At 45.1% G+C, this 72,089-nt stretch overlaps 1 protein-coding gene across 1 annotated transcript; it reads left to right on the top strand.

Annotated features, from left to right (window-relative positions):
• Positions 1-30,933: 30,933 nt before the first annotated feature.
• On the top strand, positions 30,934-56,964 carry LOC138295291 (zinc finger protein 84-like). Its single transcript, XM_069233496.1, has 2 exons — positions 30,934-31,120; positions 53,944-56,964. Exon 2 carries the CDS (start codon positions 54,411-54,413, stop codon positions 55,917-55,919), a length of 1,509 nt encoding a protein of 502 aa, XP_069089597.1. The 5' UTR covers positions 30,934-31,120; positions 53,944-54,410; the 3' UTR covers positions 55,920-56,964.
• The last annotated feature ends 15,125 nt before the right edge of the window (positions 56,965-72,089 follow it).

The raw sequence follows: 72,089 nt of genomic DNA, 5'->3' as shown, positions 1-72,089 counted from the left end.
TTGAGGCTTCCACTGCGTTAGCACGCGGAGTTCCTGTCCTGGATATCTGTCGGGCAGCTACATGGGCATCCCTGCACACGTTTGATAAGCATTACTGCCTGGATAGTCAGGTCCGTCGAGGCGGCTACTTTGGTCGTTCAGTCCTGCAAGACTTTCTAGTATGATCTTTGTTCGCAGCCCACCACATAGGATGGCATTGCTTGGGTATCAATTCTAAGGTGAGGAATCTGCAACTAGAAGTCTCTATCAGATGTACAGGTTAGTTGCCTTCGGTATTTGAAATATCTGGTGGGAGACACATTCTAGTTGCAGCTTCCTTACCGCCCGCCCATCCTCTCCGCTTTGCGAAATTATTTCTGGGGACAGGTGTTCCACCCTTTCAGGTCCTTAGCTCTGTCACACCAATCTCAGTGTTCTTAGCGGCTCTGCGCTCTGGCGTGGAAAGTCGTTAAAAGAAACTGACATCACTGCGGGAGGGCGGCGTCAGTGTACTACTCCAGACGTCATCAAGGCATCAGTCGATGCCTGCGGAGTCGAACAACGCCACCTACAGACGCCCAAGGGTATTGCTCAAAGAAAAATCTCCAGATACAGTCTAACGCCTGGGGGGAAATTCTAAGGTAAGGAATCTGCAACTAGAATATGTCTCTACCAGATATTTCATTACCGAAGGTAAGTAATTTGTACTTTAGGCCATTTGTGAGCTTGCATAAGGGGTCGCACCCCTTATCAGTATAAAGGTTTAAACATTTTTTTAAACAAACCCTGGTTTCTAGTGGCTTCTGCACCCCACCCCCTGCCAAAAGGGGCAGATCGGCCTAATTAATAAAGGCCAATCTGCCCCCTGGGGGGGGGGAGGGGGGGCAGAAATGATATTTTTTAAAAATTGCTTGAGGGGGGAACAACCCTTGCCGAAGGGGTCACTCCTGTTCTCAATATAAATAAAAGCATCCCTGGTGCCTAATGGCTTCTGCCCTCCCTGGGGGCAGATCAGCCTATTTCTGATGGATACAACTACCTGTGGATTACTCACCTAATGAATACTCCCATTGCGCCAGCGTTCGACGGAAATCTTCCTAGCTTCTGCACGTCGACGAGGACGTCACAGTTGCCCACGCGACGCTGTCTGACGTCATACAGGCAATAAGAGGTCCTCGCCGACGTCCGTTCACTTTTTTCCGTGCCATTCGAAAAGGTTATCTTAGAGGGAGCTACTGTTGCTGTTCGACAGTGAGTGTGTTTTTTGGATCTATTTTTTTCTTTGAGATTACAATGTCGCAAAGAAAGTCAGGATTCAAGCCCTGCCGTGAGTGTGGGGGCAAAATGTCGGTAACTAACTAAGACTGTTTGTGGTGTCTTAGTTCCGATCATGATGTTGACAAGTGCGATTCGTGTCAACATATGAATCCTAAGGCCCTGAAAGAGCGCGAGGCTAAGCTTTTTCTGGCGAAGTCGAAAAGGAAGGAAAAGAGATGTCATCGAAAATCCTCGTCACCGAAGTCTCATCGGCATCATCGGGACTCCCGACGTCATCGAGAATCACGGCGCCGGTCGAGTAAAGAGAGGTCGAGGTCACTATCAACTCGACGTCTGAAGACTTGGGAGGTCAGTCCCACTGTCACTCCCCATCCGTCGACGCCGTTTCCTTCTCCAGCCTCACCGACTTCGCCCGGGTCATCGGGCCAACCACCTTCAGTGTTTGAGGTTCCACAGCCTCAAATATTTTCTCCGTCGTTGCAGACGTCGAGGTCGGTGTCGCCTTCGAACCAGGCACCCCAGTACCCGGCTTTCCCGGCCCCTGGAGCTGATAGTACCGCATTTTTAAATGCGATGTTTTCCATCTTCCAGCAGATGGCTCCAGGTGGTGGACCGGCTGGTCCTTCGGGCCCTTTGGCCTTCAACATGGGTGCTCCGGCTCCACTTCGACCGGCACCCTTTATGCCCTTTCTCCCCCTGGGGAACGTGGGCTCGGCGCCAGTATCGGCTCCGGTGGCTCCTGAGACTTCGGCTCCGGTGGCTTCGATGTTTCAACCAGTGGCGCCGTCTAGACCTCCTGCAACTCCGAAGCAGTCTTCTCTCCATGCGACTCCTCGATCGGCGTCGTTCTTCAACATCAGCTGACGCCATGTCGACGCCGAGGATAGAGGAGAGGCTGCACTCGAGGAGACTTGCTCTCCACCTCCTTGAAGAGCAGGAGTACCAGAGACAAAACATGGAGGAAGGAGAGATTGAGGACTCTCGTGAGGGTCTCCATGGGCTGGACACTGCTAGTGGCCTAGATACTTCCCCCGAGTGGGACTTGTCATCTCCTGGGGAGTATACAGAAGAGGCGGCCACTTTTTATTCTGTTATCAGGAAGGCAGCTAGCTTCTTGGATCTTCCTTTGCCGGTAACTGAAGCCAAGCAGAATTTGTTGACAGAGGTGTTGCACCCGGCCTCTACATTGGCAGAACCACTTTTGCCGTTCAATGAGGCTTTGCTGGACCCTGTTTTGGAAGTCTGGAAGAAGCCGGGGTCTTCTTCAGCTGTCAATAGATCTGTGGCTGGGAGGTATCGGGCTGCACCGGCTGACCCTGGTTTTCTTACCAGACATCCAACACCTGAAAACTTGGTGGTCCAGGCTTCCTGCTCGGCAAGGTCTGCTCCTGGCTCTTTTCCATCTGTGCCCTCGGATAGAGACTCCAAGAAGATGGACATGGCACCCAAAAAGGTGTTCTCTTCATGTAGCACGGCATTGAAGTCCACCAATGTTACATGTATTTTAGGAAGATACCTTTATGCCCTGATGGACGAGATTGCATCAACGCATACGGAGGTCCCTCAGGGGCTGTTAAATCTAGTATTGGACGCTCAGGCAGCTGCAACTCTGGTTATCCAATCTGGGTTGGATACAACTGACTCCATTGCTAGGGCAATGGGCACTGCTGTAGTTACGAGGAGGCAGGCTTGGCTTCGTAACTCATGATTTTCCTCTGATGTGCAGTCGACCCTACTGGACCTTCCTTTTGTTGGGAACAAGCTCTTTGGTGCCAAGGCGGATTCGGCCTTAGAGAGGTTCAAGGAGAGCAGGGCCATGGCCAAGTCGCTGGGCTTGCAAGCCACTTCTTCTGCCTCCTCCAGATTTTTTAGGAGGATTTGATTGTGGCTCCTCCTCCTCCTCCTCCTTTCGAGGGAAATTCCAGAAGCCTACCTCTGCTCTCTCCTATAGATCTTTTAGAGGGAGGGGTAGGGTCCGTACCAGGGGAGCCTCTCAGCAGCACTCTGCCTTTTCCTCTTCCTCTGGAGGGGTGCAGCAGGGGAAGCAGCCTTAGGCTTCCAACAATTACCACTCACTCCACTCCTGTAGGGGGGAGGTTACTGAATTTTCTCCACAAGTGGGAGGTCATAACTTCAGACTCCTGGGTTACCAGCATTGTGAGAAAAGGCTACACCCTTCCCTTTTGGGACTTTCCGCCCCCATCCCGCCCCGCCCATCTTCTTGTTCAGAAGAACACCTCCTGTTGTTGGAACAGGAGGTTCAAGTCCTCCTTTCAAAGGGCTCGGTGGAGTTGGTTCCAGAGCAATAAAGGGGTCAAGGTTGTTATTCAAGGTACTTCCTGATTCCCAAGAAGGATGGTCGTTTGAGACCAATCCTGGACCTAAGTATCTTGAATTGGTTCCTCAAACAGGAAAAGTTCAAGATGCTGACCCTAGCTCAGGTGCTTTTGGCACTGAACAATGGAGATTGGATGGTGTCTGTCGACTTGCAGGATGCTTACTTTCATATCCTGATACTGAGGTCGCACAGGAAGTATCTCCGTTTTGTGGTGGGGTCGCAGCACTATCAGTTTGCGGTCCTCCCGTTTGGTCTTACTTCAGCACCTCGAGTCTTCATGAAGGTGATGTCGGTGGTTGCGGCAGAGCTCAGAAGGAATGGGATAGCAGTATTTCCTTATCTAGACGACTGGTTGATCAAAGCCAGGTCTCCGGAGTTCGTGTTGCATCACCTGCAGTCGACAACCCAGTTGTTGTTCGACCTGGGCTTTTGGGTGAACATGCCCAAATCTCACCTAGAGCCCTCTCAGCGCCTCCTGTTCATAGGGGCAGTACTGGATACAACATTGAACCGAGCCTTTCCTCCGCCTCAGCGGATTCAGGACATTCAGGCGTTGGTTCCAATGTTTCAAAGTGGAGCAGTCATTCCAGTCCTCAAGGTCCTACGTCTGCTCGGTCTGTTTGCTTCTTGCATACTGTTGGTCATGCATGCTCGCTGGCACATGAGGGCTCTTCAGTGGTGCCTCCGAAGGCAGTGATCTCAACACAAAGGGGATCTCGAAGGCTCGGTGAGAATCTCCAGAGATGCTGCCATGGATTTGAAATGGTGGATTGCGGATGGCAATCTTTCCAGAGGAAGGCCGTTCTTGCAAGCTACGCCTGTGGCCACAGTAATAACGGATGCTTCCACTCTAGGGTGGGGAGCTCATCTGTGGGACCTGGAGATCAAGGGACTTTGGTCTCCAGTAGAACAGGTGTTTCATATCAATCTGTTGGAGTTACGGGCTGTACGTCTGGCTCTCAAGGCCTTCCTCCCGTCCCTTCTTGGTCAGTCGGTTCAGGTCCTGACGGACAACACTACTGCGATGTGGTATATAAACAAACAGGGAGGGGTAGGGTCGTACCTTCTCTGCAGAGAAGCTCTACGGCTATGGTCCTGGGCAAAGGACCATCAGATTTGCTTGGTAGCAAATTATCTGGCCGGAGTCTTGAACGTACGTGCGGACAATCTGTCGCCATTTCTCGGCCGATCACGAGTGGCGTCTCCATCCAGATCAAGTCCGGTTAATCTTCCAGATGTGGGGGTTTCCTCGGATAGATCTGTTTGCCATCCGGGAGAATTCGCACTGCCCGTTATTCTGCAGCCTCCAGTATCCGGTACAAGGAGCTTTGGGGGATGCGTTTCAGATGACCTGGTGCGACCAGTTGCTTTACGCGTTTCCCCCCATACCCTTGATTCCTTGTGTGTTGAGTAAAATTCGCCAAGACCGGGCTCAAGTCATCTTAATTGCTCCGGATTGGCCAAGGAGGGTGTGGTACTCGGACCTTCTCCAACTCTCACTGTGCCCTCCGCTCCGTCTCCCTCTCAGGGCAGACCTCCTCTCGCAGTCGCAGGGGCAGGTTTCACACCCCCACCTCCAGAGCCTGCACCTTCATGCCTGGAGATTGAACGGGGCAACCTGAGTTCTTTCTCTCTTCTGCCTGATGTAGTGGATGTTATCTTATCGGCCAGGCGACACTCCACTAAATCTATCTACGCTAATAGGTGGTCTAAATTTGTGGTTTGGTGTGGAGAGAGGCAGATTGATCCCTTACGTGCTCATTTGTCAGATGTTTTATCTTTTGCTTTGTCTTTAGCACAGAGGGGTTGTGCAGTGGCTACTGTTCAGGGTTACTTGTCTGCCTTGTCAGCCTTTCTCTGTCTTCCAGACCAGCCTTCTTTATTTAAATCACCAATAGTACTTAGATTCTTAAAGGGCCTTATGAATAAAATCCCTCCAACTCCTTTCGTTATGGCTCAATGGGATTTGACTGTGGTTCTAACTTTCCCTATGGGGGGGCCCTTTTGAGCCTATGCATTCTTGCCCCATAAGATTATTGGTTCTTAAAATGGTTTTCCTGGTTGCAATTACCTCTGCAAGGAGAGTGAGTGAGTTGCAGGCTCTATCGGTAAAACCCCCTTATACATCTTTTTATGGGGATAAGGTGGTGCTGAGGACGAAGGCTGCTTTCCTTCCGAAGGTTGTTTCACCCTTTCATTTGGCCCAGACAATTACTCTATCCACGTTTTATCCTCCGCCTCATCCGTCAAAGGAAGAAGAGAGACTACACCGCTTGGACCCAAAGAGGGCGCTAAGCTTTTATATAGACAGGACAAAGGATTTCAGGCTGGAGGATCAGCTTTTCATCGGATACGTGGGAAAGAGGAGAGGAAAGGCAGTCCACAAGAGAACACTCTCCAGGTGGGTTGCTCTTTGCATTAAAATGTGTTGCTCTTTAGCAAAGAAGGATCCTCCTGATGGTATAAGAGCTCATTCCACCAGAGCTAAGTCGGCCTCTTCGACCTTGGCTAGGGGTGTTCCTGTGGTTGACATCTGCAAGGCCGCAACTTGGTCATCCCTTCATACTTTTGCGAAGCATTACTGCTTGGACTCTGAGGTCAGAAGGGATGGCCATTTTGCACGGTCAGTGCTGCAGGATTTCTTGGTTTGACCATTCAGGCACCCACCACCGAGTGCGGTACTGCTTTGGGACTCTATTCATTAGTTGAGGAATCCACAGGTAGTTGTATCCATCAGAAGAATGAGTTACTTACCTTCGGTAGCGACTTTTCTGGTGGATACATTAGCTACCTGTGGATTCCTCGCGGTCCCACCCGCCTCCCCGTTGCCTGTTTGGTCTAACCAAGTAATTCTTGAGTGTGCTCCTCTTGGTTTTGAGGATTTGTATATATTATGTATATATGTTTATATCTATATATATAGTTAATATATTTATTTACTTGTTTAAAAAAAAAAAAGGGTAGGTTGAATTCTCAGAATGATGTGTTTGTTTGGAATATCATTAAATATTACTATTGTTCTTTCATCTCAATGGCCTATTATTCTCAGGCACGTAAAAAATGTTGGTACTGACGTCGGCACGTCGGCGAGGACCTCTTATTGCCTGTATGACGTCAGACGGCATCGCGTAGGCAACTGCTCGTCGACGTGCAGAAGCTAGGAAGAAGATTTCCGTTGAATGCTGGCGCAATGGGAGTATTCATTAGGTGAGGAATCCACAGGAAGCTAATGTATCCACCAGAAAAGTCGCTACCGAAGGTAAGTAACTCGTTCTTTAATAGCATTATGTCCATGGCAGTGAAGGGCTTAAGGACATGAAGACAACACCCGCTTTAGCAAGAGGTTTCTGTTGACCCGGTGACAAAGTTGATGCAGGATACATTTGGGACTTTCCTATGGTAGTAGTATGACTGTTTTGCCATTATCATGCTTTTGAATACTGTATTTGAGATTTAAGGTGACATTGCTATTTGCGTGCCCTCCACTTGAACGTCATATTGGTTCTGCATGGAATAGTTACAAGGTGTATTTTCTCTTCTAGGGAATGACGGCTCCAAACGGGAATGAACAAGAAGGAACTGACCATTTTTATCTCACGAAGAAAGAGGGGACATAAACATGGACTATGTTATGAATTTAGAGTTTGATAGGTTATGTGGAATACCCCTTCCCTAAGATTTCTGTGAAATAAAGGTTTTTTTTTCTAATTGTAAAGGCTGCTGATTAATAAAATGGACAAAGGAAATGCATAATCCATGGCTCCGGTCTTGAGATTGAATCATAGTTCATAATTTCAATAATTATCAAAAGTAAATGTGCTTTGCTAATGTGTCCCTCATTAGTGCTGACCTACCATTAGTATTTTTTAGTGAAAGCTAACTACCCAACTGCATCTCCAATAACTTTTTTTTTTACCAGTTTTAAATTGCATTTTCAATATCACAATCTTGAATAAATTACATCTATGAAAGTTACATTATCATTAGTAAAATCCGCAATCCAGCTACATCGTCATTAATAAAATAGTTTCACATCAGTATCAGCAGGAGTCCTTGGTTCAGTCCTTAAACAGCAACATTGGAAAAAACAAGTCATGTGTTGATGTTAACTCACATTCTGCCATTACCATAAGTGCTATTCAATCTTCCTATCTCAAGCAGGTACTGCAAACATTGAAAATCAACAGTGACATCCATGAAGCTATAATGGCCACTAGGAAGCTATTCGGGGACATCAAAGGGTGTAACAGAAGGGTGTTGTCACTCACCCATGGACAGGCTGGAAGGGGTTATGATGGAGGTGTGGGAATGTGGATAAAAGGGGATGGGGGAGGAGGGGGTTATGTCCCCGCCAGGGTAGGTTTAAGTACGGGCCACCAACTCTTGAATGTGTGCAAGTCAAGTAATAGTGCTTCCCATTCCACATTTCTGGGGTATTTGCGTAGTCCTCATATTTCTTGCCTCCTGAGCTCCTCTCCCTGTCCCCACTTCAGTATTGCCGCACACCAGTGGGCTATATCTAACAATACCTGGGCTTTCCAGTGCATGGCAATTAGTCTGCATGCTATCAGCAATGCTTGGTTATTAAACCGGTTAGCGGCTTTATCTGTGTTTGAGCACCTGAACAATCCCAACAGTGCAACTTCCATTGTGAACACATCCAGTCACCTCTCAGCAAGTTGGACACTGACACCCATAAGGTTACAGACTGAGCAACTCCAGAATACTTGCATCGTGTCAGCACCTGCATGTTGGCATCTCGGGCAAACAGAGGAGGACCCAAACATTTAGGACAGAGTTGCAGGAGTGAGGTAAGCTATATGAAATATATTATGCAGGATCTACTGAACTTGGTATTCTGCATCATCCTGGGGTATGTAAGTACTGTTTCCAGTATTTCCTTGTCGACTCGCCACCTAAGCCCCACTCCCTATGGACTACATTTAACAGGTTGTGTGCGGTGTATGCTAGTGCACAAACAAACCAGGTGACAAGTCTACAGCCTCAACCCATTATATACAGTGTGTGTATGAGAGGGTGTTTATGGGGTTGCCATGGAGCCAAAGATGGCAGCCGTGGAGTAAATTTGCTCCAGGACCTGAATGCCGCAATCAACATTAATCCTGTCATTACACACACACACACAGAGACAGACACAGACACAGTGCTGCATCAGACTGTCGACTGGCCAGAACCAACCTTGCATACCATACCGGGCATGCCCGGCAGAGGGGGAGGGTGTAGGGAGCTGGCTACTACAAAGACCACAGCTGACACTAGCAGACTTTTACCCCACGGAACATGATTTTAGTCATCCTGCATACAGTGATCCAGCAACGTATTGGCGCGGTAGACTGGGAACACACCATGGGTAAACCAAAATCACCAAAACCTCACCCCGTCCACCCTATCCCACGCTCCATCATGGGGAGGAGCCTTGACACGGGCAAAGACCTCCAGCTCTCCACAGGACTTGGGTGAAAAACAGGCCACCATCCTACTTACCAATAAATCCTCTTGCTCATCAGTAGAAGCGCACATAAAGGAGATGTGTGGAATTTGGTCTCCTTCAGAAGGACCTGCGAAAATTGACTTCCCGGTTCCCCAACACAGAACGTAATATCACAGAGATGGTACCACAGCTGAAGACCCAAAAACAGACCACCCAAGACCTTCTGGACAAAGTGCACTTGTTAGGTACATGCTGAGTCATGCCAGGCTAACGCCAAGTGAAGCATGCCAATGAAACTCATGACCAGGTTGTGACCCTGCCATTAGCAGACTACCTGTAAAAACCAAAGATCACGGGCCAGCCCATCCACTTCTTTCTTCAACACTGTAGGTGGCTTTTTAATCAGTCTGCTCCACACTATTAACGAGGGCTTCCTGAGGCACCGTACTGCAGTATCTCTCGGATTGCCAGCCTAACTCTAGCAAATACACAGCTCGAATCCACTCATAAGGGGACAAACCTTGATAACTGCTGGTGTGGTGGTCCCCTACAAGAACAGAAATGACCCTGCCTACAGGCTGGATATTACAATTGCAATCTGCCATTCTTCAGTATGTATCACTCTGACCTACACAGCTAACTGGCCACCCCTATAATATCCGTCGCCTATTCAGTGTAATAGACCAGGCATCCACACTATATACTAGATCAGCCTAATAGTCTGTATTGATTGACTCTTATGGAGCACCTGTTTGCGACCCTATCATCCTTCGTTCTAGGTCCATGCCTCCTAGCTTACATCAAACTACTAAACCTAAACCTCTCTTCAAGGGTCCAAGAGGGCTGCCTAATATTGCCCCCCTTTCCTGTTGGTCGTGGTTAAACAGGGTTGTCCCATCTCCCCAATCCTGTTCTCCATATCCATGTAGCCAATGGCGCACTGCCTCAGTTGGAAGAGCCCCGTTTGTGGGGGGAGGGGGGGTGAATACAGCTACACGGAGGAACTTAGTGTTCCTTTACGCAAATTATGTTCTACTTTACATCTGAGATATGAAAATCGACACCACCTGTTCGACATCTGCCTTTCAGGACTTCGAAGCGGTGACTGGGCTCCAAGTTAACTAGGGAAAATTCTATACTTGTTCCGAGGTGAAAACCCACACCGCCAACATTGCCCCTACAGTCTTAGCTTGGAAGTCCACAGCCTTCCGTTACCTGGGGTGCCACTTCACCACTTGCAGGAAGACAAATTTGAGGGCAACTCTGTCAGCAGCTCCCCAGAGCCCTCACCGGCAAGATTGCATTCTCAAAGATGATAATCCTTCCCCAATTGCAGTATTTTGTCAACGTACCAGCCTTTCCACCATACCACTTCTGTGATCTAGATCATTTGATGGGGATACAATTTGGAATGATGGGTTGATAGTGGTTCAGGGAGGTTTGAGGGGACCCATGTTTCGAGTCTTACTACCTGGTGGCACAGCTTGATTGGGTGGCTCGATGGCTGGTGGGCAAAAACACATTTAAGATCACCACTGATGATGCCCTGCTTCTTTCCTGGATGGTTGTCGTGGAAATGTCTAACCAGAAACTTTCGCCTAACAAACAAACCAGATTGTTCCATATGCCCCTAACATTGCAATACAGGGCCTCACCAGCGTGTAGGGCTCATTGACAAGAGAGCAGCTACCAGACTGGCAGGCACACTCATTTGACACAGTGGAAGACCTCTTCCGGGACGGCCAACTTTTGACCAGGACTATGCCATCTCCCAGGACAATTCATCACATACTGATGCCTGCTACCTCAATGGACTCCCTATGGTAAATCCTTACAGAAAAAACTAGACACAAAGTTGTTTGTATAATATATCAAATGGTACACGGGTGACATCTTATCATTTGGCTTTGTAAAGCCATTGGAACACTTCGACATACCCCTGATGCAACTTAGGCAGTTCTGTACGGAGAACCACAGGAGGCATTTTCATGATCATCAATATGCCAGGGCCCTGGAATCACATAAGATGGTAAGACATAAAGCATGCTACAAGAATAACCAATAAGTGCTTCTACATAAGGGCTACCTCAACCCCTCCCCCCCCCCTTAACAGAATATTCCTAGTGGCACACCTCACCTGCCTGAAATGCTCTTTCCCAGTGGTGCACCTTCAACACATGCTCTAGTCCTGCTCCACATTGGCACACTTTTGGGACAAGCTGCATAGCACTTTGGCCACAGTCCCATAACTTAATGCCACCGCACTAGGATTATTCCCATTGATGGAACCAACACAAAGTACAAGCCAAATTTGGTAAGCTGGCCCTCTTATTGGCCAAATGCCTCCTCTCTTTGTATTGAAAGGCCCCGCAACCGCGTCGCAGGCCCATGGCAATTGGCAGTGTCCTGCTAGGATGAGGCAGATAGGCTTGCACTACACTGGTTGTAGGCCGGCTGTATCAGACAGTGCCCCATCGCAGCAGCATGGGATGTGATGTTGCTACAATATAAGGCCCTTACAGCAGGTGCTTCACCTTGAAAAACCCATAACTCACTAAACCACAGCCTTACCCAATGACAAAGTGGAACCTTACCCATGCCAACGGAAGGCCCCATATTGATGAAGGCATCACGATTTCATCAGTTTACCCACACAACACCTCTCAATTCCCCAGTCAGATGAGAACTTCTCTTGCAATGCCCCTATGCAGGTGTACACATCACAAAGGAGAACCGCCACCTTTCTCCTCAATCCACCCATCCCCTCCTGTTAAAGCAACCTCTCATGTAACTACCCTTTATGTGCTGACTGTCACCAGGAACTTCATACAATTAAGAGGCCTGAAGGACAACCGACACATGGCCAAAGTTTGCCTTTCTGCTCCCAATTAGAGAGTTCAGCTCTTTTCAAAATAATTATTTGTTTATTTCCCAACACAGCACTTATTACATACAGCGTAACTCTGAGTGCTCCTGAATTCCTTGACCAGCAGCCTTCCACCATAGTTAGCCGCCCTCAAATTGCAAATAGTACCAGGCAATTTCCACTGCCACAACCAGACAGCCCTCACAATGCAGTGCACATGATACCCCAAGCTGGAGTACGGCCACCCTCGAGTGACGTTCCCATGCACACAAGATTGCAAGGTACCTACATAGCTGATAGCTATGTATTGCATGATGTAATTCACTGCCAAATTTCCTTTTCCACTGTATAAACTATGTGTAATGTGTTGTTTGTCGCTGTACTGGCATATTGTCTGTGATGGCCCAGAGTATTTCTACGGTGGCCCAGCAAGCGCCCGTATGCCAAGAAATGACCTGCTGGAAGGGCATGTTCCTCCTGTAAGCATTTATAAGAAAATAATGTACCCCCCTGATACAAAGCAACTAGTGTACTTATGCCTGCCTCTACCCAGGCCCTCGTGCCCACGCTACCAAACATTTTGCTGAATGAGGTTATGTAGCTCAGTGGTATCTCAAGCAAAGAATCTGCGTGATGTATCGCAAGCTCTGATTAAAACTCTCATGTGATCAGCAATAATCCATTAGCATCATGTGAAAGCCTGTCCTGGGGAAGGAAGATCCGCTAGACCACAAAGTGTGCTCGGGCTGCTGTGGGAGATTCAAGTTCTTCTGTGTGATGACCTGACAAACAACTTGCCGACCAATGCACCTGGGCCGCCAACTAGTAATGTTCAAAATCTGGAGCCCCAAATACCCCTTAGTCTAGGGACAACTGTAGTTTACGGAGTGCAATGTGGCAACTCCCCTTGTTTTGAATGAAACTCCTTATGGCCAAGTGTAATGGATGGGATGTGCCTCTGGGTGACAGACCAGGAGGTTATAGGAAAAGTAAAGTAGCAGAGGGAGCATTACCATCTTAGATAGGGACACTCTACCTTGCAAAGTGCTCCAAAAAGCCATGTGGGGATGTGGGTTGCTATGCTTCTTATAAGGTTGTCATCTATTAGATACTTTGTCTCGTGATAGATGTTTATGCCAAGGTATCAAAACGTGCGGGGCTCCTAACACAAAGGATTGGAATCCACAATGAAATGCTGCTGGGGACAGTTCAGGTGCAGCATAAACAGGCATGATTTGGCACAGGTCACCCCCAGGCCAGAAGCAACATGAAACTCCAGGGGTATGTCTTGGATATCAGCTATGCCCTACTGTATGTTTCGGATGTAGAATAATGCATCATCTGCATATAACAAGACTACATGGATCTCCCCAGACAATGGGATACTCCAGGAACGCCCCTGCTGTTGGAGCCTCGGGGATAAGGGCTCCATTGCGAGGCCAAAGAGCAGAGGGGACAGCGGACAGACTTGCCACATTCCTCTGCTCACTCAGACACAGGGGAAGATACACTGGCCAATATTCACCCGCACTGTGCGTTCAATGTATATGAGTAAAATTAACGCATCTAGTCATCCCTTGATGCCAAAAGTAGTCATGGTCAAAAACGGGCAATTTCAATCCACTATATCAAATGCTTCATGCAAGTCCAGCACCAAGCATGCAGCAAATGGCAACTGGATCAGAGGAAGCTTCATTACCCTGTGCAGAAGGTGTATATTTAAAGTGGTGGTGGACCTACCTGTGTGCACCAGACGTGGCATGTGTTCACACAGCCTGCCCGTTATAACCTTGTTCAGGATTTTATAATCAGACCTCAACATAGAATGCGGGTATTAAGAGGCAAGCTCCATGGGGTCTTTCACAGGCTTGGAAAAGGATACTAAGATTTGCGGAGGGTGGGCAGAAGTCAACCGTCCGTTTGGAACTCTTGTTAATGTTTGAGGAGTTTCAGGGCTAAAAGGTGCTTGTAGGCTTTGTAGAATTAGATTTGGAATTCATACCCAGTGTTTTATGAGTTGCTGTGCCCCGCCTGACACCGTCTCTTTCTCTCATGAAAGGGGTGCGTTAAGATCTTCCCTATCTAGTGGACGACGGACTACTAAGTTGACAGACGCAAGAAAGTGACATATTGCAACCTGACTGTCCATAATAGAGGGTCATATGCGGTCTGATAATGCATAGTAAATGCCTTGTGAATCTGACTGATTTGTGACAATTGCTGGTGAATCCCTGATTATCGTGATCTGTGTGGGCAGGTTCATGCTGCGCAGGAGCCAGGACAATAAACATCTGCATACTGCTTCGCATGGTACGCACGGATGTCGAGGTGTTGTAGTTGCTCACTCATTTGAGCATGTCTATGCAGTGCCTTAATCATTGCACCCAGCATTGTACAGTCAGCTTGGGCCGTAGTTTGCAGTGCACCCAGGGATGTCTAAATACAGGACATGTCACTGTGTGGGCGTGCCTTCACCCCTACAACCGCATGGATGCAGTGACCTCTGTGGATAACTTTCATCGCTTCCCAGTCAATTACCTTGGACACAGATGTTCCCCAGTTGTCGAGTAGGCTATGGGAGAGTGTCTCTGCTGTTGTGTCACAGAATACCTCATCTACAAGCATGGTGGGCTGTAAATGCCTAGTGGGAACCTGTGACTATGACACACCCCACTAAAACTGTACCTGGAGGGGATTAAGGTTGGAATAGGTCTTCCCCCTGATATTCTGCCCTTGATGCCAATAGCCTAGTAGCTGTGACACAGAGTATCCAATCGAATCAGATACGCAAAGCATGTGGTGGGGGGGGGCGGGAGAATTAAAGGAACATTCCCTAGAGTGAGTTCAGCAATCTCCTTCAGTCCAACAAAGTCCAGTGTTGAAGCCTACACCGGGGAGTATGGGAGTTGTAGGTGGGATCAATCACGCTGTGGGTCAACTAAACACCTAGAGTCAATGATACAGGGGATGCGGGCCCATTTAGTGAATATGGAGAACAAACGTGAGAAGTAGGCCTGCTATGTTGAATGGAGGGCCCTAAAAACAAGACCGTCCTCCCATCTAGTTGCCCCTCGACCAGCATGGGACCGCCCTTCAAGTCAATTTTGATTACTGTGAGCCTGAAGAGAACACCTGGTCTAAGCAAGATTATGGCTCTGCAAGCAAAGCCAGACTATGTGGTACAAAACATTTCCTTAAAGCATTTTTTAAAACGGGAACCCTCCCCTCCCATGATATGAGTCTCTTATAGCAGTGCAATTTGAACACCCCATCACCTAAGATACTGCTGAACCGCATGTCTGTTACGTGTGGAGCCCATACCATGGACATTCTACCAGATTATGCTAAGTTTAGACATGTCAGTATCCTAAGTGGGGAGAGTGTGGGCTCTGTAGCGGATCATAAGCCACATCATCACAGTTATACAAAACTGTAAAAAAAACAATTTCTACCGTGGACAGCCCTCAAACATTATGATCACCTAAACAGTAAAAAAAAAAAAAAAAAAGGCCCATGGCTGAAAAGGTCCTGCATGTTACCAGCATGCATCATGTTTGCTAGGCAAGGGGGGTAGCCAGGCTGTCTTCAGTTTCCACAGTGTGTAAGCAGTCTGCAGTTCTACTCTCTCTGGGTCAGTTGGGACGACCTGTTACTACAATCTGATGAATACAGATTACTTCACCTGAGGTTCTTGTTGTGATATAAGCTCCTCTGCTGTTTCCCTTGTCAGCTCCTGCAGGGTTGCTGAGACCATGCTTTGACATCGGCTATGCCATCGTCTGAACAGTAAACAAGGGGTGAATGCAGTCTGCCCACAATGTAACCTCCAACCTCAAGTCTGGGTTTGTCCCTCCTTTGCCTGTTCTGGGGTAGATGCCCCTTTGAATCCAGCACCACCATGTTTGCGTGCCCAGTGCTTCTGGCGATGCGATGTTTGTGCCTCATGTTGTCGGCATGGCAGTGAAGGGAAAGCGGATGTCTCAACCCAGTCCCAGGTATCCATGGGCTTGGTAAAGCATTAACTTTTAATTCAAACCATGTCCTTCAGTTTAACTTGAAAAAGGAGGGAATAGTGGAGGTCAGCCTGTCTCAATCTGCACGTCACCCCCAAAAAGGGAGCCCTGCGGCACTGCACTGATATAATCCGGGAAGAGGAATACTGGCATTTTTGTAACGGAATGGCTTTGCTGTTCTAGCTGAGAGCCTGTGCACACCACTTGACCAGCAGCAATGTCAGCCCCTGCTGCACTCTACACCCAGTAATATATGTTGTAAGACCCGAATTACCCCACGTAGCAGAGGGGGACAGGCAGTCCCAATGCTGCACTGGCAAATACTCAAGTGTGGTCACTATAGGCCCTGGGGAAAAAATGGGTGGTAGCCCACACCCACTTTCAGTCTGCACTCCTTCGTGAAGCCCGCAGTGGGGTTGTTGGTCGAAGTTCAGGCCCACTGGGTTGCCGGGATTCTCAGTAACTGGTATCAACCAAAGTCTGTTCACTGATGTGTGGTGCAAGCTCCTATGCTACAGCAGTTCAATGTAAGATGCTATCTAAGGTCGCCTATGCCCTGAACTCCCCCGGTATCAGGCCTTTCTGTGGCCAAGAGTTTTGTGGTGGCGGGTGGGTCGCAAAAGGGAAGCGGCCTGCTTGGTCAGTTAGCATGACACCAGCACACTCTGATCCCCAAACATTCCAATTCCTGCTTGGGGGTCAACAGCGGATTTGTCAATAATCTCCCACAACTAGTCTGCTTTACCAGCAGAAAAAAGATGTGGAGGGGTATATGGTGGAGAGGTAAGCCAGTGTATAATACCATTGAAAAATGATCATATAAGCTATTTTGCAGTGGGATAAGCTTTCTTAAGTTTTAGGTATGTCTCGCCAAAGGGGTTCCAATTGCTTAGACAAAATGCCATCTGCAGTGGTAGTCTGCCTGAAAGTTTGAAATGTGTGGGTTTGAAGAGGTGTAGAGTGTTGAATGGTCCGGTATGTATTGGAGATTAGTCCTTTAGACCCGTCATATGCGCTCACTAATTTTTCAAGTCAGTATAGGATATGGTAGCCCCAGAATAATTGGAGGGGTGCAATGCCCATGATGCAGCTGGCAGTACTGTAGCCTTGTTGTTTCAGGGAGAGAGTAATAAGCCTTACACTGTTCAAATGACTTAATGGAGGCTCCCGCAAAGAGGTCTGTTAATTTCCTAAACTCCTCTGCCTCCAAGCTAGTAAATAATGGAGGCAGTAGCACAAGAGTGAAATCCGGGTTGCGTGCAATTGGAGTGTTGGAGGAGGGGAAGGTAGTAAGCCCTCACCTGATTCCCAATCTGTCTCATATGTCAAGTGCCGTCCTAATGGGGGGTAGCTATGTAGGTGCTGAACAATGAAACGTGCTTGGGTAGCCAGCCTAGAACCAAGAGGGGCTAGCAGTCCACTGACAGATCCATGTGGAACCAGTGTTGCGGCCAACTGGCCTGCGTCCAAGGTGGCAGTGTGGGAGTTAGGATAATACCCCAATATCTTATTGTGTTAAGAGCCCATTGGATCTACTAGGGCTTGCATATCAGGGAGGTCCTTGGGTATAGTTAAATTGAGCAGTATTCCATGTAGGGGTGTGTGCATGGATCCAGCCCCCCCTCCATATACGCAAGACTCCATGTTCTCATAATTTACTCAATGATGGGTTGGCCACTAATTAAACCGGGCCCTTAGTTGAGTGAAACAAGTCCAGTGCAGAGTTTCTTAGCAACATAAAAAACTCCAGTTGTCTGCACATAGGATTCATTCTGCAATCTCATTTTGCACTTATCAGATACAATCTGTGACAGATGACTAGCCCTATAATAAAAACACATTTTAGGAGACGCAGGCCTTCAGCCTCTGTGTGAGCCTATAGTTTAGTCCTCGGGTCCTAGGTTTAGTTGACCCCCAATACGAATTGTTTTATCATTCTTTCAACACTCGTCAATAAAGATTTAGCAATTGTAAGCCACAGCATACCATAGACATAACTGAACCTTGATGAAAAGGTAATTATTATAATCCTTCCATGAGTTATTCTTTCCGGGGGGAGGGGGGCGGTCTTGATTTCTCTTTGCCATGTTCTAGCAACAGGGCATCAAAAACTCAACCTAGACCTTTTCTGACAGAGCGTCCATGTAATGTTAGGTAATAGGACGTTTGAGTATTGCAGATTTAGAATTTCAGAGGGCTCACACAATAAGGCTCTGTAATGTACCCTGGCAGTCAGACTCACCGAAGAACAAAATAGCCATCTGACATGACATCATCATGTCGGAAATATTTTACAGATTGCCCGGAAAAGTGAGGCCTATTAATATAGGATGGACATAATATGTATATCTCCACGGACTTTCAAATTGGTTAACTTCTACTGTAACCTGGCAATATCTGTACCCCAATCAGGCGGTTGACCATAGACATGATATATTTCATCTATACTTTTATTAGTGTTATCTACATGTTGATGAATAAAAATCAGTTCTAATATGAAATATTTTACATTGGGTGCCATGTCTAGTAGAGTAGTGTTAAAGGTTGAGATCTTCATATATAATTAACTTCCTTAAGAATCGTGGCAAGTGTGTCTGTTTCTGCCCTTGAAAAGACTAGACCACCTTCAGCCATATTTCCAACACCTGTATTGACGTATAAAAGTTTACGGTTAGCCTCTAATCTGACATGTATATTTTGCTCCACAACAAGTTAAACTCTGATTTAACTTAAAAAGAGAACAAATAAAAACATTTAAAATGATATGACGCATAACACACAGTCACAGCATCAGTTGCTGCGAATACAGTTATCAATGATATTGGAGGATTACCCACAGTCCAACCGTCATGATCTCTGGAGGTGGGGGCATGAGGGGTGGTTAAAAACCCATTGCACTCAAAGATGTATCTAAAAATATGAAAGTAAAATATGTTTGGAGACCGCCCGCCTCAGACCAGAATTCCAGCCCCTTGGACTCTAATGGTCCTTCTCACTCACCCGTGGGAAAGACTGGAAGATCTGCCCTCATTATACCTCCAGGGAACACAAAGATTACGGAACGCCAAAGGTGTTGCAAAACAAGCATTTGCAAAATCAATAGATCTCACATATGCAGGGGTGGAACCTCCGTTAGGTCGGAGGAGCATCGCCCCCGCCAGCAGCGGCAGCTGGCAAACCTCTACAATACAGCAATAATGAACTATGTTTATTATTGTTGTATTGTAGAAGGGGTGGGGCCACGGGCCCTGACGAGCACAGAGGGGGAATACTCAGTACTCCCCCTCAGTACGCATGTATGTTAGCCGGCCGTCTCAGGCTGGGCAAACATACATGCGCACTAAGCTCTGTCCAATCCAGCAATGCAGTGCTGGGTTGGAGAGAACAGGCAGACTCTCACAGTCTGCCTAGGAGCACCCTGGCTTGGCACTCCCCCAAATCTGAACACTTGTGTCATGATGGTAACATTTAGATTGGCCGCAGGGCAGGCTGGGAGCCTGTGCCTGTTGCCAAGGAAAGAGGTGATGCTTGGTGGTGGTGATGGCGGCAGCGCATTCAGGTAAGTTTTTTTTCTTCAATTATTAATTTTTCTTCACCCCTGCACCAGCCGCCCCCACCACGCACTGCTCCTGCACATATGTAAACTATATTGATTTAGAAGGAGTGGAGTGGCATTGTGTTGCATGGCACTGTGTGGAGTGGAGTATAGAGGAGTGAAATGTTATTAAGTGGACTTATGTTATGTTGCAATAAGTATAGTGCACTGACTGAAGTGGAGTGCCTTGGCTTGGGGGAAGTGTCATTTTGTGGCCTGGAGTGTAGTGTATTGTCATTTAGTGGACTGGCATGGTTTGAAGTAGCATTGTGCAACATGTAAAAGAGTAGCATTGTGTGGATTAGAGTAGTGTGGTACATTGTGGGATGGAGTGGCACTGTGTGGCTTGGAGTGTACTGGAGTGGCATTAAGTAGTGTGGAGTTGCACTTAGAGGAGTGAAGTACGGTGCCATTGTGTAGAACAGGGGGCCTTCAAACTGGGAGGTGGGTTCCCCTGGGGGGGCCTCAAATGATCCCAGGGAGGTGAGGCACCAGGCTATGGCCAAGAGAAGCATTATGGTGAGAACCGTGCTGTGTCTTAAGCTGAAGAAAATGAGCAGTACATGCCTGACCAGAATAGTATGGTTGGCATCATGTATTTGATTGCATTTTTTATAACAGTAACACAAGTTATCTGCAATATTTAAAAAAGTTTAAACATTGCACATTGAATAGAATAATTGTGAAAAAGTTGGTGTGGGTGTGTGTGTCTGTGTGGGTGTATGTGTCTGTGTGGGCTTGGGGTTAAAAAGTTTGAAGATCAGTGGTGTAGGGTGGAGTGGCTTAGTGCTGGTGGAGTGGAGTTGGTATTGTGTGGTGTGGTATTAAGAGCGGTGTAATTGTGTGGTGTAGGGTGGCATTGTGTGGCTTGGAGTATAGTGGCATGGAGTGTAGTCATTATGTGGTGTGAGGTGTGAAGTGGTGAGGCACTGAGTATAGTGAAGTGGCACTGTGTGGCTTGCAGTTGCATTGAGTGGAGTGGAGCCATACTGGAACCCACAGATATACATGGACTTATGAGAAAAAGAGGAATAGCAATATTCCGGCCATAGACACAGAGGAGTACACCAAGTACAAAAGAGGACTACATGTTGGAATTTGAATAAGACACTATTAAGTCAATGCAGTAGCAGTAGGACAACAATAAAAGGGCAAAATAAAATGCAAAGAGTACAAAAGAAACACACAGACCCACCAGCCAAGACATAACCGACAACAAGCATCGAGTAACAGTGCCTAGGGGCCGAGCTGAGCAATGAAAAGAGCAACTGCAGACCAAAAACGGTGCTAGGAGATGGTGGGGCAGAGAAGGAGCCCTGCTAAACAACAAATAACAAGGCATCAACTGGACTAGCAAGAACAGCTAAGGTCACACAACCAAGGGCAAAAAGAGGCCTACCTCTCTATGTCAAGAAAGTTACATAAACACAAACCAGGCTTGGCTACTATTGAGTCTCCAACAAGGTAAGTGCAAGAAATGCATCCCTGCAAGAGTGAGCTACACACTAATGAAATATACTATCATGAGGTGTGAATAAACTGTCATACAGCATGAGCATTGATACATTAAGACAACAGCTCAGCTATATAAGTAAAGATAGATGCAAATGAAGCACCTTGCAGCTGATGCACGTCTCAAAGGAATAAGTCTGTGCTGATTGCGGTAGATAGGATTGAGGTATATCCGGGTAGGCTGCAGTAGAGTGGACTGAGATACACTGGAATGGGGTAAATTGGGGAATAGTGGATTGGGGTATACTGGAGTAGATTGGAGTGGAGTAGTTTGAAGTGGGTTAGCTTATAGTGGAATAGTGTAGGTTGGAGTGGATAAGAATAGGGTATAGTGGAGTAAATTGAGGTGAAGTAGATTGTAGTGGAGTATACTGCACTAGACTGTAATGCCGTAGATTGGGGTGGAGTGGGTTAGATTGCAGTGGTGTGTGGTACATTTTTAGTGGGATTGATTGGAGTGAAGTGGGGTAGATTGAGGTTAAATACAGAGTGGTAAAGGGGATTAGAGTGGAGTGGGCTAAACTGTAGTGGAGTACAGTGGGGTGGATTGGACTGAAGTAGAGTGGGGGTAGGTTAACATGGAGTGTGATACACTGGAGCAGAGTAGATTGGGTAATTTAGAGTATGGTAGATTGAAATGGAAGGTTTGAGTGGAGTGGCATAGATTGTAGTGCAGTGGAGTGGGGTAGATTGGGTTGTATTGAATTGGAGTGGAGTGGGGTAGAATGGAGTATAGCGGTGTGGAGTGGAGTGGCGAGCCGTGTCATAGAAAGTCTTACAGTGGAGTGTCTTGGAGTGGAGTAGCACGGTATGAAGTGAGGCTTGCATGGAGTAGAAGGGCATAGAGTGGAGCAGAGTGTTGCAGAGTGAAGTGATGTAGAGTGTTGTAGGGAGGAGTAGTGTAAAGTGGAGTGGTGTGGTGTTGCCCTACGTAGGAAGCTTATGCCCAGATGTTTATCCTGTGGTCACTGTGCCACTGAATTCAAGCTAGCCTGGCCCATAGGTGGTGATACCCTAAAAACGGTCCCAGAATGCTTGTTTATGGTCCAGGGAGGATCTGGCCTGGCATTTCAGGCTGGACTGTTCCTTGAGCAGTAGGGTAAAAACTGCTTTGCATATGGCAGGTTCCAAACTGGGGTGATATGGTGGCATGGTGGGCAAAAGAAATGTTGTAATGGGATGCTGCCCGAGCAATTTCCATGGGCCGGGATTAATTCAAGCATTCCATCCATCACCTTGTCGTTTTTGCGTCCGGTCCAACAGCAAGCAATGAATAGGCTACAAACCCCAAAAGGTATGCTGTATATATTGCAGAGGCAGTAAATGCACTGTGGGTAGTGCAGACCTAAGAATGGAGAGGAGGTGACCCCTAAGACATCAGACGTACGTACACTCCTAAATCCCATACATTCTTCCAGGCACCAGTGGAATTCAGCTTCCCAGAGTCCCAATAAAAACATAAAAAGAAAATGTAACGGGATATGTATAGTCTAACAGACTAGCTTTGGTCCAGGGGTCCCCCTGGGACCCCACCAGGGCTTAAAGGTATTTTGTTTTTAAATATCTGCAAAATCTGCGGCTGGATCTGTAGATTTTGCAGAGGTTTAAAAAAATGGTCTCCCAAGTTTCACAGTTATTTTTCCCCAGGGTTGGCCAGGTCCTCAGGGCATTATGGCTTAAAAATAGGATGGGGGCACACAGGATCCCCCCTACTAGTGCTTTTAGAAGCCCAAGAGACCACCACCTCCCCAGGGCTAAGCTTAGTAACTATGCAAGGGCTGCGCCTAGCCCCCACACCCTGGAGACCACCACTTCCGCAGGGCTAAAAGTAAAATAATATGATAGAGGTTAAATATAACTTGTGCACTCGCCGTGCGCTGATAATTAACCCATATATTACAGCACTCATTACATCTGTTATAACAAAATTGATGTGTGGCCATAACATTTGTAGGAAAATGTTCGATGACATAACTGCATGGCGGGGCGGAGGTTCTAGTTACTGTAGCACGGCTGGGTGCGTCGCGCTGACTGTGGACTGTACGGCCTAATGGGGGAACAAAACCTCGTTGGAGCAAGCTGTACAGTTAACTAGTGTGCCAATACCGCGCAAGCCGGGCACCTCTTTATTTTATAACCTCCGCCCCGGACAACGTATGGTGTCACAGAGCAGGCAACAATGTAGGGGAGAGCCCGGGTGATTGTCTACTTCCCCCACATGTTTTAGTGAACTACTACAAAAACATTCACCCTCGAACAAGGCATATGAATAACAATAACAACCAGAGATACAAAAGAAAAGAGAGAGAAAGGAAAAGAAGATAACAGCAGGAGTTATTGGCTGTACATGCACACCAGTCACTTTTCTTTTAAACACATGAAGTCTCTTAAGACTTTGGCTGGGTTCAGGGTTGGGCAGCAGGTCGTACCTTTCACTTCTCCCGCTCTGCTTCAGCCCTCGTGCGGGTCCCCGATATGGGGAACAGGACCCTTCGAGATCTCTGCTGGGACCTCCGTCACTTCCTGGTCAGCATTCATCTGGAGAACTTGGCTGTGAAACGTAGCCTCCTTCAAGCTCTTCGCCACTCTCCTCCAGCGGGTCAGCTCCTGAATCGCCATCCCAAGGCTCCACCCTCAAGAACCAAGACACATTCCGGGTCACCTGACGCCCCACTTTTGTGGCAGCAGCGATGGTCCCAGCGTTCTTCTCGACTATCTAGATGTCAGGTTCAAAAGGGGTACGGAACTTCCAACCTGGGTGGCGATCCTTCAGAATGACGGATTCCCCCACTTTTAGGTCAGAATGTTTCGCCCTTCTCCTCTTGCTGGCCTAGACATTGGTCTGTTTTCGCTTCTCCTGCGTCTTGAGTATATCCAATTCAGTAGGTTTCCACTGCTCATCAGCGTATCTGCAGTCCTGTGGTGGCGAAAGAAACATCAACGCTGCCGGGGCACACCCCGTCGTGCTATGGGGTGTCTGCCGGTATGCCCTCAGGAACGCATGCAGGCATATCTTGGCGTTCTCTTGTTGACTTACTCCAGTTCGTAAAGCAGGGTTCAAAGTCCACATGAAGTGCTCAACATCCCCGTTTGCCTGGGGTTATTGAGGGGTAATTCACCAGTGTGATATGGCGAACAAAACCTGAAACTCCTGGCCGTGAAATGGAGGACCATTGTCCATTGTTATGTCCTCCAGCAGACCCAGGAGAGCGAAAACCTTCTCCAAGACAGGATGGACATGCTCAAATGCCGTGGACGTCACCAGTTCCACCATCGGGAACCAGGCGCACAAGTCAGTCATGACAGCCGTCAGCCATCCATCAGGAAAACTACCAAAATCCAGGCTTACCCGGGGCCATGGTCGAGTGCTGGGAGGTTTGGTCATCACTGGAGCAAGGACGGGATCTCGAGCGGTGATCGCACAGGGATCACCTGTTGGTATCAGGTCATCTACCATGGCGTTCATCCTGGGGAACCACACCTTCTCACGCAAACAGTCTTCGCTGTCCCCTGATGACCCTGGTAAGCTAATTCTACAACTCTAAGGTGTAGACTGCGGGGTATTACTAAGCGCTGGCCCTGGAGAGGAAGACCTTCTGGACTCACAGAGAGCTCCAGCCCTCACATTCAAAATCCACTGCATCGTCTTGCGCTCCTCAGAGTCAAAATCGTACTTCTTGTCAAGGAAACATTTCCATGACCGATTGGCTCAGCCGATGACTGCATCTCGGATTGAGGCATCAATGATCTCCGTCACCATCAGCGCTGTGGGACATGCTAGGTTCACAATCATGTTTACGAAACTCTCTGTCCGTCCATCCTCCTCCTCTTCTTCTACCTGCGAGCGTGGCCGCAACGGATGGCGTGATAAGTAATCTGCAGGATTGTTGACTACAGGCCAGTAGACAATGTAAAACCGGTAGGGCTGGAGGAGCACCGCCCACCTTTCAATTCTTGGCAGGGCAATTCGGGCCGTGCCCGCAAAGAGGGATACCAGTGGTTTGTGGTTGGTAACCATCATAAATTTGTGCCCTCAAAAATACAAGTTGAAATGCTGACAGGCCCGTCGTATGGCCAGCGCTTCCAGCTCAATTTGCGCATACCGGGCATCCGTTGCCGAGAGGGCCATGTTGGCATAGGCCACTGGCGTCCACTGCTGTTGGCTCTGTCCTGCAGCAATACGGCTCCGAGCCCAATGGGGCTGTAGTCCACCATGACTTCCGTTTTCTTGTGCGGGTGGAAGTATGCCATGACCACAGAGTCCAACAGTGAACTTTTGACTGCTTGGAACGCCTTGTCCACTTCTATGCCCCACTCCCACGGGGTGTTGGCCTTCGTGAGCTGTCGAAGAGGTTCGGAAAGTGTGGCCAGATTGGGGATGAACCTCCCATAGTACGTTGCCATACCGAGGAAGCTCCTGACTTCAGTGGCGTTGCGAGGTAAGGCTGCTCCTTGGATGGCCTCTACTTTCTTGGGGTCAACCTTCAGAAGTTCCCTTGCAAAGATGTAACCAAAAAAATTCAATGGAGTTGTGGTACAAGGCGCATTTCTTCCGGTGCAACGTTAGTCCTGCTTCTGCTAACCTCTGGAGAGTGGCTCTCAGCTGTTTTTGATGTTCCTCTAACGTGTTGGAGAAAATTAAGATGTCGATTAATGACACCGGTCAAACCGGACAGTGTCTCCCGTATGGCATTGTGGAAGATATGCACGGCCGAAGAGCCCCCAAAGCTAAGGCACTTGTAACGTCGCAGCACCACCTGGTTTGAGAATGTGGTGACGTTACGGCTTTCTGGGGTTAGCTCCCGCTGATGGTATCCCGAGTATAGGTCCAACTTAGAGAACCACTGGGCTCTGTTAAGATCCACAACAATATCATCCATGGTGGGTGTGATGTGGCGTTCTCAATTTATGGCAATGTTGGGAAGGCGCATGCCCACACACAGGCGAATGGTGTCAGGCTGCTTAGGCTTTGGGGCGATGACGAGTGGCGACACCCAGGGCGTCGGGCCGGTCACCTTCTCTATGACCCCCACTCCTCAATTGTCTGTAGTTCACTCTCCACCTGGGCTCGTAAGTGGAAAGTCACCCGCCGGTGCTTTAGGGCAATGGGTCGTACTGCAGGATCAACATGTAACTGGAACTACTTTCCTTTCAGTTTTCCTAGCCCCTGAAACAACTCCGGGAAATGGGCCAGCACCGCCTCAGCCAGGGAGTCGTGGACTTGCCAGGCGAAAAACACTAGCTCCAGGTCTTCCACCGTGTGGCATCGGAGAAGGGTTCCTTTCTTGCCTTCCAACACATGGCATTTGGCATGTGTCGAACGGCGCTCACTACCAACAGTAACCTCTATCGCCCCTCGCCGGGGTTAAGGGTCCACGCCCCTATGGGCATATATCTTGGTCCAGCATGGTGTGAGCTCTGGTGGGGGAGATATCTTGCTGTATTGTTCCACATCCATAACGTTTACTGACGCCCCAGTGTCTATGAGCACTGTCGTGCCATTTACCGTTATGGTACACATGGTCTCCACCTCTGGTCCAACCTGTCAGCAAACGAAACAACAAATATCTCCTTATCTTCATCATCCTCGTAGGGTTTGTTGCCTGGGTATGCGTCAACCGCCACCATCCCAGTGCCATCGTCTGGCGTAACTTGCTTTATTGCCGCCTTCCGGGCCAAGATGGTCACGGATCTGGGCCACCTCCCTCAGAAAACTTTGGCAAAATCGTTGGGCTTATCACATTTGGAGAAGTTCTTTCCCTTGGCAGGGCATATTCCTGGTATCCTGTGCTCTAGACCACAGCTACCGTACCTCTTTTTCTCCAGTCTCGGTGGTCGAGCCACATGCGGCTGATTGTAGCATCCTTGGACGGCGTCAACCCGTTCTTCCTTTACTGGGCCCAATTTGGCCTGGCCTGGTGCCGGAGCAGATCGCGCTAGGGCAGCATCCATGTCCTCTGCGACTATTGGACAGATTGTGTGACCTTGCAAGGATAAGTATTTCATCCAGCGATATGCCTGTATAACATCACGTTTGGGGAGGCACCGACAGACGTACAAACTCAAACATACAGGCAGCAGCGGTATTCCTGAGCACCCTCTGACATCAGGGGGAGCGAAGACAGACGGGGATGCGCAGACAGACGGGGATGCGCAGACAGACGGGAATGCGCAGACAGCTAGAACACCGGAAGAGAAATGCTTTTGCATTTCTCTTCCGACCGGGAGGTGGGGCGGGAGGGACAAGAAAGGAAAGGAAAGACCTTACCTTTCTTGTCTCTCACAGCATTTCTGCTGTTTGATCGCAATGCGATTGGGCAGCCGAAATAACCACTAGACACCAGGGAATTTTTATTTTAGGTACTGTCAATAAGGGGAGCAGCCCCTTGGGAAAGGATCGCTCCCTAGGGGTCCATATTATTTTTAGGCCATTTCTGCCGCCCCTGGTGGCAGACAGATCTAATATAATTAGGCCGATCTGCCCCCGGGGGCAGAAAGCCCCTAGACACCAGGGATAATTTTTTTGTTTATTTATTTTTTTTATGTGTGGGGAGCAACCCCTTAGGCAAGGGTCACTCCCCGGGAGCCAAATTATTTTTAGGCCAATTCTGCCCCACCTGGGGGCAGAAACCACTAGACACCAGGGAATTTTATTTTTTTAGCATGCTGACACATAAGGGGAGCGGCCCCTTGGGCAAGGGTCGCTCCCTAGGGGCCCGTAACATTTTTAGGCCATTTCTGCCCAGTCCCACCAACCCATGGGGGCAGATCGGCCTAATATGAGCCCCTAGACACCAGGGATATATATATATTTTTTTTTTTATATGTGGGGAGTGACTCCTTAGGCAAGGGTCACCCCCTGGGGGGGGCAAATTATTTTTAGGCCATTACTGCCCACAGGGAGGCAGAAACCACTAGACACCAGGGAATTTTTATTGTTTTTATAGTTACTCAGAAGGGGAGTGGCCCCTTGTGCAACAGCCGCTCCCAAGGAGGGGCAAAACATTTGTAGGCCATTTCTGCCCCCACGGTGGCAGATCGGCCTAATATAATTAGGACGATCTGCCCCCAGGGTGGGCAGAAAACCCCTAGAGACCAGGGATAACTTATTTTTTTGTTTCTTTTTTATTTTTTATATGTGGGGAGCCACCCCTTAGTCAAGGGTCACTCCCGGTGGGGCCTAATTACTTTTAGGCCATTCCTGCCCCCCCCCCCCCCAATTATTTTGGGTCTTGGTTTTACGTTTGGGCCATGAGAGCTTGGTAACTCTCAAAAGTGTGCCACTTGGAATGTTGAGGGCTGCGCTTTTTGGACTTTGGGACGCTGCCATTTAGAAACATCCACAACACCTAGACACATCTGAAAACTTAACATCTAGTTGATTCCAGGATAGTGTGCTTCACATACACCCCACACCATTTTCTTTCCCACAATGCCTTGCAAACCTCCAACTTTGCTGGGAATCACACATTTCTACTACATTTTTGTGATGGAACCTTCCGGAATCTGCAGGAATACACAAACCTCCTACCTCTCAACATTGTCTCATCTATACCGATAAAAATTATGCTGCATTTGTCAGACAACATTTTTTTTATTTCAATCTGCCTTTTTGGACCCGCTTTGTTTCCCCCTCGATTTCCACATGTTTTTGGCTCTTCCCTATCACAGGCACTTGGCCCACCTACACAAGTGAGGGATAATTTTTAACGAGAGACTGAGGGGAACATTGGGTGGTAGGAAATTTGTCCCGGTGGGGTGATCCCAAACAGAAATGTTGGAAAATTTAGATTTTTTAGCTAAATGTGAGGTTTGCTGAGGATTCTGGATAAGAAAACATTGGAGGATCCACGCAAGTCAAACCACCCTGCACTCCCTCTAGTGTCTATTTTTCAGAAATGTCTGGGTTTGGTAGGTTTTCCTAGATGGCTGCTGAATCCAGGAACAAAAACGCAGGTGCCCCCCTCCCCACCAAAACAGGTAGTTTTGTATTTAATAATTTTGATGTGTCCAGATAGTGTTTTGGGGGTTTTTCTGTCGCAAGACCTAGGAGTACCCACACAAGTGAGGTACCATTTTTATCGGGAGACTTGGGGGAAATGCACAGGTTTGGTAGGTTTCCCTAGGTGCCGGCTGAGCTTGAAGACAAAATCCACAGCTAGGCACTTTGCTAAAAACAGCTCTGTTTGCTTTAGGAAAATGTGAAGTGTCCACGTTGTGTTTTGGGGCATTTCCTGTTGCAGGTGCTAGGCCTACTCACACAAGTGAAGTACCATTTTTATCAGGACACTTGGGGGAACGCTGGGTGCAAGGAAATTTGTGTCTCCTCTCAGATTACAGAACTTTCTGTCACTGAAATGAGAGGAAAATGGTTTTTTTGGGACAAATTGTGAGGTTTGCAAAGGATTCTGGGTAAAGGAACTTGGTGAGTGCCCCACAAGCCAACCCATTCTGTAATCCCATAGGTGTCTAGTTTTAAGAAATGTCCTGGTTTGCTAGGTTTTCTTAGGTGCTGAATGAGCTAGGGGCCCAAATCCACAAGTAGGCACTTTGCAAAAAACACGTAAAATTTCAATGTAAAAATGTGATGTGTCCATGTTACGTTTCCTGTCGCAGGCACTTGGCCTACCCACGCAAGTGAGGTACCATTTTTATCGGGAGACTTGTGGGAAAACAGAATAGAAGAACAAGTGTTATTGGCCTTTGTCTTATTCAACATTTTTTCTTTCCAAATGTAAGACAGTGTGTAAAAAAGACATCTATTTGAGAAATGACCTGTAATTCACATGCTAGTATGGGACCCCGGAATTCAGAGATGTGCAAATAACCACTGCTTCTCAACACCTTATCTTGTGGCCATTTTGGAAATACAAAGGTTTTCTTGAATCCTATCTTTCAATCTTTATATTTCAGCAAATGAATTGATGTACGACCGGAATAGAATGAAAACCCATTGCAAGGTGCAGCTCATTTATTGGCTCTGGGTACCTAGGGTTATTGATGAACCGACAAGCCCAATATATCCCCGCAACCAGAAGAGTCCAGCAGACGTAACAGTATATTGCTTTAAAAAATCTAACTTCGCAGAAAAAAGTTACAGAGTAAAACGTGGAGAAAAACAGTTGTTTTTTTTTTACGTCAATTTTATTATTTTTTATTTATGTTGTTATTTCAGTAGGAAAACACTGTAGGATCTACACAAATGACCCCTTGGTGAATTATAAATTTTGTCTACATTAAAATGGGGTATGTCCCAGTAAAATGCCAAAATTGGTTGAAAAACTGCGTTTTCTGATTCATGTCTGCCCGTTCCTGAAAGCTGTGAAGATGGTTATTTTAGCACCGCGAACCCTTTGTTGATGCCATTTTCAAGGAAAAAACACGAGCCCTCATCTTCAGCCCTTTTTTCACTTGTTTGAAAAAACGAAATTTTTGCTGCATTTTGGCAAATTTCTTTGTCTCCTTCAGGGGAACCCAAAAAGTCTGGGTACCTGTAGAATCCCTGGGATGTGGGGAAAAAAGGACTAAAATTTGGCTTGCGTAGCTTATATAGACAAAAAGTTATGAGGGCCTAAAAGCGAAGAGCCTCAAATAGACAAAAAAATCCCTGGCACCCGAGAAGGAAAAGGCCTGGCAGCGAAGGGGTTAAACACTGGCAGCGAAGGGGTTAAACATTGGCAGCGAAGGGGTTAAACACCTCGTTTGAATCTGTGTTGCTGTGAGCGCTCGCGCATGCGCAACATCGTGCTGGGGGAGCGGAGACGGGCACCCGAGCTGAAACATTCAGGAAGGAGCTGACTGAACAAGCCCCCTCTGACGTAGGGGGTGCAGATTCGGACGGGGGAGCGTCAAGCGTCAGAACACCGGAACAGCGCATCTGCGCAGGCGCAGAGGCTGAGACACTGTTGACATTAGATTTCAGGTGTCCCGGGTCTGTGCCTTAGCTGCTGCAGCTCACACGAGGCGTCGGTGCTCGGGCGGGCGAGGAGGCCTCGGTGTTATGTTTACTCTCCAGGGCCTTCACCGACAGTCCGCAGGGGTCCAGGTATCATGGACTTGAGAGCCAGGCTGGAGCCCTAGCCTCTGGGTAAACATCCTCTGTTTCTCTGCAAATTACCCAACCTCTCTCGCACACACCCTGAGTCTGGCAGTGAGGGGCGGTATCTAGTGTGCGGGTAACGTGCTTCAGTGCCCCGGGCCCGCTGTCGGCGTGCAGATCTGCAAACAAACACGAAACAGAATGTTCAGGGCCCGTGGCGGAGTGGGCGCTGCGGAGCCCGCCCCGGGGACCCCTCAGCCGGAGACTCGGCGCTTCCGCTTCAACGGCGGCATGACAAGCGCTTGGAGGTCAGACTAGAGCCCCAGCATCCGCTGCTAACAACGAAAAAAGCAATAAGGTCACTTACCATCTGATTTGTCATGTAGTCAGCTGTGGCTTAACCACAGCCCTGCCCCAGGAAAGCTTGTCTACAGTGCTGTGTGTGCACATTAATTGCATTGTATTGTAACAGTATCTATATAGCGCTTACTACCCCTCACGAGGTGCTGAAGCGCTTTTCGGCGAGTAGCACGCTACCCCGGAACCCAAGAAGAATTAGTGGTGGATTAGTATAGGGAAATATGCGTACAGTTTTAGTATTATTATGAGTTGATTTGAGAGGAGGATATGAGAGTTTGTTAGTTGGATTGACTGGAGTAATGGAGGGGTGGAGGAGGGAAGAATCCAGAAGTGTTAATTCAGAGTTTATGGTAATAGGATTTAGGCTTGGGATGAGTAAAGGGGGGATGGAGGAGGGAAGAGTCTGTGGAAAGGGTTAGGGTGATCTTAGTGGCAGAGTGAGATAAATGAGGGAGAATTTAGTAGGGTAGTTTGGGAGATCATGGTAGTAAAGTGAGGTTTGGGTGAGTTAGATGTGGAAGAGGAGGGAAGAGCTTAGGCAGGGTTATTTTGGAGATGAAAGTAGTAGAATGAATTTGGGATGAGTTAGAGTGATAGATTGATAGAGACATGACATATGGTGATGGATTAACAAATTAAAGCTTTCACGAAAGTAAATTTAAATTATGATTATTTATAATTTTATTTATATATATATACTTTTAATCATTATTTGTATTTAATTTATTTATTTATGTATTATTATTTTAACTTTAATTTACCAATGTATAATTTGAGTTTTAGTTATAGATTTTATTTACTTTTACATACATATACATATTTAATCGTGAGTAAATATACATTTGTTAAACAGGTTTAAAGAGTATGGGGGTCATTCTGCCAGGGTCGGCGGGAGCACCACCGACAGGCCGGCGGTGCCCCCAAGGGCATTCCGACCGCGGCGGTAAAGCCGCGGTCGGACCGGCAACACTGGCGGTCTCCCGCCAGTTACCGCCGCCCTTTGGAATCCTCCAAGGCGGCGCAGCTAGCTGCGCCGCCGAGGGGATTCCGACCCCCCCTACCGCCATCCAGTTCCCGGCGGTCTGCCCGCCGGGAACCGGATGGCGGTAGGGGGGGTCGCGGGGCCCCTGGGGAGCCCCTGCTGTGCCCATGCCACTGGCATGGGCACTGCAGGGGCCCCCGTAAGAGGGCCCCTACAAGTATTTCACTGTCTGCTTGGCAGACAGTGAAATACGCGACGGGTGCAACAGCACCCGTCGCACCTTCCCACTCCGCCGGCTCGATTACGAGCCGGCATCCTCGTGGGAAGGGAGTTTTTCCCTGGGCTGGCGGGCGGTCTTTTGGCGACCGCCCGCCAGCCCAGGGAAAAACTTAGAATACCCTCCGCGGTCTACTGACCGCGGTGCGGTATTTCGGAGGGGGGAACGCTGGCGGGCGGCCTCCGCCGCCCGCCAGAGTTAGAATGACCCCCTATGTGTGTAATTTATTGTAATGACATAGTAACGATACATATTTCCTAAAGAACTATACATATCTAGAATATACACATATTCAAATTAAAAATATTTATCAACACAGGCATATGCAGTCCATTGCTGTTTGAATATGGTGGTTATGAAAGAAAGAGCCAACTCTTGAGTAGTCTTCTGAAGACAAGATAGTTATCCGTGGATCTTATATGTGGGGGTAATGAACTCCATAGTTTGGCTGCTTGAACGGAGAAGGATGTACCACCTATAGTCTTTTTCTTGTATTGTGGTGTTCTAAGGCGGGGAGCCAATCTTGAGCGGAGGTTTCTTTGTTGAATGTATTTCGTTATTTTGTTTTCTATAAAAAGCGGTCCTGTTCCATGTATAGCTTTGTGGGTGATACAAACCAGCTTGAAGGTGGACCTTCTGGCAACAGGTAACCAGTGTAATGCTCTCAAGGCAGGGGAGATGTGGGCTTGTGGCTTTACATGTAATACTAGCCCTGCAGTGGAGTTTTGAATACGTTGTAGTTTTTTCTTAATAGATAGAGATGGTAGAGGCCATTGGCATAATCCATTTTGGATAGTACAAGCGAGATAGTAGCTTGCGCCTTGTGTGGAAATCTGAGGTGGGGGAAGATGCGTCGTAGAGTCTTCAAGGTGATGAAGCTTGTTCGTGCTAATTTGTCCACTTGGGCATTCATAGTTAACTTGGAGTCCATGGTAATTCCAAGGTTTTTAACTTCCTTGGATAATTGAGAGTTGGTCCGAGATCGTCAGGCCAGGTGCACAGTGGGTCATAATTTTTCCAGTAACCACATATGAGTATTTCCGTTTTGAAGGCATTTAGTTTGAAATGGTTTCAAGTCATCCGCTGATCAACAGCTCTGAGGCAACTGAAGATTTGTGAGTTTTCAATGTCTTTGGGGCATTCCAATTTAAGAGGTATTTGTGTGTCATCTGCATAGTTGTACCATGTGAGTTAAAAATCATTGATCAGTTCTGGTAATGATATCATGTAGATGTTGAAAAGCAAAGGTGAGATGATTGATCCTTAGGAGGACCCTTGCTTTTGTGAGGTAGGGTTTGGATGAGAAGGGGGGAGAATAGATAATATTAGTTCTGTTTTGAAGGTAGGATGTAATCCAGTCAAGAGCAGTCCCTCTTATGCCGGCTTCGTGGAGTCTTTGAATTAGGGTGTCATGGTCAACCGTATCAAAGGCAGCTGAGAGGTTGAAGAAAAGTAGTGCAGCAACTCCATTGCAGTCGACTGTGTTTTTAAGATCATGCCAGATTGCTATGAGTGCCTATTCAGCGCCTCTTCCTGGGCTGAATCCAGTTTGGTAGTCTGAAAGTATGGAATTGTCTCCAATGAACTGTGACATCTGGGCGAATGCTGCTCTTTCTATCAGTTTGCCCAAGAAAGGTCCATTTGTCATTGGTCTGTAGTTGTTGGGGTCCTGCGGGTCTAGGCTTGTTTTCTTTAATAACAGACATATGTTTGTCTTTTCCAGGTCTTCAGGAAAAGTTCCTGTAGTTAAAGAGTTGTGGATGATTCTTCTTTCAAGTGTGGCAGCAGAAGTAGATAAAATAATGTTCATGAAGATGTGTGGTGGACAAGGGTCAGAAGGGGAACCGGAAATCAAATCAAATCAAAAACATTTATAAAGCGCGCTACTCACCCGTGAGGGTCTCAAGGCGCTAGGGGAGGGGGGTTACTGCTGCTCGAACAGCCAGGTTTTGAGCTGCCTCCAGAATGCAGGGTGGTCCTGAGGTTGGGGGAGTTCCATGTCTTGGCCGCCAGGTAAGAGAAGGATTTCCCACCTGCCGTGGTGCGGCGGATGAGTGGGACGGCGGCGAGTGCGAGGTTGGCGGAGCGAAGTTGACGGGTGGGCGTGTAGAAACTGAGGCGACGGTTGAGGTATTCGGATCCCTTGTTGTGGAGGGCTTTGTGTGCGTGGGTGAGGAGCCGGAAGGTGATCCTTTTGTTGACGGGAAGCCAGTGCAGGTGTCTCAGGTGGGCGGAGATGTGGCTGTTGCGGGGTATGTCGAGGACGAGGCGGGCGAAGGCGTTTTGTATTCGCTGAAGACGTTTCTGGAGTTTAGCGGTGGTTCCTGCGTATAGGGTGTTTCCGTAGTCCAGGCGGCTTGTGACGAGGGCGTGGGTCACAGTTTTTCTGGTGTCAGCGGGGATCCTGCGGAAGATCTTTCGGAGCATGCAGAGAGTGAGGAAGCAGGAAGATGATATGGCGTTGACTTGTTTGGTGATGGAGAGAAGTGGGTCCAGGATAAATCTGAGGTTGCGTGCGTGGTCTGAGGGGGTTGGTGCAGTGCCAAGGGCTGTGGGCCACCAAGAGTCGCCCCAGCCTGCTTGCTTTGACCAAATCCATAAATTCACCTTGTGATATTTGTTTGAAGGACTGTAGAGGCTGGGTTGGTTTATTCTTAGATGGAATTTTAGGAAAGGGGTTTGCGCAAATGGTTTTCTTCTGTTTTAAATAGGAGTCCAATATGTCTGCCTTGGTTGTGTAATGAGTTGCCAGTTTGTTTGTGAAATCTTGAGTAGTGGGATGACTTCCTTCCATTCATTTAGGTTTTTGAAATTCATTGAGAATTTTATAAAACACTTTGGTTCCAGATTTAGCATTTTGTATTCTATCTGAGTAGTAGCTTTTTTTTTTTTTTAGCTTTTTTTGATTGATGATTTGTATATTCTGTTAAGTTTGTGTAGCTGCAGTTTGTCTTGAATGTTGTTTTTTTCAGTCAGGTCCGCTGTAACCTTCTGATTTGTTGCTTTATCTTTTTAAGTTCTTTGTTTCTCCAAGGTGTTGGTTTTATTTTGTCCTGTTTCATTTTTCTGAGTGGTATTAGGATATCAAACGCTTCCTGTAGCCACTCATAAAGTTTTGGAACAGAATTAATTGTATCTAGATTTTTGTTGGCTGTTGTGTTTCTAACTCATCAAAATTGAGTTTGCTCCATGGTCGATAGGTGCATGTATGTAAGTAGTTTTGGGGTGTGTTGATTTGTGGTGTTTTATGTCGGAAAGTTATCAAATGGTGGTCTGACCATGTGATTGGCGTGATGCTATGAACGGTTACAAGTTCAGGCTTAGCAAAAATCACATCTAGATGTGTCCAGTGATGTGTGTGGGATTGTGTACAATCTGATGTAGGTTAAATGAGACTAGGCCAGTGGAGATAGCTTTTGGATGGGGCATATTGGCTTTGTCAAACCAAATATTTAGGTCCCCAAGAATGCATAGGTTTGAATATTATGTAATAAGGTTTGAGACTGTATCTAGAAAAGCGTCTGTGAATGTTGAGTTGTTAGGTGGAGGTCTGTAAAGGAGGAGAAAGTTACAGGAGGAAGTTGGATTAGGGTGGCATCTGGTGAGGGAGGGCTTCACAACCTTGTATGGAAATGTTGTCTGTTTTACTGAGATTTATTGCTTGTTTGAATATTATTGCTAGTCCACCTCCTCTCTTGCCTATATGGTTTTGTGTGATGGTTTGATAGCCCGGAGGAATGGCTTCATGCAACACTGGGGCCATGTCATCTCCCAACCATGATTCTGTTATGAATAGTAAGTCAGGTTGTGTGTCTGTGAGCAGGTCGTAGATGTGGTGCTTGTTTTTTTAGAGTAATCGAACATTTATAAGCTGGCAGTTTAGAAAAAGTGTGGTAGTGGCGGTGTTGTTTTATTTAGGAGAAGGGTGAGCAGTATATTTTGAGCTTGTAGCAGGTGTGTTGTTGTGATAACTGTGTGAGGGTCACAATAGTCCTGTTTTTCAATATAGTGTTCCTCTTCCAGCAGGCTCAGGAGACATTTTGTTGGGTCTGTGTGTGTCAGTGGTGGACTTGGTGGCTGAGCGAGACATGAAGAGTGACAATTTTTTTTTAGGTTAATGCAAAAGGTGTGTCTTTAAAACCTGTAACAGAGGTACACAGTTTTCCAGCCAAGCTACGTGAAAGGGGCTTACAAATGACAATACATCTTTTCCAAGAAACAGCTCACCATAGGTTCTAAACTTGTAGGAATCCCATCATTTAATGTTGTCAGATGAGAGGAGAAAGTGAAACATTTTAAGACCAAACACATGGGATATCTAGTGCTGTTAAACCGAGGAAAATGGCTGCTGTGGCATTGAATTGATGCATAAGGAATAATTGACTATGTACTCAGTGTCAGTGAAGGGTTTTTCAGAATTTGAAAACATAGTAAAACCTGCAGCCTGCCACTTCATTACCCATATAGCAGCTGCCTTAATTTTTGTTATGAAGTTTGATTAATGCGGTAACTAGTCTGTACTCCACGCTTCTTTATTCACCCATTAATATAGTTTCAGGAAACCCCAGGTTCAGTTGCAGGGTAGAAGAATACATCTACAGGATACCCCACCAGGAGCATAGGACTTCCCTGCTCTAGCTCTGGTCTCAGCTGGTGTCAGTCATAGCAGCACTCCAAGTGACAGAGCAACAGTCCATGGAGCATCATACACCTAGTACAGCAGGGACACATAGAACTCATTGAAAGCAAGACACAAACAGTTTTATTTTGGAAAGTTACGAGAATCTGGCAAGGCACACACCAGAGAACAAGACTCATTAAAACACCCATTGGCCCATGTATGGCTCAGATCAACCTGGAAGGTAGTCATCATAGGGTGTGCCCGTGCAACCATTTATTCATTATAGTTTAGGGTGCAAAGTAGTTGCAAATGCCAGGGTAGTTTTCATGAAAGTAGTTTATTTAATCACTGACCACAATGGTGATGGTCCCGCATGCCAGCACGCATCAGTAAGTTGAACTGTTGCAATCTCACTCTGTAATCTCTTTGCAATGTCCATGACAATATATTCAACAAGTAATATAATTCACAACACATACCGTCTCTTTCCATAAAAATCACTTAACAGTATCCTGCTGCCCGACATCAGAAACCTGAATTCAGTATCTCACAACCCACCAATTAGACCTCCGCTTCCACCAGCTAAAACTTTACTCCCACCAGCCACTCATCAGCTCCAACCAAAATGGCCCTCATGATCTTTAGCCTTATTTCAGGACCTCATAGCCTGACCTCAGGACCAACTGCCTGAACTCAGAAACATCAGAGCTGGATCGCAGGACCTTCCAGCCAGGCTGAGAGACCCACCAGTCACACCTTAGGGCCCTTGAGTCGTAACCTCAGAACACATAAGCACGACCTCTGGACCTACCAGCCAGACCTCAAGATTCAACAGCCTGACCTCAGGACTTACCAGCCAGACCTCTGCTTCCACAACTGAACAACCAGATCTTCATATCCCCCTGGACTTCAGCTCCCACCGAGTGAACATCATGATCCATTACTCTGATGTTAGGATCCATCAGCCAGGCCTCAGGGCCCACTAGCCTCACTTCTTGGCTTACAAGTCAGATATAAGGATTCAACAGTCAGAACTCAGGCCCCACAAGGTGAGCCACAGGACTACATTGCCCACCAAATGGACTAACCAACCAATTGGACCTTCTTACCCACCACACGGAGATTGCGACCCATTAGATGAACCTCAGAAGTCTGCCACAGGACCTCAGTGCACATGAGACAGATCTCAGCTCTCATAGCTGGACCTCAGCTTCCACCATCTGGATTGCAAGATTCATTTGCCATGTCCCAAGACCCACGTATCATAATTAATTTAGGACCCACCTGTTGGAGCTCAGGATCTACATATTAGACCTTTGGGCCCACATGTGGGAACCTCAGAAACCACCAGTGCGACCTGAGGACCAAACTGCAGGACTGGTCATAAGGAAATAAAGTTAGCAACATTACTGCTGATGGTGAATTTAGCTATTTTGCATTGGGTTCATCTTTCATTAAGGTCCTCCTGTTTGTCATCCTCCTTGTTCTGGGCATCTTGGATTATCGCCTTACTTCTGAGCCAGGTCTTTATCTGGGTCATTCTTGTCATCTTCCTCTTAAACCACCTTTACGTTCTTTTCCTCCCGTTTTTGCTCCTCCTGAGAGTTTTGGCCCTTCTTGGGAGCCTGATCTTCCTCTTGATGATCAACCTCATCCTCTGCCTCTTTCTGTTAAATGTCTCTCTGGTCCTCTCCTAGTCTTCTTCTTCTTCCTGCGGGCTCTCCTCATCCTAGTCATCTCCCTCAACCCTAGCCTCTAACTGGGGTTTGAGGCCTATCACAGGGTGCAAGGTCTGTCCACATGCTACCTGTTGTGTGGAAGGCCTGTCCAGAGCCTGACACTGGGGTGTGAGGGCTGTCCTTAGTCTGTCACTTAGTTGTGAGGCCTGTCAATAACCTGTCGCTTGGTTGTGATGCTTATCTGTGGCTTGCCACCAGGGCTGGAAGGCCTGCCTTTCTATAGGCTAGCACCCTGGTGTGAGTTTTGTCCACGACTTGCAACTGTTGTGTGATGACTGTCCAGAGCTGATTGCTTCGGTGTGAAACATGTCAGCTAGTTAAGAGGCCGATCACTAGTCGGTCATTTGGTGAGTTGAGACTGTGCATAGTAGCAGATAAATAGATGGGGTTGGTGTAGCCTGTCACTGGGTGGGATGTCCAGATCTTTACATTCAAGGTGGTCACTGAGAGGGGTATGGCGTGAGTCTTGTCCATAACCTGTCACAGGCTTGTGAGGTTTTTCCATAGTATGTCACTCTGAGGTGAGGCCTGTCTGTAGCTGGCCACTGTGGCTGGAAGGCATGTCTCCTGTCTGTCACCTCAGATGAGTTCTGTCTATAGCCTGCCACTGTGGGATGATGTCTGTCTATAGCCTGTTGATTTGGTACAAAGCTGCCACTGACTTTTCACTTGGGTGTGAGACTTAGCCCTAAGCAGTCACTTGGTGATATGAGATTGTCCACACTACCCGGCCATGTGCTGGGTAGGTGTGGTCTGCCCTGGATGGGGAGTTGACATCTTAGCAGTGGAAATTAACCTTGTCAATAGTATGTTGTAACTCGGTGGAAGAACATGCTAACACATGTCCATGCTCTACTCCTCAGGTGGTAGGTGGTGCTGGAATCTGCCTACTGCTTGTCAGAGAGAGGGAGGACTGTCCACACTTGAAAGTCACTCAGTGAAAGGGAGGATGGGACCTTCGTCCATGGCCTGTCATTGAAGATGAAGCCTAAAACCCTCCTCTCAAACACCATCCTTTGGAGTGTGTCGCTCTCCTGGTACTCCTCTTTATACTCCAAACAGCGGAACAGCCTTCTGTAACGTTAAAGGGATCACCTACACACCAATCCAAAAATATTTTCATGCCCATTTATTTCAGTTTAATTGTATTTATAGTGCTTACTAACCCTGATGAGGCATTAATGTTTTTTTTTTTTCGAGTAGCACACTACTCCGGAACCCAAATGATTAGTGGTGGATTAGTATAGAGAAATATAAGTTGTTAATTGGGGCGGTAGACATGTGCGTCTGATTAAATAGGATAAAGGAGGGAAGAGTCTAGACAGTGTTATTTGGGAGATCATAGTAGTAAATTGAAGTTTCAGATGATTTGAAGAGTGGAGATAGAGAATATATTGAAAGAGGTATAGGATAAGTCATAGGCCCACATTATGACAATGGCAGTATAAGCCGCCTACCGCTGCGGGGATGGCTGCCAAAAGACCGTCACCGCGGCTACCATCCGGTCACCAGATTATGACCACAGCCGGACTTCCGCCACAAGAAGGGTGGAAATCCGGCTGTGGCCATTCTGGCGGATGGTGGTAAGGTGGCGCTGCTACACCAGCACCTCCACGTCAGTAGACCGCTGCCAGCTGTATCATGACACATGATACGGCCTGACGATGTTCTGCTGGCGGGCGCTGCTGGTGGTAGCAGCGCCCCGTCCCATTCCTTGCCGGAAGACCCCCCTGATGCAGGTAAGTTGGGCTTCCGACAGCAGAGTGGAGTGGGGTGGGGGGTGTTGTGTGTGGGGGGTTGTGTGCATGTATGTGTGAGTGTGTGCGTGAATGCGACTGTGTAGTGTGGTTTGTGTGGGTGTATGCATGTGTGAGAATGCGTGTACAAATGGAAATGTGAATGCATGTCTGCATGTCAGTGTGATTGTGTGTACGGATGTGTGCGAGAATGAATGAATGAATGCATGCGTGAATGAATACGTATATGCCGCCGTATAATAGCAGCTGCCGGGCTGGAGATTGTTATCTCTGGCCCGGCGGCTGCTACTGCCATGGCGGTAGGAATGGTAAATTGGTGAGTTGGCTGCAGCCACCCCGCCAATGTCATAATGTGGCGATATGTACCGCCAGCCTGTTGGCGGTATTACCTAAATATTATCACCTAACGCCGGGGTCATAATGACCCCCATAGTGTTGTGAATTGGAGAGTTGACTTTTTTTTTTTTCTACTATGGGAGTAAAATAATAAATAAACAAGTAGATACATCACTTCATAAAAGATATAAAAGTATATGGAAAATAATAAAGAAATATAAGGTTCTATTATATTAAGTCCCATATGTATTGTTAAATGTTTAGAACTCAGTACATACAGCTAATAATATATATATATACACACATAACATAATATATTGCCTAATGGCGGTCGCCACTAGGTAGTTACAGTTAGGACCATGTTTCCATTGAAAAATAATTTTTCAACTTGATTATATCTTAGGCACTGTTTCACGAAATATTCCCAGATCAGGGTTGCAGTGATTCTTGTTGGGCACGGAAAGTTTGGGGGTGATCCGTCAAGCGAGGTGTAGGAAAGTGCCATCTTGCCTGGCATGCTACCCCCAATTTTACATGTATGTCAGTTTGTTTTTGCCTGTCTCACTGGGATCCTGCTAGCCAGGACCCCAGTGCTCCTAGTTTATGGCCTGAATGTGTTACCTGTGTAGTGACTAACTGTGTCACTGAGGCTCTGCTAATCAGAACCTCAGTGCTTATGCTCTCTCTGCCTTTAAAATTGTCACTATAGGCTAGTGACCATTCTTACCAATTTCAATTGGCACACTGGAACACCGTTATAATTCCCTACTATATGGTACCTAGGTACCCAGGGTATTGGGGTTCCAGGAGATCCCAATGGGCTGCAGCATTTCTTTTGCCACCCATAGGGAGCTCAGACAAACCTTTACACAGGCTGCCATTGCAACCTGGGTGAAATAACGCACACGTTATTTCACAGCCATTTTTCACTGCACTTAAGTAACTTATAAATCACCTATATGTCTAACCTTCACTTGCTGAAGGTTAGGTGCAAAGTTACTAAGTGTGAGGGCACCCTTGCACTAGCAAAGGTGCCCCCGCATAGTTCAGGGCCATTTCGGACACCATTACACACGTGCACTACATATAGGTCAATACCTATATGTAGATTCACAATGGTAACTCCGAATACGGCCATGTAACATGTCTAAGATCATGGAATTGTCCCCCCACTCCAAATCTGGTATTGGGGAGCAAATTCCATGCATCCCTGGGGCTCCACTATGGACCCCGGGTACTGCCAAACCAGCTCTCTGGGGTTTTCTCTGCAGCTACTGCTGCTGCCACCCCACAGACAGGGTTCTGCCCTCCTGGGGTGTGGGCAGCCCCGTCCCAGGAAGGCAGAGCAAAGAATTTCCTCTGAGCGAGGGTGTTACACACTCTCCCTTTGGAAATAGGTGTTAAAGGCTGGGGAGGGCGAGCCTCTCCTAGCCTCTGGAAATGCTTTGAAGGGCACAGATGGTGCCCTCCTTGCATAAGCCAGTCTACACCGGTTTAGGGAACCCCCCAGTCCCTCCTCTGATGCAAAACTGGACAAAGGAAAGGGAAGTGCCCACTTCCCTGTCCATCACCACCCCAGGGGTGGTGCCTGGAGCTCCTCCAGTGTGTCCCAGACCTCTGCCATCTTGTTTCCAGAGGTGCGAGGGCACTCTGGAGGCCTTTGGGTGGCCAGTGCCAGCAGGTGACGTTAGACACCCCTCCTGATAGGTGCATACCTGACAAGGTGGCCAATCCTCCTCTGAGGGCTATTTAGGGTCTCTCCAGTGGGCTTTTCTTCAGATAACGACTTGCAAGAGTTCACCAGAGTTCCTCTGCACCTCTCTCTTCGACTTCTGCCAAGGATCGACCGCTGACTGCGCCAGGACACCTGCAAAACTGCAACAAAGTAGCAAGACGACTACCAGCTACATTGTAGCGCCTAATCCTGACGGCTTTCTTGAATGTTTCCTGGTGGTGCATGCTCTGGGGGCTGCTTGCCTTCACCCTGCACTGGAAGCCACGACGAAATCTCCTGTGGGTCGACGGAAATTTCCCCCTGCTTCAGCAGGATCCAAACTTCAGCGTCACCGTGTAGGAGGCTGGCCTGGCTTATAATGGGTACCTGATGGTACTTACACCTTGTGCCAAGTCCAGTTATCCCTTATTAGTATATTAGTAGTGTTCTAGCAGCTTAGGCTGGTAGGGTAGCTATAGCAGAGCAGCTTAGGCTGAACTAGGAGACATGCAAAGCACCTACTATACCACTTATATCATATAGCACAATATCACAAGAATCACAGCACTCAGTTACTAAAAATAAAGGTACTTTATTTTAGTGACAATGTGCCAAAAATATCACAGAGGATATACTCCCTTAGGAGGTAAGTAAAATACACAAAATATACACATAAACCAAAATCAGGTAAGTAAACAGTTAGAAAGCCAGGCCAGCCTCCTACACGGGGGCCGAGAAAAAGGGGGTGTCAAAAAAGTTGTTTCCTCTTGTTAATTCCCATAGGACTGTAAGACACATCTACAGCCCGAACCACTGGACGGAATTACACAAAATTTGTCAGAAAAATAGCTTTCGGTAGGGAGACTGTGCTTTTGCTTATTTGGTGTCAATCTGTTGAGTAGTTTTTGAGAAATTTAGAAAAATCCAAATTTGTAAATCTCTGGCTGCGGCAACTGTGAATATTTTGCTGAAATTCTCAAATTTGTGTGAATGCACGTGTGAAATAAGCACTGTAATTGGCTGACTGCAACCTGACTAGAAAGTTGCGGCTGGCATTTTATTTCACAGGACACTGTCCCCAGGAGTGAAAATCCTAATTGAAAGTGGCATAAGGGGTTTGGATGAAGGTACCCTGGCCCCAGGGCTGTGATATAGGTGTGCTTTAGAGGGAAATTATGGGTTTAAAATAATTGTGTGGCACCATGTGCGATATTCGCAGATTTCAGCAAATTATTGCAAAATATTTGTGAATGTGAAAAAATGTGAAAGAAAAACCCCACACTCATTCATACACTAATTCATTCACTCATACATGCACTCAGAGACTCATGCGCCCACTCATATACTCACTCAGACACTCATGCAACCATTTAGACACACTCATAGACTTACACACCCACTTTCGGACCCACTCAGACACCCACTCACAGATCCACTGAGAGAGACGGGCCCTGTTGCCAACCTGCTCTGCTCACAGCCAAAGGCTGTGCGTGGCGCAGTGTTGGGTGGTTATAAGGGCTTGGCTGCAAGGCCTGGCTTTTGGCGAGGCCTTGTGACCAACACGACGGGGCTTGTAATAACATATAGCAATTAAAATTACTTTATGTTAAAAAACATAGAAATTCACAGAAAAAAACAGAGGTTACAGGGACGTTATAGTTAGGTTCTGAATTTACTTGTACAAACCATAAGAATTTAGCAATTATAGTTAGAGTTCTTTCAAGTAGCTATAACTTGCGCCCTAAGGTAACTATAATTCGCGCCTACGCCATGCACAGCTAACTACTCCACATATTATATCTTTGAGATCTTCTATGGCATCTTTGATATTATCACTGCAACATTTGCAATAAAATTATTGATGAGAAAACCCTTTGTAGGACAATCAAGAGATCAGTTTGTCTGTAGCCTTGCGTCATCTGAACTAAAAATGGGATGTGCATTTGGGTTGTGATTCATGAAAAGCAAAGCCTTGCAGAATTGCCTGCTAAAAAAAATCAGGATCTCTGGACCCTCCCAGCAGCTTGATGGATTACAAAGTCAAGAGAAAAAGTTTGAAGACTATTAAGAGTTTTGAAAAAATATCTTTAGTTTGTGTGATCTTTTTAAGAGTTTTAATTACATGCAACATGGCAGGGAGTCAGCACAAAATTAATGGCCTGTTGGTAATTTCTCTGCCATGAATGGACCTGCTGCAGCTGTGACGTTTGCTGAAAGGGCGCCATGTTTAAAGCGCCTGCTTTGCAACCTTTTTTTTTGTTTACAGAAACCATCCTCCCACAATTGGAGTTTGTTTTCTCTGACCAAAAAGTGAATAAGTCCAACATGCAGGGAACTTTTTTCCTGACCTGTTTCTCCCAAATCTAGGATGGTGAGCATGGGCATGGAAAATGACTGATGTTACCCCTGACTCCCTGAGAGTGGGAGAACCGTCACTGTGACCTAGAGATCCTTTGAGTGACCGACCGCTAGTTAAGGGGTTAACCAGCTGATGCCACACCAATGCTAACCCAGCGGTTCCCCAGCTCTGAATAGTTCACAGAATTCCTCCTTATTTACCAAATAAGACCCTAAAGCCATGATTATAAGTTGTCCGGAATGAAAATCACGCCTGATAAATAACAATACACCGTGGTATGTTTTTTTATCTGTGAAGATAAATAGGTCCTCTTGCAATTTTTTGGGGAGTAACATGCAAATGTTGTTGCTGATCGTACCAAAATCTGATCTGTACCATAAATACTGTACACTTTTTCTTTGTTAAATTTCAGCAGTTTTTACTTGCCGAAATGTGACAAATTGTGAGACATATAACGCACTCAGTAAGTACCAGATACGCTAAATACTCCAAATTCGGAATTCTGATCCCTGCTCAAAGAAAGGTTTACACATGCTTCGGTAAACTCTGACCAACTTGTAATCAGGGTGTTAGTCCTTTATTAAGGAACTTCCTATCAATCTTAATGTTACCCAAGACACATTCACAATTTAGGATTGGTGTTGAATTGACCTTGCCTCTGCTAAATGTCGCTCTCCAGTGGCTCTTAGTTAAATTTTGATATCGCCCCCAGCTCGCCCTCTTCCATTGTCCTTTCCTCTGCCTAAAATATGCTGTTGAGGTGGACAGGGGAAGCTTTGATGTATAAAACTGCTGGACACTAATGAGATGAAAGCGCTATGACCTCTTCATCAGGAGCTATGCCCAAAGAGGGGTTTAAAAATACATTACTGAATCATTGTGAGTGTACTACAAAGTTAAGTTCTGTCATTTTTGCATGGGCTTTTTTCTTCACTACACCTCTTGCCTCCATGGGCATGCTCACCCATCAGCAAATGTGGCGCCTTTGTAGCTTGCTCCAGGAGTCACTATCACACCTGCTCTGCATATGTCGTGGCTGATTCAGGAATGCAGAAGGTTCTTGTGGTATCTGCTGTCTTCATAAGGTGAGAACCTAGATAGAACATGGTGATAGGGTCCAGTTCTGGAATTGCTGAGAACATAAACTAGTCAGTTGCCTGTCAGCCGTTTAGTGGATGAGACCTTTCTTTTTCTGCTCCACTTAAATAAAATATCCTATAAAATTTCTGTGGGTGAGGATTATTAAATTTTACATTGGCGACGAGTGTGGAGTCATATCCTAACAAGCAACAATGAAATCTTATCATCGTGCGCTCCCTTGCAAGAATCAAGTTTCAACTTTTGGATTGCTACCTGTTACGAAATGTCTCAACACTCAAAGACGGTGTGAGAGGAATCCTTCATTACGAAGTTGGCGAGTCGAATATTCATCTACATAAGGTACTGTTGCAAGCGCATTACAGGCTAGCACATTATACAAAGAAAACCTGGAGAATGCAATAACTGTTTCATTAGACACTGTAACGAGCGTGGTCTTTAATCTTCAACGTGTAAGCTATCCTTAAGAGTGACGGTTTATGTTGCTATGCTCTAGTGACTTACCTTGCGCCTGCCTTGTGAATTTCTCTTGTGCACAGACTCCCCTGGCATCCAAAGTTGTATGTCTGTGACTATGTAGAGCGATGTTATGAAGCCACATTAAGACTCTTCCGGATTGGTTGTTCTTCCATAGCAGCATGCGCGCTCTAGACTCTGCTTTTGAAGCCTTTGTTCAACACGTTGCTCAGTGACGTGCACACTTATTTACACGTTCTCATTGCAGAAGTTTCTGTGTCGCGTGCACTAATTCAACAGGGAGCATTGGTTAGTAACTCTCATTTTCCTTTGGGGAGCTGCTCTGTGCCAGCGGCAAATTTTTCTATGATGCTCACACAATTTATGTAAGGTGTGTCATGCAGTGCACACTTTGAAACTTTGTCAGGCTTCTCCTGAGACAAGCACACTGATCTAGGTGTCAGTAGCAACATTCTTCTGGGATGCGCATACAAATACCATAAATAAAAAATAAAAAAGGAGGTGTGACTGCCACTTTGTGAGTTCGGATTACCAGTGATGTACACACAACTATTTATTCATTGAGACTGCGCATCCTCAAAAATCTAAGGGGGTCATTCCGACCCTGGCGGTAAAATCCGCCAGGGCCGGGGACCGCGGATGCACCGCCAACAGGCTGGCGGTGCATCCCTGGGCATTCTGACCGCGGCGGTACAGCCGCGGTCAGAAACGGGAAACCGGCGGTGTACCGCCGGTTCCCCGCTGCCCTGGGGAATCCTCCACGGCGGCGCAGCTTGCTGCGCCGCCATGGGGATTCCGACCCCCTTACCGCCATCCTGTTCCTGGCGGTTTTGGCCGCCAGGAACAGGATGGCGGTAAGGGGTGTCGTGGGGCCCCTGGGGGCCCCAACAAGATTTTCAGTGTCTGCCATGCAGACACTGAAAATCGCGACGGGTGCAACTGCACTCGTCGCACCCTTTCCACTCCGCCGGCTCCATTCGGAGCCGGCATCCTCGTGGAAGGGGGTTTCCCGCTGGGCGGGCGGCCTTCTGGCGGTCGCCCGCACGCCCAGCGGGAAACTCAGAATAACCGCGGCGGTCTTCTGACCGCGCAGCGGTATTCTGGCGGCTCCTGCCGGCCCTGCGTTTACCGCGGCCGGCGGGAGTCAGAATGACCCCCTAAGTGTTTGTTACTGTGATACACACACCCTTGCTTATTAAGTGAATTATATTGTGGTTTTATATGTCATAGTTTTTACCATTGATGAAAAAGGCATTTGAGTTATTGTATACTATGTTGTAATTTTCGTCTGCCCCACTTCTCTACAGGTCAGCTATACTTAGGGAATCATATTGTTTAGTACCAGAAGATAGCCTTAAGTATTGATTTATTTGTAGTGTTGTACTCACAGATTTCTCTGGTGGGTTAATTACTCACTTAGTATTATCTGCTGCTTGTTTCATTTATCTGTTCCACTCGCAAGTAGCCTGTGAAACGCAAAATCTACTAGCTCCACCATTCTTTTTGTCCACCCGGGCGATCCACCTATAAAATTGTCTAAGTGCCACATCACAGGCCACCTGAGAGACCTGCATTTGCTCCCTGTCAACAAGAGAATCACCTTCAAACTCCTCACCCTCGCTCACAAGGCACTGCACAACACCGGACCAGAATACCTCAACAGACGGCTCTCCTTCTACACCCTGACCCGACAGCTCCACTCCACCGACCTCGCCCTCGCCACCGCCCCACGCATCCCAGAACAACCACCGGCGGCAGATCATTCACGTAGCTCGCTGCCAAAACGTGGAACACTCTTAAAGGAGCTCCTTACCTTCAGAAGACTTTTCAAGACTTGGCTGTTCGAGCAGGAGCAGCACCCCTCCACACCCCGTGCCCCCCTCAGCACCTTGAGACCCTCACGGGTGAGTAGTGCGTTTACAAATTCCCTGATTGATTGATTGATTGCAGTGGAAGAAAGTTTTCCTATATTATTCATGTGTATGAGACTTCTTTATTAATGTACTGTCTAGGGCCAGAAGGTCAAGAAGTCTTCAAACATTTACCCAAGTTAAGTAAGGATGAGTCTGACAATCTCAATGAATTTGAAATTTGCCTAACTAAGCTTGATAAGCACTACTTACCGAAAATAAGCACTATTCTAGTAGACGTATGCAAAGTACTCGTCAGTGGAGTCCTATGTCACAGATTTACGTAGGATGGCCAATTGTTAATTTGTTGGAAGAGCATATTCGAGACAGGTTTTTGCTTGGTTGCAACATTGAAAAGATAAAAGATCAACTTTGGCAAAAAGATAATCCCAAATTAGACGAAGTACTAATGGTTGCAAAACATATTGAACATTCCCTTGCTTGTGTTAATGTTCTAAAAAAAAGAAGATAACCCCAATCAATTTTGCTAAAGTACAAAGCATTACTAGAACACCTGTTAACAAAGTGAGCCATAACAAAGCTAATGATGATAAGAAGATTAATTATGGTGAAAAAAAAATAATAAGCAAAGCTCAGTGTCTTCGTTTTGGTAGCAGTGGACATACAGCAAATAATAAAATGTGTCCTGCTCTTTCTGCCAAATGTCCCAGGTGTGGTAAAGTAGGGCATTTTGGGAAAAATTGTAGAACATCTCTAGGAAAGACACAAGTAAAGGAAGTGAAAGTATATTATGAAGATGAGTATGAGTATGATGAGGTACACTGTGGGGAGCTTATACTTCAATTGATCTATGTGAAAGAAAAGGCCCAGTAGATACTCTATTTGTAAATAACCAACCGGTTCAGATGCCTTTTGATTTGGGAGCGAAAATGTCGCTAGTTTCAAAGAAATCCTACTTGGAAAACCTGATCGGTAACTTTAAATTACGTAAGCCTGAGTTTAAGGACCCGATTACGAGTATACAGACTCGCGGTGGGGGTTGGGCTGCCGCAGCTGTGGTGATCCAACCGCCACATTATGAGATTGACGGGCAGACCCACCAACCTACTGCCGTCCCCGCCAGGATCTAACATCCGGCTGGGCTGACGGCGGTCCTGGTTGTAATCAGCCAGGGCTGCGCTGAACTCTCTGCTGCTCTGCTGATTACAACCTTGTTCTCCCCCAGCCTTTTCATGGCATTTCAAACACCATGAAAAGGCTGGCGGAGAACAAGTGCAGGGAGCCACGGGGGGGCCCTGCCCTGCCCATGCCCATGGCATGTGAGGTGCCGGGGTCTAGGCAGTGCGCATTTCAAGGGTACTAGTGCACCCTGCTTGCAGCAGCATTGCCACCAGCTCAGTTATGAGCCAGGTACAATACTGCCACACCTTTCCCACAGAGCTGAGGTTTCCGACCAGTCAGCCGAGTGGGATAGTTGTAATGGGGCTGGTGGGAAGACTGCCAGCACTGCAGCGGTCTCCTTGTTGAGAGTTTGTTTGACAAATGTTTCCGTCCCCCTAAACCTTTACCATATGATGGTCAGCCCATAAGACTTCTAGGTTACTTTTGGTGAGATATAGAGTACAAAGGTCTCTTCACAGCAGGCAAATTATATGTCTGTTGTAAGGGAGACAGTAGACTAAGTTGGATTCACCAAGGGGATATGGGTCTTTTGTTTGATCCAAATGGAATACCCAACATTATTTTGAAGGAGGTATCCCTCAGTGATGAGGCAAGATCTCAGCCAGAGCCCAATATGATAAAAAAGGGTATTGAAGAAGGTATATACGTACAGAACAAATGTGGTGGTGTTCACTGAAAAAATGTGGTGCTTTGCGAACTATATGCACAAAATTGTTCTCAAGGAAGAAGCAATACCAGTATCCTGTAAAACATGTGGTGTACAATTAGCTTTGCATAGTTCCATGCTTTCTGAACTCAACAAAGTTAAAGATGAAGGCATTTCCATGCTTTCTGTACTCAAAAAAGTCAAAGATGAAGGCATTATCATTGAGACAGAGGCTACAGAGTGGTTAGCGCCTGTTTTTCTTGCTTGTAAGGCCTCTGGAGGGACGAGGCTTTGTGTTGATCTGCAGGGTCTTAACAAGAATGTGGTGGCTGACAAATACCCACTTTCCTATTATTACCAAAATGCTAGTCTTGCTTGATGGTGCTATGGTTTTTTCTACCCTAGACCTTAGGGCGGCATACCATGAAATCAAGTTAGATGATGCCTCTATGAACTTAATGTCCTTCATCACTCAGTTTGGCATTTTAAATTTATGAGGTTACCTTTTGGTCTAAATTCGGCTGCCTTTGTATTCCAAAGTGTCATGGAAGATTTTTTACATTGTGTGAGTGGAATCAAAGTTTATCAAGACAATGTGTTAGTCTTTGGCTCCTCTCAAGAAGAGCATGATGATAGTCAAACAAGTTCTTACTGGATTTAAAAACAGAGGTTTGACGTTAAGAGAAAACAAGTGTAAGTTTAACCTCCCGGAGATTGACTATTTGGGCCATAGGCTTACTGGAGAGGGAGTTAAACCTGAAGACCAGTTGGTGAGGAACATTGTAGACCTACCTTCTACCAAGAAATGAGATGTCTTGGTTACATTCTTAGGAATGGCAGAATATTATAACAAGTTTGTACCCAGGTTTGCCAGCCGCACTCACAATATGAGAAAACTATTAAATATAGGTGCCAAGTTAACGTGGTTCACTAGTTGTGAGAATGAATTTAGAGATGTTAAGAATGCTTTATGTGTACTCTTTTGATACAGAGTTTTGACAGTAAGATGCTATCTATTGTGGTCACTGATGCTAGTAACAAAAGTCTAGGGGCAGTTTTAAAACAGGTAAAAGAAGGACAGGACAGAGTGGATGAAGTATTAAGGAATTTAGCTGAACGTCCAGCCCCATCAAGGCCATAGGGAAATCATTTTGGAGGTTGTCCATGTATGACTTTTGCCCTTTATGTTCCCAGTGGGCTAGCATTTAATACATAGTAGGTCAGTGGCTCTGTGTATGCTGGTTAAATATCCGTTTTTTAGCCTATACCCCCGTTTTTGTTCAGTCATTGCTGGTAAAACTTTGATGAATGGGTGAATAAATGGGAAGGCTGCTAGGCAAGTTTATTACCATCCATCATACCATCTCTTGTTTTCCCTTGGTTGAATTTCACCTATCCAGTCCATTTAGGAATTTATAGTCCTGCTCTTGAAAGTTGTAAAATTCTTAGTACAGTTGTTAGTGATTGTTTAGCTCTTATATAGTTTTAGGGCATGACACAATTCTGCACTTTAGCAATAACTCCTGGTCTCAGGCCAATTTTTGTTTTTTATATCAATGCATTAACAAGAATGAAATGCTACTTCACTCAGCCCCAGAAGCTATAAATCAAAAACAGCTGCACCGCCAACAATGTTCTCAGACCCGTTTATGTTGAGATATTTTTTCCTCAGGTCACAGTTATTGGAATCTGTTATGTGTATATCCAGTGAAGCCTAGTTTGATTTTAGCATTTGATAAAAGTTCACTGCTAAACGTCTGGACATTTGACCGATGTTTTTAAAATAGCATGTTATGAGCTTCAGTTATTTTTATATTATTTTGTATTACTTTGTGCTGTTGGCATGTTAATGGACTTGATTGTCTAAAGTATTTTCAAATTGAAACTGTATAAAATGTGCCATAAGGACAGATGTGGAGGTTCCTGGCACAGCTGGATCCCTCACCACCAGTAATAGCAAAGGACTGATTTTGTGAGGTCCTCCTTTGTGCAACTTCTTATTATGTTGTCTCTTTTGCTGATCAGGCCCGTCTGATGTGGAAAATGAGTAATATGCCTTCTATTCTGCAACATATGATCCTCACATGCTTTATAACTAACAACTTAGGGCCACATGTAGGAAGCCTTTTTGAGTTTTCAAACGGGTCGATGTGCAGAATCGGCCAGTTTGCAAACACAAAAAGGCATTTTGACCTGTACCAAACCCAAATAGTGATTCCATAACCTGAATGAATAAATGTTTTGCGAGCTGGTGGTAACCCATTTGCAAATGGGAAGGGATCAACAAGAGAACCCCTTCCCTTTCTGAATGTTTGTAAAAGCATTTTTTAAGAGCAGGGAGTGGTCCCACAGACCACTGCCTAACCTAAAAAAAAATTAAATGAAAACTTTTCATTTTTATTTCTAAACACTTCCTGTTTTCCTTTAAGTCTTTAGAAAAAAAGATTGCTTTATTTAAAAGTAGTCACATAAATGGTGGTCTGTAAATACCAGCAGACTACCATCCCTGTGAATACAGTGATTCCCAATAGGAATTAATATTCATGAGGTAGGTGTATTTGGGAATCGCAAATGAGATTTAGAAGAGTTTCATACATTTGAAATAGCGTTTTCCCAATTATGATTGGCAGGAGATCACAATTGAGAACTCACAATTTCAAACTTTGGTACGTGGGGCCCCAATTTTTATACGCTTTTTCTGTCTAAGAATGTATTTACGTTGGGCCTCACTGTTATTTGGCTCTATTGATAATGAGGATAAGCCAGTCACAGGGACACATTTTGGCCAATCAGGAACAAGTCATTTCTGAGTCCAACGTGAAGACATTTTTAAGCTCAACCAGGAAAAATACAAACCTCTACCCAGGCCCACGTCTCCAAAAGCTAATCTGTACTTTTCACTGACACATCTTTTTTGGAGTAAATAATACAGAGGAAGAGATTTTGTGCTTATTTCTGAAATGAATCTGAGTTCTGTACATCTGTATCAGATGGTATGTCGGGGGCTGTAACAAGGAGGGGTGGATGTGGTTTAGGATTCACACTGGGTGACTGCCAGAGGCAAGGCCACTTATAGAAATAGCATTTCTTTTCACCTACCTGAAAAAAACAGTATGGATGAAAAAACACTAAAATTGTTGATGTATGAAAACTTCAAGGATCAAAATCTGTTAATGTCAGAGATTAAGTTAGATTGATTCAGAGATTGGAGCGGTGCTGAGGACATATAAACAACAGTCTGCATATAAGCAGGTGCATTTACATTATATTGCATTAGAGCTGGTCTGTGTCTTGGGGGGCAACATAGTATGAGTGACACTAAATTGAAGGTGTTCAGGCTCTTTTTGCTTAAGTCTTTTCTTTGCTATAATTGCATTTTTTTTTTTTTTTGTGTCACAATTATTATAATGTTTGTATGTTTACCTAATTATTACTTTTTTTCGCACTAATAGGGGAAACAGAAAGGAAAAATGGATCAAATGTTGTTAGATAAATGGATTTTTAAGGAATACATTCGAAAAATTTTGGAGATAAAAAAAATATCTTACCATAACACCGCTTAACTCTCGGGAAACTATTTCCAGACAACAGAGAATCCAAACTATCCAAAGAAGGTCTGTGGTTGTCATTTCCGTCAGAAAGGTTTGCAGTAAATACAGTCTCAGTGCACAGCTAATACCACACTCTGGAGCCAGTATGTGTCTAAGACATTCTGCACAGCTTTGGGTGTAGAAGAGCTAAAATAATCTAATGAAACAAGCAAAAGACAAGCCTCACTAATATACTGAACACACCCTGAAACAGGCCACATATATGTATTGACGGATGGCAAAGCTTTCCTTCCAAATGGCTGCTGTTGAGCACATGAGAATGCAGACATTGCGAGAGAACATGTAAATATATTAAATGTGACTAGGACATGATCAAAAGGAGATATCAATTTGAACAGAAAGTTCCAATAATGGAGAAATGTTATTCATGTTCTGAATGTAATAAAGCTTTTCATGGAAATGGACATCTAAATAGGCACCAGGAGGGCCACGGAAAGGTAAGACCATACAAATGTACTGAATGTGAAAATGTTTTTGCCGTAAAAGAACAACTAACACAACTTCAGAAAGTCGACACCATGAAACCATATGAATGTCCTGAATGTCAGAAGGCATTCAGCAAGAAAGCATACCTTCTGCAACATCAGAAAACCCACACTGGGGAGAAGCCATGGGGATGTCCTGAATGTTACAAGTCATTCACCACAAAATGGAATCTCTTGCAACATCAGAAATCCCACACTGAGGAGAAACCATATGAATGTTCTGAATGTTACAAGTCATTTACTTCAAAATGGAATCTCTCACAACATCAGAAATCCCACACTGGGGAGAAACCATATGAGTGTACTGAATGTAAACATGCGTTCATTACAAAGGGAGAACTAATGAAGCACAAAATGGTCCACACTGGGGAGAAACCATACAAGTGTACTGAATGTGACAGGGCGTTTATTAGAAAGGATCATCTAACGTATCATTTCAAAGTCCACACTGGGGAGAAACCATATGAATGCACTGAATGCAAAAAGGCATTCATTACAAGAAACCAACTCTTGCAACATAACACAACCCACACTGGAGAGAAACCATATGAATGTTCTGAATGTTACAAGTCATTCACTACAAAAAGGAATCTTTCGCAACATCAGAAAATGCACACTGGGGAGAAACCATATGCATGTACTGAATGTGACAAGTCTTTCAGTAAGAAGGTAAACCTAACACAACATTGGAAAATCCACACTGGAGAGAAACCATATGAGTGTACTGAATGTAAAAAGGCTTTCATTAAAAAAAATAACCTCATGAAACATGAAAAAACCCACACCAGACAGAAAGCATATAAATGTAATGATTGTGCCAAGGCTTTTGTGTTAAAGGAACAACTAATGCAACATCAGAAAACCCGCACTGGGAAGAAACCATATGAATGTTCTGAATGTTACAAGTCATTCACTACAAATAGAAATCTCTTGCAACATCAGAAAGTCCACACTGGGGAGAAACCATATGAATGTTCTCAATGTTACAAGTCATTCACTTCAAAATGGAATCTTTCTCAACATCAGAAACTCCACACTGGAGAGAAGCCTTATGAATGCACAGAATGTAAAAAGGTATTCATTACAAAATGTAACCTCTTGCATCATGTAAAAGCCCATACTGGAGAGAAGACATATGAATGCACTGACTGTGACATGGCATTCACTACAAAATGGTATCTTATGCAACATCAGAAAATCCACACTGGGCAGAAACTATATGAATGTACAGATTGTAAAAGGCCATTCTTTAGCGGGTGGGATTTCATGCAAAATCAAAATAGTCATGCTGGAGAGAAACTATATGGATGTACTGAAATTGAAAAAACGTGAAAAAACAAATTGTGCAAAGTGTATACCAACTCTCATCAATGCAAAAACTGAGCAATAAATCCATTATAAAAAGTAACCTACTGCCAGCGTTGGCTTTTGGCAGGTTGTGGCATCAGTTGAATATTAAAAAAAGAAATTCACTATGTGGTTTTCATGTACTGTGTACGTTGGTGGTCACACAGCAGCAAAAAGAGATTCAAGTATAAAGCACAAGACAACAACTGTGGATTGTCCATAAGAAAGTAAAATGGGACTAATGTCACGTAGAGTAGATAATGCAGATCTGCCTGTTGTTACTTTCATTCAGTTCATAAATGGAATAACAAAACCCAGCTTAGGGTCATGAACCCTGAGAAAAATGTATGTACATATTGTATGTCACATGGTACTTCATAATTAAAAGGGAAAGCTGTTAGGATCTCATAGATTGTACCTAAAGTCCATGTTGAGTGTTCTCTCAAGCCCTCAAGGTGATACCATTTCTGAAGATTCAACGTGAAAGAACTAAAATGTGAAATGAAAATCAAATTTGATAAATAGTGTCAGTCATCATAGGTGCCACAGGATTAATCAAGAAAACATTGTGGGTCATCTTAAACTGCCTTCCATAGAGATAACAAGATAGAAACTGCAGAGAGAAGCCATCTTTGACACAATGGAAGTATTAAAAAGAATAACTACAGCACATTTAAGAGATTAATGCTGAACACTATTTACACATACTCTGACTTTAGAAGGAGTTTAATACTTGTCAACATGTGTATGACAAACAAAACCTGACTTGGAGCTACAAACCATGTGAAAAAGATGTGCATATACCAAATGTGTCAAAGCAACTGAAGTGAGATCCAAGGTAGTGGTGGAAAGGATAAATCATGTGTCTGTACTCAAAGTGGCAAAACATGTATTACAAAGTAAAACGAGAAAGGCGAGTGCACAACTGTGGTAGAAACTGTAATTATTACAGTGTAGAATAAGAGACTGCATATACATGTTTTCAAGAGTACTTAATGGTATAATTAAAGTAAAATGTAAAGAAAAAACATACATGTGTATCATATACAATAATCCTGAGTCAAAAACAGGTGTTCATATTCATGGCAATTGGCTTTTGGAACAGCAATCTTTGATTATCCAATATCACATTATATTTTTAATATATAAGTCAGTGTGGGACTGCAGTAAATTAATTTATTTATTTTATTTATGTGTTCTTGTAGGACACAATCGACTCAAGGGTATCCATGCACTGTACATTAACAAGATGAGGGGTTGCTTCTACATTGCCTAGAACATGACTGCAATCAACTGAAGACAATTGAAATGAAAAAAAAAACAAGGATGGAACAGTAAAGGTAGTTTATGTAATTATGAAAAAGTAATGCTACAAAGGAGTGCCTGGGTAAGGAGGGAAAAGCAGGAGTTATTGGGAGAGGAATAGAACAAATGGGGTGTGTAGCTGGTAGGTAGGGGTCAAGAAGGAAATACGCTTATGAGTTGATGGATGGGAAAGCTAGGTTGAAAAGAGATCTTTTTGACTCCCTATGAAAATTAAAGAGATTGTCTGATTATGGCTGTGAGTTCCGAATTATAGTCACAGCACTGAAGGCTTGTTTGATAGTTTTGTTTGTGTTACATTTCTCGCACTCTAACATGTGATGTTGGAGTCTTCGCATGTTCTTAATGCCTCCTGATGGCTGATAATCAGGTGTGATAAGAAATAGATTTTTTTTGCTTAATACAAGCTAATTTTAATTTTATTCTGCTTTGAGTGGGAGCCAATGTGAGCCTTTAAGTACCAGGTTGTTCTAGAGGGAATTATTGCTGTCAAGTGCATCACTGGCTTGAGTGTGGTTCGATATTTTGAATGATCACCAACTAACACAAATTTTCCAATATCTATTTTGGAGAACATTAAGGATTAGGTAATGGTTCTGAGGTAATTGAGATGAAGAAAGAATTTCAGTTTCTTGATCCCAGACAGAGTAGTTCAGCCTTCTAAGGCCATTTGTTCAGCATGGCAGCCAAGAAGAGATCTGAGTGAAGCCAAATTTCCAAAAACTTCACATTGGAGGCCTCTACTCAAGAAAAACCTTCACAGGTGAGTTCTGACAGCTATTGTACATCCTTAGTCAGGACTTCTTGGCATCTTATCAGAAGGTAGTCATTTTTCTCAGGCTTTAATTTAGGTAAATTAAGGCAGCATCCAATCTTAAATCTCCTGTCCAGATATTTTCATCACTCAAATATCTTGGAATAGATTTTCGTGCATAACTTGGTGCCATCAGCAAGTTGGTGGATTGCCACCCAGTCGCTTCTGTCACAATTTTAAGGGGCTCCCTATATATGGGTGACAGAACGCCGGAATTAGAATAGAACTTTGTGGAACTCTATAAATCATAGAGGCACCCTTCGATGAGAGCCTTCCAAGCCTTGCCAATGGTTGCTGATTTATTAAGGATTCACTTTTGTTCTGGGTAGCATGCTAAAGAGTATGTGGTGATCTAACACCTGTAAGAGATAGCAATAATGAATTGCATTGTAGGCCACCGAAAAGTCCAAAAGGATCAGTAGACAAGCAGCATCATTATCTAGCTTAGAGTATATGTCACCCAGAAATGTTGAGTGTGGCTGTTTCCATGCTGCATCCATTACTAAACCCAGATTGATACAGAAATAAGAGGCTATTGCTTTTAATGTGGAAGTGTATGAGAATGGGGTAGTAATTGAGGGGGGTTAGGTACCCACCCTGGGTAATAATCACAATTAACCTGAGCTGAACCCACTGGTAGCTATGGCACAGAGCGGACCAGTTTAGCTTAGAGCCAGTGTGCAAAGCATGAGCATTTATGTACTCCTACAAACATTTATAAACTTGGAATGCAAACACATAAAAATAAAATAAGATTTAATAAACCCAAAATGGCAACAATACAATAAGGAGATCCAGAAATATGAATTTTTAAAGTTGTAAGGGAAAATAGTGCCAAGATGCACAAATAAAGTCAATGGTCATGGTAGAGCAGGACCTAGGTGTAATCTGACCCTGATCATTATGGACAGTGGGTCAGAAATACCAACCAGATTAATCCTAGGCAAAAGGTTTTACCATGTGACTTTAGTCCTTTAAATCCCAATCCACCAAAAGAGTATATTTCCAAGGCCTTCCAGGACCTCATTAGAGGCTCTTAGAGACTTACAGGGTGTCAAGTAGAATCCGGCAGCAGCCTTATTTCCATTGATCAGCTGGACAGTTATAGGAAAGGCCTATTGGGGCATTTTCCATACCTGTAGCTTGAACAGGTCAGCTTTCTGACCCTTGGATTCTCCTTCCTTGTCTTGAGTACAAGAGACAGAACAGGTCCAGTCTTCCGGTGGCTCTTCTCAGGTTTCTGACAAAAGGTTCAGTCCCCTTCTGATCTTCCTCAGGCCCAGACGTGTTCTGAAGTGAGTCCTTGGAGATGCCACTTTAGCATTAGCTAGAGGGTGGGAAGGTCCCATGGGGACGCCCTAACAAATGGGGTAAAGGTTCCCTGGGCTAAACCTACCCACTTTGGGCATTTTCAAAATGGCTATAGTCTTTGGCCACACTAAATCTGGGCTCTAAAGACTTGTGTTGTGTGTTGGGGTGTATTACAGGAATACTAGTGCCCTCCTGCATCTGAAACTAAAGTCCAGTATTAGGCAGTCCCTGTACCCCCAGGAAACTCAGAGCCAGAAGTCTGGTAGCACAAAGCTGAGCTTTTAGCAACAAGACAGTGGATATACACAAATCATTTTGGCATTCTGTTTCTCTCCTTTGAAGTTCACACCAACTATGATATGATAAACCCCAGCAGCCCTGTCAAGCAGGTCTTGATACTCCAATAGGATCTGACAGTGTGATGTCAACAAAAGTTTGTTGCACTTGGCCCTCTCTGCAGGGTCACCCCCAAACATTTTGCCCTTGGCCCTACTGTTTTCTGAAGCATTTTGTCTTGGCATTTAGGACTCTGTGCTCTTTACCAGTGCTAACAACTGCTTCTGTGCTTATGCACTATACTTTAAGCATGGCACAACTGACTTACAAACAATTGGCACATTTAATTTACTTGTATGTCTCTAGCACAGTGGTACTATATGTACCCAGGGCCTGTAAATTAAATGCTACTAGAGGGGTTGCTGCACTCATTGTGCCATCTACTGAAGTAGCCTTTTAAAACATGCCTGTCACTGTAAGCCTTTTTAATACATATGTCACTAAATGTAATAATAATAGTAATATTATGTTCTAGAGCACTCAAATGCTTGTAGACCTCCCGGCGCTGCCACGGCTTAAGGAATCCAGCCCAGTGCTGAATCAGACCACCAATTGGAACAGTCATGTTTTCTAGTGCTCTCCTGCAGCTTATAAGGCAAAGCGTTCCACAGATTAGCTGTCACATACCTGAAGAATCTTTTGCCCCAGCGGCACCTTTTAACTCTTGGTATTTTCCCCTTTCTCCTAGAAGCTGATCTTAAGGGTCATAGGTGTACATACCATTTGAATAATGCCTCAAGATATTTGGGACCCATCTTAAAAAGCACTTTATATGCTATTCAGAGAGGTGTAAACATGGTCCTTTTCCTTACTGGGAACCAGTTAAATTCCCTTATTTAATCAGAAACCAATTAATATTTTGTAATATCTAGGATCAGACGAGCCACAGCGTTTTGGACTACCTGTAGTCATTTCAAGACAGTAGCAAGACATGTATGACTGTAGACAAGGGCATTGGCATAGTCCAATTGTGATATTAAGGCAGACACCACTGCCTCATGAGACGTTAAGGGGGATGTAAGGATATTTTTTTTAGCATATTTAAAATCCGCAAACATGATTAAATAAGAGTCTACTTGATTGTTAAAAGCAAGTAAGTTGCCAAAACTACACCTAGATTTCTAGTTGATTTGACTGGAACAGAAAGACTGCCTAACTCTAGCGGCCACCAAGAAATGGACCAGATATCTGCTTGGTTTAAAAACAAATAAAAACCTGTGTTTTCTCTGTGTTCAACTTCAAACAGTTGTCACTCATCCAAACACTAACCTCTTGGATGCAATTTTGAAAATTCAGTGTGACTCCCTGGATGTCATCTTACATAGCGACCACTATCTGTATGTCATTAGCATAGAAGAAGACAGATAAGTCAAAGGATCTTATCAAAGCTGCTGGAGGGACACATCTAAATAAAACACACTAGGGCTCAATGACAAGCCCCGTGGCACACCGCAAGGCAGGAAAAAAGTTTGGAACAAAGCTGATTACAAACCACTATCTGTGACCTATTTTAACGATTGTAGTAAATTTCATGTCATGCGCCTGAACTACTTAGCAATGTTACCCCCAACCAGAAAGCTAGGCATTGGTCATTGTGGATATGAACCCTTTACCTCCACTAGGCAATTGTTACTGCTACCATGCTCCCTGGACTCTTGTGTAACTCCTGGCTTTCAGGTCCAGTTCATTCTAGCTCACCTCATAAGCCAACAACATTTTCTTCTTCTCTAGAGCCAATTCTTTTCCCTCCAGGGCCCTTGTACTGCTTCAGCTTTCGTTTCATCCATGACCGGGGTGGCACGTTGCAGCGTCAGGGCCATCTCTTCTTGTCTGTCCTCCAGCTCTTACTGGCTCAGGCTGCAAGAAGATGATAGGCTCTCTGCTTTGGACAAGGATGGGGATGTGGCTCCTGTAGGTTCAGCCTCCCCTTGCAAAGGGAGCCTATGCAGGTCCAATCTTCTACCACTTTCTTACTCCTTCTCTTGCTTCTGTGTGCATGTCTGCAGCAGCCAGACCTCATTACAGACTCTGAGTGTTGCCTGGCAGTCTACCTTCTTTGCTGCTTTTGCCAGCTTCAGCCCTCTCGTCTTATCAGCTTCTTCAGCTCTGCCACATTGAGACCCCATGTCTATTCTTTCAAGAATCACAGGTGCTAAAAGCCAGAGGCTAAAAATAAAATTTAGGAAACATCCAAAAAGGGCCAATCAAAAAACAGAAATCAATTTAAAAAATAAAACTTGATTTTGCTGTGAAATTACAAATGTAGTTTTGATTTGACCTTAAATCATTGAGTGGTTCAGCAGAATCACAGAATCCCACCACTGAACACCAGTGTAAGAAATTGGGTTATTAGTGAAAGGGGGTAGGTACCCATATCAAGTAATAATCACAGATCTTGTTAGGATGAACAGTTAAAGTCAGGCCCACTGGAATTATGCAGCAGGAGAGGGTGAAATTATGTGTCAGGGTTGAGTAAATTGTACGGCAAAAAAAGGCAAATTATGTGGCATAATGCAGCACATTTTGTAATAGTATTACTTCATTATTTTGTAATTAGGCCAATCGTAAGCGACTTGGTAATAATATCTAGACCTTGTTTGCAGCTCAGTAGTACCAGTTTGATGCCCAAATAGGTCAAAAAGGTATGGAAAGGTAACCAATCCAGCTTTTGGAGGGCCTTCCACTGTAGGGAAACACATGTCACTGCAACAGCCTTCCACTGTAGGGAAACACATGTCACTGCAACAGCCTTCCACTGTAGGGAAACACATGTCACTGCAACAGCCTTCCACTGTAGGGAAACACATGTCACTGCAACAGCCTTCCACTGTAGGGAAACACATGTCACTGCAACAGCCTTCCACTGTAGGGAAACACATGTCACTGCAACAGCCTTCCACTGTAGGGAAACACATGTCACTGCAACAGCCTTCCACTGTATGGAAACACATGTCACTGCAACAGCCTTCCACTGTAGGGAAACACATGTCACTGCAACAGCCTTCCACTGTATGGAAACACATGTCACTGCAACAGCCTTCCACTGTAGGGAAACACATGTCACTGCAACAGCCTTCCACTGTATGGAAACACATGTCACTGCAACAGCCTTCCACTGTATGGAAACACATGTCACTGCAACAGCCTTCCACTGCATTGCTTCAAGTGTCGGTGCATTTTTAGTAATGTTTGAACCATTTGAGCTAAAACCAAACTTATTTTTGTTCAAAGCTGCATATTATATGGCAGATGATGGATGATGTGGCAAATGCAGCAATTCTACAGCTATGTGAAAATTGCAGTAGACGCACAATGCATAGTTCCACTGGCCCTGCTTGAAGTAACCAAATTAAGCGGAGCTGAACCCGCTGGTAGGTATGTTACATAGGAGACAGGCTTAACTTGAAAGCAATGTATGAATTATTTCTGTAACACTAAAGCAGATCTATCAAGCAGGTCTTGACACTCCAGCTGGATCTGATACTGTGATGCCAACAAGAGAGTCACGGTGATATATGCCGTTCTGGCTGGAGGACAACAGAAGGGTGCAGACCTGGGTGTTAGCTACATCTGCTTGTGACAGGGTAGGCCTCTTTGAGGTTAATGAAGTCCTTGGACCCAGCCCACAGCCCATCCTGTCAAGGGCATAACAGTTCCCCACACCCAAAGCTTTTTCTCTGTGTCCTTTGAAGCAAGTTCACCACTAATTCACCTGTTGAAATGCTAATTATTGGCTTTCTAAGGCGAGAGATCAAAATGCAGATTCAACTTTCAGAGACTTCAGGCAGGTCAAATGTGATGTTCTAAAAGTAATCTTTCCAAAATATTTATTGCAAATCAGACTTCACCAGTGAATTGGGCTTGTAATAAATATTTTAAAAAGTCAGAAAAATAGGCTTTGTATTTGCCTCCTAGGTGGAGACAACAGGTGGAGAAACAATATTGTAGCCCAATGGTTATGTATGGAACGGCTAACCCTGCTACAGTAAGCATTGCTCTGAGGGCATTTTCACTCTAAGGGCATGTTTAAGATTGAACATTTACATGTCCTACTTTCAAATATCATGCACCCTTGTTTTAAAGAATATTAGGGCCCGCATATAGTCTCTATTTTAGATTTCACAGCTTACACTTGACATCTCTATCTAAATGCTAGCTTTTACATGTTTTCACATGAACTTAAGAATGTGCTGTGCATGCAGCTTATTCCTTGTAGGCAGAGCCGACCTGTTGTCTGCACATTCAATTACAGGGTTGCGCACATGGAATGCTATGCTCTTGTGTTGGATTGTCCGTTGGAGACAGCTCTAAGGTGTTAGTCAAATCATTGCATCCGTGCTGCACCCTTGAAACAGGGCGTTATGAACAGTGCCATTATCGTAAAATCAGCCTCTGTGGTGAGTTCAGCAGAGAAGCAGTTCTGCCGGGATTATCCTGGAATATGGTACACTGTGACTGAGAATGAGCCCAGCTGACTCCGACCTCCATCCTGCTAAGGATGATAGTCTGCACTACATCAGAAAGTCTTCCTGGCACATCATACCCAGGTATGGGAGTTGGGCTATCCCAGTGGATCTGGCAGAAGGTACTCTTGCTATACTCTCGTTAGTTTAGGTAGTGGCAGATAGGAGTTTAACAACATATTAAAATTACCATGGTTGAACGGTTTATCTTTTTCACCATTCTCATAATCATAATGCTGGTTACAGTGCTTTTATTCATCTGGCTAATAATCACAGCTCATGCTTTCTTTACATGAAGATGATAGTTTCAATAAATGTTTTGAAAAACCATTTTGTATATTTTTTGTGTTCACCTTGGGTTGCAAAAGGAACGAAAAAAGGGAAGATCTGTTTCCATTAATTCCTTTAGAATAAGAGTGGTCATGCTCGTGGTTGCTGATACCATCTGGTACCCTGGTAAGAGTGGGGGTTCAGATGGCGGCCTGTGAACTAGCTAGGAGACTGCACCAACATCTACTGATTGTATATGTGGACTAAGTCCCTATATTTGGAAGTTTTCGCTGGCCTGATACACAGTCCTACTTAAATTGCAGGAAGCATATAACATGGTGCCACCAACATTCTAGGTCAAGTACTTATTTAGTGGGTCTCCTGAGTAGTTCTTGTAGGTACCCAAGTTCCCCTTTTCACCTTTAAATGGAGACGTCTGTGGTGCTAGGGATTACTCTTCTTCAGCTAAATAGGAACCCCCTATTTCTATCTGTATGTTGTAGAACCTCTAAAAGGGTTACTCCACCATAGTATTTCCTTTCTTTGAATTCCTTTCATTAAAATGGTACAAGCAGTTAACATTCTTGTTAATTGTAGATATGCTGTTACAGCACAGGTACAGGCACAAGGGCTCCCTATTCGGGGTGGAACTGTTACCTTTGTGGTGAGGCACACGAAGCATATAGATACGAAGTCTTCTATTCCTGGATTACTTTTCCTGCAGCACATGCTACAACACAGACATTTCATACATACACTGAGGCCACCGTACCTAATCAATACAGGCCTTATCAACATTTAGAAATAGTAACTTTTAAAGAACATCACAATTGGTTCCAAGGCACCTTCCCACATCCACGTCAACATGTAAGACTGGGTGCCCTCATCAGTGACGGGCAACCTGGCCAGTCTTAGCCGCCTAAACACCTTATCCTAACTTGAGCTGTGATAATAATGAAGAAATTGGTGCACTATATATCCATGTTAAACTATACCATCGCCTAATCCAATACTTTATGCACACATTGACTATTGTCTCAGGATGGGCTGTTCAAGCTGAGAAGCCACAGTTAGCTGTACCTGCAATTAGTCCTGTTCCTGTCAATGTCTTATGGGTAAAGTTCCCACCAAATGGGAGGAAGTTCCATTTTGGTTGCCCAGAACATGAACCAGCTTGAAACAGTCTTTCCCATATAGGGCCTCAAGACAAACATAGAATTGTCACAGTTTGTCTACCACTTTGCATGGTTTCCCCTCAGGAAAAATATTGTGCCACTTGAGGGCACAGTCTTTGCTGCCATGTATACCATAACGCATGGTACACCATCCATTGCTGTTTAGCCTAAAGTGCTTTAACAGATTAAAAATGAATATAAGGCTGCCCCTGTCCTGGATTTGGGGATGAAATTAGTCGGCTTCTTTGCCACAGTATCCTCAATTATTTTAATTAATATCAAAGGGGAGGCAGCCGCTGGCAGTACGCCAACGCCTCAAGTAGGTTCCCGCAGTGGACCAGGAGCACAAACTACCAAAAATGATTACTGAAACCTCTACATCTATAGGTTGGAATTATTTGGGAGCCAGTCTTAATAAGTCACAGCTTAACTGCAGATCTGAATTAGATAATACCAAGCAGGCACTTGAGTCTTCTAAAAGAATGCAAGGACAAAACAAAAAAAGAAAATAATTAAAACACAGGGGTGGATCTCTGCAACGGGAGTCCTCCAAAAACTGTTATGATTTGTGTGATTTAGGTGATACACTTAAACAGCCTGATAGGTATGAGTATACTTACACACGTCCTTCTCAGTGCTTTCAGGACTCATCTGACAAACGATCAAAGAGAGGAGACACGGTGAAAGTAGATTTGAAGAGTATGTGAAACCGAAAACTGACTCACAAAGCTCATCTGACATCATAATAAAAAAGAAAGAGAAACTTCCATAACAAAAAGCACAGTTTAAAAAGAAGAAAGTGGCAGGTATTTCCGCTAACAGTGCCACACATATTGAAAACACTTTCAGAACCGGACGCAACTACACTGTTTGATAGCACAGCAGAGGTCGTGATAGTTCACCAGAATCTTCAAGAGTTTCTGGTTTTCAGAGCAATTAATGAATGTATTCATGATGAAACACCAGATCACTGGGTTAGCGCTACAAATAGACTTCATGATTTAGACATCCAAATCGAGGGTGACATACCACGTACTATTAAAGTAATATTCTGGGAAAATTTAACCATCACCCATGACATTCTCCTGGCTGAGGTGGATTGGACCCTGGAGTTTGTAGAAAAGTCCCACAGGGAAAAGATGTAATAGTACCTTCCTTTTGGGTCCTGCTTCCTGAAGTTGTTAAAAACGCATACGCTGCAGAATGGGCTCTTGCACAAGCCCCAGCATTATATCGCAGTCAAGCAGATTGGGATAAGAATTTGCCTTATCATTTCATACCTTTTGATCCAGCCCTCAAGTGCAACCACAATACCCAATCAAACATGAAACTAAATGGCCTGTGAGAGAGATTCTTTCACAATTAGAGTACCACGCATGATTGAGCCTGGCATATCTCCCATGAATAATCCACTTTTTCCTATAATGAAACCAGATCATTCATATTGTATAATTTTTGCCTGTACACCTTTGAACAATCTCACACACACACATTTGCAATTCAAAATTCCCACAGAACAGCTTTAATGAACAAGATTGTCTGCAAAAAATATGAAACAACATCAGCGTTTCTAGTGGTTTCTTCTGCCAAAACACAGGGCCTCATTACGAGTGTGGCGGAGGGGTTTACTCCGTCACAAACGTGACGGATATCCCGCCTGCCGTATTACAAGTTCCATAGGATATAATGGAACTTGTAATACGACAGACAGGATATCCATCACGTTTGTGACGGATTAATCCCCTCCACCAAACTCATAATGAGGCCCATAGTGCCTGAAAGCAGACTTAATGGTGTTCAGTGAATTAGAGCTCTACAAAAAATTCTGTTGACTCCCCCAGCAGTAAAAGAACAGTCCAGGTCTGTATGCCATCTGAGTAACATGACTTCTACAAGACGTTGACTCAGATGCATTGTCCTACATTGATGTTATTTACCTAACAGATGAGGAATTAATCACAAAGTGCATTGTAATTTTGGGGTTTGTTGAACAGGGCTGCAAATTAAGTTTAAAAAAAAATCTAAAATATTCTTTCTCAGTGTCCTATTTCTGAGATACAAATTATCAAGCAAAGGCAAGTGCCTTGTACCACTTTTTTGGGAGAAACGTGCATTTTTGCAACCACCAAACACAATAACAAAGCTAGAATCAATTTCGACTTTCTGAACTTTGGTAGAACATACATACCAGACTATGCACAATGGGTTACACTGTTGCATATATTAATTTGTGTTGATTGCTCCAGTATACATTGGACCTCTGAACACATGTAGATTCTCAGAACACTACAAACGGACTTGCTTGCATCAAGACACCTATACACGCGAATCAACACAGCTAACTTGGTGATCATCATGATTGAGGGTTACACATGAATTTTAATGAGGGTGATACAGTACAGATTGACTATAAATTACATTTATATTCCAATGCTAAAATGTGTTTGCAAAGACAGAAAAAAACTGACTGCGGTTCAGACAGCTGTTATAAAGGAAAGACCACTGGCTCAGGGGAAATGCATACTTGTGGTAACTCGTATTCTAGCCTTAAAGGAGGTCACAAAGGCAGGCGAAAGCCTTACATCCTAGATGGATACAATGGGCCACTTCCTTAGCTACTGATATTGACTATGTTTTCGACCCTACTTTGCAAACGTAGGAATTTCTCCAATAAGAACATGAATACCCCATGTCCAGTGACATTTTGCCTCTTGTCCAGTATGATTACATAATATATAATGATGGTTGGCACTAAACAACAGTTCACAGCTGTATGAGCTGCAGTACGAGGTGTCATGAAAAATGGCAGATTTCAGCTTATGAAAACATTTACACAATCCCTGGGGGATTGTACCTACTCAGCTGGCTGAATTGAAAGCTTTGGTTTTAGCACTGAAGGAAATACAGATCCTGAATTCCCCTGCTTTAATGAAAATTGACATCATTGGCACTTGAGAGGGTTCAGAGTTTCTAAAGGCAATGCTATCAAGCATAAATTGATTTGGGGAAAGGTGTTGCATTTTAAAGATTGCTTGCACGTAACTCAACATCGAGTCATCGTGTTGGAGTACACATCGCAGGGAATTCATTGACTGATAAAGCTGCCAAAGTGGCAGTTCAGATGTCTGTTGTAGCAGCAATTACTCGTTTACACACAAGGGTGGATGATGACATCATGGTGCTGTCACTGCTTCACGTATTGGCACTCCATTACCTAAACAATATCCAGTAAAATACTCCTACTGTTGAGTCCTCAAAACATACCATTTGCCCTCATTCCCGCGGTGGGTGATCAACTGATACCCAACCAGGATTACTCATTGCTGGTTATGAAGGATTGGCGTCTGCTCATTCAGGTGTGACGGCTACAGTTTCTTTACTACAGAAACGCTATTGCTGAAATGGTCTTTACAGACTGAAAAAACTTTATGTCCTTAGTTGTGACATTTGTGAGCAAATTAAAAGTTCTACTGCAGCGCATCCACTGCAGACCTCCCTTTTAGTTTCAAAGAAACCATTACAATGGTATTGTATCATTTGAATCATTGCGGACCTCCGCACTCAGATGTTGCACTTAAATTTACTCTATTGGCCTTTGAATCATGTTCTCAATTTCTATGGGTGTGGCTACAGCAATTGGCTGATGCTCAAACTGTTATTAAAAATTTCCAGGTATTTATTGGGACATATGCAGTAGTAGCATTCCACTTGAACCAAGGTCAGGAGTTTGCATCTAACGTTTACCTGGACACATTGGGCACCTTTTGTGTTGCTGTGCATTATTCCTCCTCCTATCATCCTGAGGAGAATTTTATAGTGGAAAGGAAGAACCGTGACTGAAAGCAGCCCTTTACAGTTAGAGTACTAGGTGCAGGTCGTAGTTGTATCCATCATCTGTATGGAGTCCAGAGAGCTTTAAATAATCTGCCTAGAAGATCTTTGGGTTGCCAGACCTCCTATGAGGTCCTTTTTTATATCCAGATGTACGTTCTAGATCTTAGTAACCCTGACACAGTGGCGGCAGATATGCCTTTTACCGTCAGTGAATATTTCACTGTCTTACAAGAACTATAAGACTTCAGAGATGAGTGCTGAAATGAAATTTCCAAATGTTCTACCACTGATAATGTGACGAAAGTCAGTTAAGATCAATTATGCAACTGAGTTGGTCATTCCAGGTTTTTAAATCAAATTGTGTGCCATGGAAATATCTGAATGCAACAAGGTTGTTTTTGCCTTACAATTTGATGCACACACAAAGACTGATGGCAAAAAAAGATACAACTTATACAATGTTAAATATAGAGTGTTGAGAGAAATTACCCTTTACAGTACCTGAAAGACTTTCTGCAGTATGGTTAAACCATGGGTTCATTTTGTTACCAATATCAACGTTTAATTTTTCATCTTGCCCGAAACGTGATAGGGACAAGTAGGCATAGGAAGGGGAATTTTATCCATAAAACCTAGTTTCTTCCTTTAAATTACAGATGTTTAATTGGGGAAATTGAAGTGTTCATTTGTGGAAACCAATGTGAAACGTTCATTGCCATTCATTAGTTTGTCAGGAGATGACGCTTCATGGGGCTTGTAATGCTTCCCCTGCTACTTTAGTGTGTTATTTGAAGAGAGTCCCTGTACCTTTGATTCTGTGAGTGTTCTTATTACTTTCAAATGGAAGCTATTTGATTCTGAACAACCAAGGTTGTTGTGGAATGAAGCCCAGTGTCCCTTATGTGGTAACTGTTTCCAAGGTCGTGACTTGTTGTAATAATGTGTTATTTCCACCCACATTCATGATTAGGGAAGTTATCTTGTGGGTAACAGTTCCTATTTTTAACATTAACTTTGATAAGGTTAAGCCAACTGAAAGCCTTATTGTTCCCAAAGGATGCAGCATTAACATCGGTTCGAGAAATCTTTTATCTTTAATTCTTCTGAAGTACAATCTCTTTTGCGCACTAACCTGCCACAACATTTTGGTGAACTTGTCCACCATGTGTTTAATGCTCCAAATACTGCTGGAATTCATTCTCAGTAAGTCTAACTCAGTCTCACTCAATCACAGTCATTCTCATTCAGCCTCACTCACTCTCAATCTATCTCACTCTGATTCACATATCACTGATTCTAACTCTGACAACCCTAGACTCACTCATTCGCACTCATTTCCACTTAGTCCTACTCATTCTGACTCGCTCTGTCGCACTCATTCTCTGACTCATTCATTCTGACTCACTCCTTCATTAGTTTCACTTAGTCCACTCATTTTCACTCATGCTCAATCAATCTTACTATGATTCATTCAGTCTCACTGACTCATCTAATCTCAGTCATTCTTATTCATTCCTACTAAGTCCCACTCATTCAGCCTCACTGATTTTCTCTGTGTCACACTCTTTCTGAGACTGTGACTCACTAAGGCCCTCATTATACCTTTGGGGGTAAAAACCACATACTGCTGCGGCAACGGCCGCTTTAAGACCGTCGCAGGGGCTACGAGCCGTCTGCCATATTATGACCCCAGCTGGATGTGGCCATGCCGGTGGATGGCGGTAAGGTGGTGTTGCTACCACCAGCAGCGCCACGCCAGTAGACCGCTGCCAGCCCTATCATGACAAATAATACGCCTGGCGGTGCTCTGCTGGCAGGCGCTGCTGGCGGTAGCAGCGCCCTGTCCTGTTTCCTGCCGGAGGAACTCCTGGATTCAGGTAAGTTGAGTCTGTCACAGGGGAGAGGAGTGGGGGTTGTGTGTGTGGGGGTGTGTGAATACTTGTGTGTGTTGAGTGTTAAATGCGTGTGTGCATGTACGGATGTGTGAGTGTGTCTATGTTGTGAAATGTGAATGCGTGTCTACGTGTATGTTTTGAAGTGTGTGCGGATGTGTGTGTGATTGGATGTATGCATGTATGTATGAATGAGTGTGTGTGTAGGGGGTGTGTGGATGTAAGTGGGGGTGGAGGGGGGAACTGGAGAGGTGGGGGTAGAGACCCCTATCAGTGACAGGGAAGGAAGTCCCTGTCACTGATATGGCCTACCACCATGGTTTTTGTGGCATTACAAACACCACGAAAACCATGGCGGTAGGTGGGGTCATAATCCCGCAGGTGGGACAATGGCGGCCGCCGGGCTGGAGATGGATATCTCCAGCCCGGTAGCTGTTACCGCCTGAGTGGTACATTGGCATGTTGGCTTAAGCCAACCCACCAATGTCATAATGTGGCGGTTAGTTCCGCCAGCCTGTTGGCGGTACTTACCGCCACATTATCGCCAGTCTTAATAACCCCCTAAATGTTATACACAGTACTACTCGGTGTCATTCGCCCTCCTAGCTACACTCACTGTCATTTTCCCTCCCAATGACACTCACTGTCTTACTCCCTCACAGTTATACTCAATGTCATTTCCTACTCCCTATCTCACTCTCTGTTCACATTGCAATATAGGTAATTCCCTCATTCAG

Source organism: Pleurodeles waltl, chromosome 5, assembly GCF_031143425.1.
Source record: "Pleurodeles waltl isolate 20211129_DDA chromosome 5, aPleWal1.hap1.20221129, whole genome shotgun sequence".
Lineage (NCBI taxonomy): Eukaryota > Metazoa > Chordata > Amphibia > Caudata > Salamandridae > Pleurodeles > Pleurodeles waltl.
This window is presented reverse-complemented; position numbering and strand designations above follow the sequence as displayed.

Coding starts and splice junctions, on each gene's coding strand:
- LOC138295291 (XM_069233496.1), top strand. CDS start 54,411: ATGATCAAAAGGAGATATCAATTTGAACAGAAAGTTCCAATAATGGAG.